General features: G+C 41.1%; 1 protein-coding gene across 2 annotated transcripts; it reads right to left on the bottom strand.

Annotated features, from left to right (window-relative positions):
* Positions 1-17,179: 17,179 nt before the first annotated feature.
* ATP1B4 (ATPase Na+/K+ transporting family member beta 4) lies at positions 17,180-37,948 on the bottom strand. Of its 2 annotated transcripts, none has more exons than XM_004064805.5 (8): positions 37,806-37,948; positions 33,252-33,516; positions 29,178-29,306; positions 28,811-28,915; positions 24,845-25,041; positions 23,976-24,032; positions 21,636-21,731; positions 17,180-20,937 (listed from the first exon to the last, which is right to left on the bottom strand). In XM_004064805.5, the coding sequence occupies exons 1-8, from the start codon at positions 37,866-37,868 to the stop codon at positions 20,776-20,778; spliced, it is 1,074 nt and encodes a 357-aa protein (XP_004064853.1). In that variant the 5' UTR covers positions 37,869-37,948; the 3' UTR covers positions 17,180-20,775. The 2 variants fall into 2 exon arrangements, with proteins under 2 accessions (XP_004064853.1, XP_018874635.1); XM_019019090.4 differs by having other exon boundaries at positions 33,264-33,516.
* Between the last annotated feature and the right edge of the window lie 34,141 nt (positions 37,949-72,089).

The raw sequence follows: 72,089 nt of genomic DNA, 5'->3' as shown, positions 1-72,089 counted from the left end.
CTGTCTCAAAAATAAATAAATAAATAAATAAAATAGAAATTTATTTCTCACAGTTCTGGAGGCTGAGAAATTCAAGATCAAGGCATTGGCATTTGGTCTGATGAGGATTTTCTTGCTGTGTCCTTACATGGCAGAAGGCATGAGAACAAGCTAACCAAATGCTGTGAAGCATCTTTTATGAAGGCCTTAACCCCATTAACAAGGGTCCAGCCCTCATGGCGTAATCACCTTTTAAAGCCCATCTCCATATATATGTATAGTCATCCCCGTTAGCAGTCTCTAATTTGGCCTTTTGTGTCTGGTTCTTTTCACTTACCATAATGTTTTGAGGTTCATCTATACTATAGTATGAATCAGTATTATATTCCTTTTATGGCTGAATAATACACCATAATTTATCTATCTGTCAGTCGGTGGACATTTCAGTTGTTTCTACTTTTGGTTATTATGAATATTGCTGCTATGAACATTTGTGTACATGCTTTTGTGTGGACATATATTATCAATTACCTTCAATGTATATCTAGGAGTGAAATGGCTGGGTCCTATGGTAACTCTATATTTAACCTTTTGAGGAACTGTCAAACAATTATTTCAAAATGGCTTCACCATTTAAAATTTCCTCCAGTAGTACGTTAGGGTTCTAATAACCCATGTTATTGTTCACTTTTAAAAATTACAGCCATCATAGAGGGTGTGAAATGTATCTTTTTTCCAGCTTTACTGAAACATTACTGACAAAAATTGTATATATTTAGGGTGTACAATTTGATGTTTTGATATACACATATACATTGTGAAATGATTAACGCAATTAAGGTAATTAACATATCTATCACCTCACATATTACCTTTGTGTGTGCGTGGTGAGAACACTTGAGATCTACTCTCAGCAAATTTCAAGTATACAATGTATTATTACTAACTATAGTCACCATGCTTTACATTTGGTCTCCAGTGTTCACTCATGTTACAACTGAAGGTTTGTACCCTTTGACCAATATCTCTCCTTTCCCCTCATGCCCTAACGCCTGATAACCACCCTTCTATTCTCTGTAACTATGAGTTCAGCTTTTGTTTTCAGATTCTGCATATAACTGAGGTCATGCAATATTTGACTTTTTGTGTCTGGTTTAGTTTGCTTAGCATAATGTCCTGAAGGTTCATCTGCATTGTTGCCAATGGCAGGATTTCCTTCTTTTTAAAGGGTGAATAACATTCTATTTTATATATATATATAGGTATATATATGTGTATTTATATATGTGTGTATATATATGTGTACATATATGTGTGTGTGTGTATCTATCTATCTATCTATCTATCTACATACTGTGTATTCATTCATTTGCCAATGAACACTTAGATTGTTTTTCTGTCTTGGCTCCTTTGAATAATGCTGCAATGAATATGAAAGTGTAGACATGTCTCTGAGATAGTGATTTTATTTCTTTTGGATATATACCCAGAAGTGGGTTGCTAGACCCTGTGGTAGTTCTATTTTTAATTTTTTGAGGAATCTCTGTACTGTTTTTCATAACGTTTGTACCAATTTACATTCCCTCCCAACAGTGTACAGCAGTGAAAGGGTTTCCTTTTCTCCACATCTTTACCAACATTTGTTATTTTTTGACTTTTTTAATAGAAAAAAAATCTAAAATGCTTATAAAACCACAACAGAATCCACATAACTAAAACAATTTTGAGCAGTAAGAACAAAGCTGCAGGAATCATATATCCTGATTTCAAACTATAGTACCAAACTATAGTAATCAAAATATGGTACTGGCATAAAAGCAGACACATAGACCAATGGAACAGAAGAGAGAGCCCAGAAATAAACCCACACATGTATGATCATCTAATCAACAAGGTGCCAAAAATATATAATGGAGAAACAATAGTCTCTTTAATAAGTGGTGTTGGGAAAACTGGATATGCATATTCAAAAAAATAAAATTGGACTCTTATTTTACACCATTCACAAAAATCAGTTCAAAATGGATCAAAGACATAAACATAAGACCTTATTGTGGTTTTGATTGGCATTTCTCTAAAAAGTAATGATGTTGAGCATCTTTTCATGTGTTTATTGACCATTTGCATATCTTCTCTGAAGAAATATCTATTTGGATTCTTTATACATCTTTAGTTGAGTTATTTGCCTTTTTATTGTTTAAGTGTAAGAGTTCTTTACATATTCTGGATACTAGACCCTTAACAGATATATAATTTGCAAATATTTTCTCTTATTCTGTGGGTTGTATTTTCACTTTCTTGATAGTGTCTTTTAAAGCACAAAGACTTTAATTTTAATAAAGTCCAATTTATCTATTTTTTGTCACTTGTGCTCTTGGTGTTATATTTAAGAAACAATTGTTTAATCGAAGGGCATGAGGGTTTATGTTTTCTTCTAAGAGTTTTATCATTTTTAAATTTTATTTTTATTTTTATAGGGACAAGGTCTCACTCTGTTTCCCAGGCTGGAGTGCAGTCATACAATCTTAGCTCACTGTAACTTTGAACTCCTGGGCTCAAATGATCCTCCTACCTTGGCCTCCCAAAGCACTGGGATTACAGGCATGAGCCAGTACACCCGCTGTCTGTAGTAAAATTTTAAATTGTAAGTCTTTCAGCTTTGTTCTTCCTTTAAAATACTATTTTGACTATTCTGTGTCCCTTCTATTTCCATAAGAATTTTTGGATCACCTTGTCAATTTCTGGGAAAAAAAAAGTTAGTTGGAATTTTGAAAGAATTGTATTGAATTTGTAGATCAATTTGGTGAGCATTGTCATTTTAACAATATTAACCTTCTAATCCATGAGCACAATGTCTTTCCCTTTATTTAGTTCTTTAATTTATTTCAATAACAGTAGATTTCAGAGTATAAGTCTTAGACTTCTTTTGTTAATATTTTCCTATTTTATTCTTTTTATACTATTTTATTTATTTGTTTACTTCATAGAGACAGGATCCCACTGTTTTCCTATTTCTTTTTATGTTATTCTTTTATGCTATAGAGATGGGTCTTGCTATGTTGCCCAGGCTGGCCTCGACCTCCTGGCCTCAAGCAGTTCTCCTGTCTTGGCCTCCCAAAGTGTTAGGATTACAGGCATGAGCCACTGTGCCTAGCCACAAGCTCGATTTCTAATGCAGAATTTAATTATAGAATTTTCTTTGGCAAAGGCAAAGCACAGTAAGTCAAGGAGGCTTCTTTCTCTTTCTCTCTCTCTTCCTACTCCTTCTTTCTTTTGAGCAAATGTGAAAAAATGCTAGGGTGGGATAAAAAACTGTTTTTTGGAGATCTTCATGTTAAAATTTTGAAAATATTTTAATCGAAATGTTCAGGTATAATCATAAGTAGTTGTAGAATTTGATAGGACACTGTTTGACAAAATGTAGTGAACACCTATTCTATCTGCCACTTCATATTCATTCACTCCTCTTTGGTCACATCACCTCAATTTTCCTCAGGGGATTACCTTTCCCTGACAGTCATTCCAGGCAGTTTCAGTCGTGTTGATATCACTCTAAGCTCCAGGGGTGGGCATGTGACCGAAGCCTGGCCAATCACAGATGTTTCTTCCAGTGGCCACAGAGATTGGTTCAGGGATTGGCACAGGATCAAATTCAAGCCAGTGAGAGACTCATTTTTATTTTTTTATAAAGTATTATTCTATTGATACTATTTTACATATTTATGGGGTAAATGTAAGTGTTAAATGTGTAGAGTGTATTATTATCAACTTGGAGTATCCATCCTCTTGAGTATTTACATTTCCATGTGTTGGGAACATTTCATATCCTCTCTTCTAGCTACTTTGAAATATGCAATACATTATTGCTAACTATAGTCACCCTACTCTGCCATCAAATATTAGAACATTTCTTCTATTTAACTGTACACTCGTTAACCAACCTCTCTTCTTTCCCCCTCTCCCACCCACACACCCTTCCCAGCTGCTGGTATCTATCATTCTAATCTCTATCTCCATGAGATCAAGTTTTTTAGCTCCCACGTGAGGGAGAAAATCCAATACTTGCCTTTTTGTGCCTGGCTTATTTCACTTAACATAATGGCCTCCAGTTCCATCCATGTTGCTGCAAATGACATGATTTCATATTTTATGGCTGAATAGTATTCCATTGTGTGTGTGTGTGTGTGTGTGTGTGTGTGTGTGTGTGTGTGTGACATTTTCTTGATCCATTCATTCTTTGATAAACATTTAGGTTGATTCCATATCTTTGCTATTATGAATAGTGCTAGGATATACATGGGAGTGCAGGTATCCCTTTGATATAACAATTTCTTTTCCTTCAGATGAATACCAAGTAATGGCATTGTTGGATCATATTGTAGGATTATTTTTAGTTTTTTATTTTTTTAAAGAAATCCCTATACTGTTTCTACAGTAGTTGTATTAATTTACATCCCACCAACTGTGTATAAGAGTTCCCTTTTTGAAGATGGCCAAATAGGAACAGCTCCAGTCTACAGCTCCTAGCATGAGCAAGGCAGAAGATGGGTGATTTCTGCATTTCCAACTGAGGTACTGGGTTCATCTCACTGGGGCTTGTCGAACTGTGGGTGCAGGACAGTGGGTGCAATGCACTGAGCATGAGCCAAAGCAGGGAGAGGCATTGCCTCACCCAGGAAGCACAAAGGGTCAGGGAATTCCCTTTCCTAGCCAAGCAAAGCTGTGACAGATGGCACCTGGACAATCGGGTCACTCCCACCCTAATACTGTGCTTTTCCAATGGCCTTAGCAAATGGAACACCAGGAGATTATATCCCGCATATGGCTCAGAGGGTCCCACACCCACGGAGCCTCGCTCATTGCTAGCACAGCAGTCTGAGATCAAACTGCAAGGCGGCAGCGAGGCTGGGGGAGGGGTGCCCACCATTGCCAAGGCTCGAGTAGGTAAACAAAGCGGCCAGGAAGCTCAAACTGGGTGGAGCCCACCGCAGCTCAAGGAGGCCTGCCTGCCTCTGTAGACTCCACCTCTGGGGTCAGGGCATAGCCAAACAAAAGGCAGCAGAAACCTCTGCAGACTTAAATGACCCTGTCTGACAGCTTTGAAGAGAGTAGTGGTTCTCCCAGCACGCAGCTGGAGATCTGAGAACAGACAGACTGCCTCCTCAAGTGGGTTCCTGACCCCCAAGTAGCCTAATTGGGAGGCACTCCCCAGTAGGGGCACACTGACACCTCACACGGCTGGGTACCCCTCTGAGATGAAACTTCAGGAGGAATGATCAGGCAGCAACATTTGATGTTCAGCAATATTCACTGTTCTGCAACCTCCGCTGCTGATACCAAGGCAAACAGGGTCTGGAGTGGTCCTCCAGCAAACTCCAACAGACCTGCAGCTGAGGGTCCTGACTGTTAGAAGGAAAACCAACAAACAGAAAGGACATCCACACCAAAACCCCATCTGTACGTCACCATCATCAAAGACCAAAGGTAGATAAAACCACAAAGATGGGGAAAAAACAGAGCAGAAAAACTGAAAATTCTAAAAATCAGAGTGCCTCTCCTCCTCCACAGGAATGCAGCTCCTCACCAGCAATGGAACAAAGCTGGACGGAGAATGACTTTGATGAGATGAGAGAAGAAGGCGTCAGAAGATCAAACTTCTCCAAGCTAAAGGAGGAAGTTCGAACCCATCGCAAAGAAGTTAAAAACCTTGAAAAAAGATTAGACAAATGGCTAACTAGAATAACCAATGCAAAGAAGTCCTTAAAGGACCTGATGGAGCTGAAAACCATGGCACAAGAACTACGTGACAAATGCACAAGCTTCAGTAGCTGATTCGATCAACTGAAAGAAAGGGTATCAGTGATTAAAGATCAAATGAATGAAATGAAGTGAGAAGAGAAATTTAGAGAAAAAAGAATAAAAAGAAATGAACAAAGCCTCCAAGAAATATGGGACTATGTGAAAAGACCAAATCTATGTCTGATTGGGGTACCTGAAAGTGACGGGGAGAATGGAACCAAGTTGGAAAACACTCTGCAGGATATTATCCAGGAGAACTTCCCCAATCTAGCAAGGCAGGCCAACATTCACATTCAGTAAATACAGAGAACACCACAAAGATACTCCTCAAGAAGAGCAACTCCAAGCCACATAATTGTCAGATTCACCAAAGTTGAAATGAAGAAAAAAATGTTAAGGGCAGCCAGAGAGAAAGGTCGGGTTACCCACAAAGGGAAGCCCATCAGACTAACAGCTGATCTCTCGGCAGAAACTCTACAAGCCAGAAGAGAGTGGGGGCCAATATTCAACATTCTTAAAGAAAAGAATTTTCAACCCAGAATTTCATATCCAGCCAAACTAAGCTTCATAAGTGAAGCAGAAATAAAATCCTTTACAGACAAGCAAATGCTGAGAGATTTTGTCACCACCAGGCCTGCCCTAAAAGAGCTCCTGAAGGAAGCACTAAACATGGAAAGGAACAACCGGTACCAGCCACTGCAAAAACATGCCAAATTGTAAAGACCATGGATGCTAGGAAGAAACTGCATCAACTAACGAGCAAAATAACCAGCTAACATCATAATGACAGGATCAAATTCACACATAACAATATTAACCTTAAATGTAAATGGGCTAAATGCTCCAATTAAAAGACACAGACTGGCAAATTGGATAAAGAGTCAAGTAACCCATCAGTGTGCTGTATTCAGGAAACCCATCTCACGTGCAGAGACACACATAGGCTCAAAATAAAGGGATGGAGGAAGATCTACCAAGCAAATGGAAAACAAAAAAAGAAAAGCAGGGGTTGCAATCCTAGTCTCTGATAAAACAGACTTTAAACCAACAAAGATCAAAAGAGACAAAGAAGGCCATTACATAATGGTAAAGGGATCAATTTAACAAGAAGAGCTAACTATCCTAAATATATATGCACCCAATACAGGAGCACCCAGATTCATAAAGCAAGTCCTCAGAGACCTGCAAAGAGACTTAGACTCCCACACAATAATAATGGGAGACTTTAACACCCCACTGTCAACATTAGACAGATCAACGAGACAGAAAGTTAACAGGGATATCCAAGAATTGAACTCAGCTCTGCACCAAGTGGACCTAATAGACATCTACAGAACTCTCCACCCCAAATCAACAGAGTATACATTCTTCTCAGCACCACACCACACTTATTCCAAAATTGACCACATAGTTGGAAGTAAAGCTGTCCTCAGCAAATGTAAAAGAACAGAAATTATAACAAACTGTCTCCCAGACCACATTGCAATCAAACTAGAACTCAGGATTAAGAAACTCACTCAAAACTACACAACTACATGGAAACTGAACAACCTGCTCCTGAATGACTACTGGGTACATAACGAAATGAAGGCAGAAATAAAGATGTTCTTTGAAACCAATGAGAACAAAGACACAACATACCAGAATCTCTGGGACACATTCAAAGCAGTGTGTAGAGGGAAATTTATAGCACTAAATGCCCACAAGAGAAAGCAGGAAAGATTTAAAATCGACACCCTAACATCACAATTAAAAGAACTAGAGAAGCAAGAGCAAACACATTCAAAAGCTAGCAGAAGGCAAGAAATAACTAAGATCAGAGCATAACTGAAGGAGCTAGAGACACAAAAAACCCTTCAAAAAATCAATGAATCCAGGAGCTGGTTTTTTGATAAGATCAACACAATTGATAGACCATTAGCAAGACTAATAAAGAAGAAAAAAGAGAAGAATCAAATAGACACAATAAAAAATGATAAAGGGGATATCATCGCCGATCCCACAGAAATACAAACCACCATCAGAGAATACTATAAACACCTCTATGCAAATGAACTAGAAAATCTAAAAGAAATGGATAAATTCCTGGACACCTACACCCTCCCAAGACTAAACCAGGAAGAAGTTGAATCTCTGAATAGACCAATAACAGGCTCTGAAATTGAGGCAATAATTAATAGCTTACCAACCAAAAAAAGTCCAGGGCCAGATGGATTCACGGCCGAAATCTACCAGAGGTACAAGGAGGAGCTGGTGCCATTCCTTCTGAAACTATTTCAATCCATAGAAAAAGAGGGAATCCTCCCTAACTCATTTGATGAGGCCAGCATCATCCTGATACCAAAGCCTGGCAGAGACACAACAAAAATAGAGAATTTTACACCAATATCTCTGATGAGCATCGATGCAAAAATCCTCGATAAAATACTGGCAAACCGAATCCAGCAGCACATCAAAAATCTTATCCACCATGATCAAGTGGGCTTCATCCCTGGGATGCAAGGCTGGTTCAACATATGCAAATCAATAAATGTAATCCACCATATAAACAGAACCAAAGACAAAAACCATATGATTATCTCAATAGACGCAGAAAAGGCCTTTGACAAAATTCAACAGCCCTTCATGCTAAAAACTCTCAATAAATTAGGTATTGTTGGGAAGTATCTCAAAATAATAAGAGCTATTTATGACAAACCCACAGCCAATATCATACTGAATGGGCAAAAACTGGAAGCATTCCCTTTGAAAACTGGCACAAGACAGGGATGCCCTCTCTCACCACTCCTATTCAACATAGTGTTGGAAGTTCTGGCCAGGGCAATCAGGCAGGAGAGAGAAATAAAATAAAGGGTATTCAATTAGGAAATGAGGAAGTCAAATTGTCCCTGTTTGCAGATGACATGATTGCATATCTATAAAACCCCATCGTCTCAGCCCAAAATCTCCCTAAGCTGATAAGCAACTTCAGCAAAGTCTCAGGATACAAAATCAATGTGCAAAAATCACAGTCATTCTTATACACCAATAACAGACAAACAGAGAGCCAAATCATGAGTGAACTCCCATTCACAATTGCTTCAAACAGAATAAAATACCTAGTAATCCAACTTACAAGGGATGTGAAGGACCTCTTCAAGGAGAACTGCAAACCACTGCTCAAGGAAATAAAAGAGCATACAAACAAATGGAAGAACATTCCATGCTCATGGATAGGAAGAATCAATATCGTGAAAATGGCCATACTGCCCAAGGTAATTTATAGATTCAATGCCATCCCCATCAAGCTTCCAATGAGTTTCTTCACAGAATTGGAAAAAAATACTTTAAAGTTCATATGGAGCCAAAAAAGAGCCCGCATTGCCAAGTCAATCCTAAGCCCAAAGAACAAAGCTGGAGGCATCACGCTACCTGACTTCAAACTATACTACAAGGCTACAGTAACCAAAACAGCATGGTACTGGTACCAAAACAGACATATAGACCAATGGAACACAACAGAGCCCTCAGAAATAATACCACACGTCTACAACTATCTGATCTTTGACAAACCTGACAAAAACAAGAAATGGGGAAACAATTCCCTATTTAACAAATGGTGCTGGGAAAACTGGCTTGCCATATGTAGAAAGCTGAAACTGGATCCCTTCCTTACACCTTATACAGAAATTAATTCAAGATGGATTAAAGACTTAAATGTTAGACCTAAACCCATAAAAACCCTAGAAGAAAACCTAGGCAATACCATTTAGGACATAGGCATGGGCAAGGACTTCATGTCTAAAACACCAGAAGCAATGGCAACAAAGGCCAAAATTGACAAATGGATCTAATTCAACTAAAGAGCTTCTGCACAGCAAAAGAAACTACCATCAGAGTGAACAGGCAACCTACAGAATGGGAGAAAATTTTTGCAATCTACTCATCTGAGAAAGGGCTAATATCCAGAATCTACAAAGAACTCAAACAAATTTACAAAAAAAAAACAAACAACCCCATCAACAAGTGGGCGAAGGATATGAACAAATCCTTCTCAAAAGAAGACATTTATGCACTGAACAGACACATGAAAAAATGCTCATCATCACTGGCCATCAGAGAAATGCAAATCAAAACCACAATGAGATACCATCTCACACCAGTTAGAATGGTGATCATTAAAAAGTCAGGAAACAACAGGTGCTGGAGAGGATGTGGAGAAATAGGAACAGTTTTACACTGTTGGTGAGACGTAAACTAGTTCAACCATTGTGGAAGATAGTGTGGCAATTCCTCAGGGATCTAGAACTAGAAATACCATTTGACCCAGCCATCCCATTACTGGGTATATACCCAAAGGATTATAAAGCATGCTGCTGTAAAGACACATGCACACGTATGTTTATTGTGGCACTATTCACAATAGCAAAGACTTGGAACCAACCCAAATGTCCATCAATGATAGACTGGATTAAGAAAATGTGGCACATATACACCATGGAATACTATGCAGCCATAAAAAAGGATGAGTTCATGTCTTTTGCAGGGACATGGATGAAGCTGGAAACCATCATTCTCAGCAAACTATCACAAGGAGAAAAAACCAAACACTGCATGTTCTCACTCATAGGTGGGAATTGAACAATGAGAACACTTGGACCCAGGAAGGGGAACATCACACACCGGGGCCTGTTGTGGGGTGGGGGGAGTGGGGAGGGATAGCATTAGGAGATATGCCTAATGTAAATGATGAGTTAATGGGTGCAGCACACCAACATGGCACATGTATACATATGTAACAAACCTGCACATTGTGCACAAGTACCCTAGAACTTAAAGTATAATAATAAAAAAAAGTAAAACAATTTCGTTAAGGTGAAAAGGTAATTAAATAAGTATATAGGTTTAGCTACTTGGTTCAGTATGACAGATTTATGTACAATTTGCTTTTTAAAATGGAAGACAGTATATTGTCATACAAACCAGGTTTGATATCACTTAACTGTGTCAGTTTAGGAGACTTGATTTTCTTCATCAGTAAAGTGTTGATTATAATATCTACCTCACAGAACTATTGTGAGAATTCAATTGAATTGGATAACTTATGTAAAGTACAAGGCTCATTACAAACAAACTGTAAAATGTTCTTTCGTTGTTCCTTTCTCTAGTTTCTTCACAAATATTCTCCAAGCAAAACATCTCCAAATAAACAGTTTCTTTGAGACACTAAAAAAAAAAAGAGAGAGAGAGTTTCCTTTTCTCTACATCCTCACCAGCATCTGCTATTTTTTGTCTTTTTAATAATAGCCATCCTAACTGGGATAAGATGATATCTCATTGGGGTTTTGATTTGCATTTCCCTGTTGATTAGTGATGTTGAGCATTTTATCATATACATGTTGTCCGTTTGTATGTCTTCTTTTGAGAGATGTCTATTTATGTCCTGCACCCACTTTTTAATGGGATTTTTTTTTCATTGTTTAGTTGTTTGAATTCCTTGTATATTCTTAATATTAGTCCCCTGTCAGATGAATTGGTTGCAAATATATTTTCTCATTCAACAGGTAGTCTCTTCATTCTATTGATTGTTTCTTTTACTGTGCAGAAACTTTTTATTTTATTTTATTTTTTCTTTTTCAGAGATCCCTGTTATGATTTTTAAGTTTACTATAGTCCTATTTGTTTATTTTTGTTTTTGTTGTCTGTGCTTTTGAGGTCTTAGCCATAAAATCTTTTCCTAGACCAATGTCCTGAAGTGTTTTCCATATGTTTTCTTCTAGTAGTTTTATATTTTGGGATCTTATGTTTAAGTCTTTAATCCATCTTGAGTTGATTTTTGTATATGGTGAGAGATAGGGGTCCAGTTTCATTCATCTGCATATGTATATTCAATTTTTCCAGCACCATTTATTGAACAGATTCCCTTTTCCCCAGTGTGTGGTCTTGGCATCTTTGTCAATAATCAGTTGGCTGTAAATACGTGGATTAATTTTTGGACTCTCTGTTCTGTTCTATTGGTCTATGTATCTGTTTTTATATGAATGCCATGCTATTCTGGTTTACTATATCCTTGTAATATATTTTGAAGTCAGGTAATGTGATGCCTCCAGGTTTCTTCTTTTTGCTCAGGATTGCTTTGGCTATTCAGGTTCTTTTTTGGTTCTATACAAATATTAGGATTTTTTTAAGTCTGTGAAAAAATGACATTGGTATTTGATAGGAACTACATTGAATCTATAGGTTACTTTGGGCATATGGCCATTTTAATTATATTAATTATTCCAATCCATGAACATATGAACATGGAATGTCTTTCCATTTGTTTGTGTCCTCTTTAATTTCTTTCATTAGCATTTAGTAGTTTTCGTTGTAGAGGTCTTTCATCTCCTTGATTAAGATTATTCCTTGGTATTTTGTTCTTTTTTGTAGCTATTATAAATGAGATTACCTTCTTGATCTTTCTCAGCTAATTCATTAGGTGTATAGAAACACTACTGATCTTTGTATGTTGATTTTGTATCCTGCAATTTTACTGAATTTATTTACCAGATCTAAGAGTTTTTTGGTAAACTTTCTAGGTTTTCCCAGATATAAAAATTTCAATATCATTAGGAAAGAGAGAAAATTTGACTTCCTCTTTTCCAGTTTGGATGCTCGCTTTCTTTTTAAACCAGTTTGATTTGATTTTCATATATGGTGAGAGACAGGGGTCCAGTTTCATTCTTCTGCTTTTGGCTATTCAACTTTCCCAGCATCGTTTCTTAAATAGAGTGCCCTTTCCCCAGTGTATGTTCTCATTAATTTTGTCAAAGATCAGTTGGCTATAAATATGTGGATTCATTTATGGGTTCTCTATTCTGTTCCATTGATCTATGCATCTATTTTTATACCAGTACCATGCTGTTTTGGTTACTATAGCCTTGTAGTATAATTTGAAGTCAGGTAATATGATGCCTCCAGCTTTGCTCTTTTTGCTTACAATTGCTTTGGCTATTTGGAATCACTGAGCTTCTCTAAAATCAATATTTTTAATTCCTTTTCTGGAATTTAATAAATTTCTTTTCGATTGGGATCTGTTCTGAAGAATTATTGTGTTCCTTTGGAGGTGTCATATTTCCTTGCTTTTTCATGTTTCCTGTGTCCCGATGTTAATATTTGTGCATCTGGTGTAGCAGTTTCTTCCTCCAATTTTTTGAATTTGCTTTTGTAGAGGAGGACTTTTTCATGACGTGTCTATGGTGTTGGTTGGACAGGGCACTTTGGCTCTGATTCTGAGTGCATGCAGTAGCATAGTCTCTGTATGATTTCTTTTTTTACTATTATTATTATTATTATCATTATTGGCGGAGACAGGGTCTCAACATGTTGCCCAGGCTGGTCTTCAACCACTGGCCTCAAGCAATCCTCCCACCTTGCTCTCCCAAAGTGTTGGGATTACAGATGTGAGCCACCACACCGGGCCTCTGTGTGATTTCTTTGGCTGTAAGTAACGTCTGGTATCTGTAATTTCCTGGATGGCTTAAGGTATGTTTATTAATGAAATTTTGCTGGGTACTGAGATACCACGTGGGCCAGTCTTTGGGCCCCAGTGACAGCAGCTATGGGCTGTGTCTGTCCTTGGGCCCCAGGGCAGTGTATACTGGCACTAACGTCAATGGGTCCAGGGGGACTGATCCTTGGGCCTCCAGGTGGCTTGCTCAGATGCTGGTAGTGGCAGTGGTGGGCTGGGCAAGTGGGCAGGGCCCTTGGGCAGCTGATGTGGTGTGGGCAATGGCAGTAGCAGTGGCAAGAGAACCCTCTGCGTCCTGAGTGATGCACGCTGGCATTGGTGGTGGCTGCGATGGTCTGGGTGGGCCAGCCTCCAGGTCTGCAGGTGGCATGTTCAGGTAGGTGCCAGCTGGGTGGTAGCAGCAAGGTGGGTAGGCCCAATCTCAGCCACCAGGAGGAGTACTCAGATGTTAAAGGTGGAACTGGGTTGGGTAGTTCCCAGACCCCTTGACTGTGTGCTCTGGCATGGAGTGGGGGGCAATGCCGGGGTGGGCAGTTCCCTCGACAGTGCATGCAGGCACTTGCCGTACTAGGCAAAGGTGAGGCAATTCCTAGGGCCCAGCGGAATGCTCAAGTGGGATGTGGCAGCAGCCATGCTGCAGCCCTGCCACTGGGGACCGCAAGTTGCCTTCAGTGGCAGCAGCCTATTCTAGCAGGTGGGGAATGCGTGCTCTTCTTGTATCCCAAGTTTGGTTGTGCCAGTCTGCATCTTGTTTGTGCCTCAGCCCTGTGGCAAACTGCAATTGGGTGGCACCTCAGCCAGGGTGCTGCTGGGCCCCAGGACAATGTGCAGTCTATTGTGGGCTGGGATCTCAAAATGGCACTTTGCTGTATGTAGCTGCTTAGGAATGGGAGGGAGTGTGGGGCCCAGCACAGACTCTCCCTGGAGCAGTGTCATCGTGCAGTTTCCAGGTAGCTCTCCAGGTTAGTTTCAGGGCCTGCAAGAATCTAGGGGCTCTCCCCTGGCTAGAATGTCAGGGATTCACGGTGGGAATGGGGATCTCGTGGGGGCCTCTTATTTACTCTTTCTCAGCACTGGGGAGCCTCTCCAGGCTTCCAGTTGATTCCAGCTGATTAGGCTGCTTTGCTTCCCTCTCCTTCTTTGCTTTAGGTGTTTCCTATCACATTTCTGTTGAATTCCAGTGTTCTTTCTTGGATAGTCTATTCTAAGCATGATTATCTACTTGTTATTTTAGTTCTTATTAGTAGAGGAGGCAAATATGAGATGCCACTAGTCAGCCACTTGAAGCCTCGCTTAAGAATCTTTTTTTTTCATTTATTACTTTCACTTTTTTATTATTATACTTTAAGTTCTAGGGTACATGTGCACAACGTGCAGGTTTGTCACATATGTATACATGTTCCATGTTGTCGTGCTGCACCCATTAACTCGTCATTTACATTAGGTATATCTCCTAATGCTATCCCTCCCCTCTCCCCCGACCCCACGACAGGCCCCAGTGTGTGATTGTGTGGCAATTCCTCAAGGATCTAGAACTAGAAATACCGTTTGACCCAGTGATCCCATTACTGGGTATATACCCAAAGGATTATAAATCATGCTGCTATAAAGGCACTTGCACATGTATGTTTATTGTGGCACTATTCACAATAGCAAAGACTTGGAACCAACCCAAATGTCCAACAATGATAGACTGGATTAAGAAAATGTGGCTCATATACACCATGGAAAACTATGCAGCCATAAAAAAGGATGAGTTCATGTCCTTTGTAGGGACATGGATGAAGCTGGAAACCATCATTCTCAGCAAACTATCGCAAGGACAAAAAAACCAAACACCGCATGTTCTCACTCATAGGTGGGAATTGAACAATGAGAACACTTGGACACAGGAAGAATCTTTTGTTTTTTATTTGAATATTCGGGGAAGAGAAGCTTTCTTTTCAACTGGACATTAGCCTTTGAGGATGTAGGCCTGGCAAGGCAGGCAGCCACCTTGCCAATCTTGATTTGTGGTAGAAAGCAGAATACAGAGGTGGAGAGAGACTGGTTCCTAATCGCATCTTTGAGTTCCTGGACCTGGCTATGCCTGAATGCAAACTACAACTGGACTTTTCAGTTTTTTGATTTGGTAAATTCCCCTTTATCCTTAAGTCAATTTGAATTTTTTTGTTCATTTGTTTGTCACATGCAAGCAAAAGAGTTCTAAATGATATCCCAAAGGGCACCAGATTAGGAAAGTATGAATGAGAAAATTTGAAAAGGGAATGAATACTAAAGAATAGAGAAAAAAATTCTATAATGGAAAAGCCTAATGCCTTTGACCCCACAGCCACAAAGCAAAGTGTGTATGAAAATAAAATTGCCGCAGTCCCTAGGGTTGGTTCAGTAGATGATTCCAACACTATGCCAGGCTCCAAGGAGTCTGCTCACAGAACCTCCACTCAGTAACTGTGCTAGATATCGCCAGTTTGCCCCTCCAGATGCACTCTCCACCTTTCTCCACCCTGCTTTCTTTTTTTAGGAGTCTGACCTGTATGGGCTGCATCAATCTTTTTTTTTGTTTGTTTTTGTTTTTTTTGTTGTTGTTCCCCCACCCCCGCCGCCAGCTTTTGGTTGGGTTTGGCCAATGAGAAAAATTAAGTTGCAATATTTATTCTCCCTAAAAGATCACCTTGGGCTAGCTTAGTCCTTCAACAAAGTCACCACTCCTCTCAAGGCAGCCAGTTGTACACAACTCATTCCTTCTGAGTTCTAGTAACCATTTCCTGCTCCTATACCTTATGGTCAAGAGATGGTAAGAGTTCAGCTCTTACTAGGCTGGGTTACTGTGTTATTGGTGGTTCCCTATATCTATGCTTCTGTAAGTAATCCTTTTGTAAATAAATCTTCTTCCAATTATCCTTTTTTTGTCAAGTGTGCTATCTATTTCTTGTTGAGTCATGGTCATATAGGGGTCTGCAAGGAAGTACATTCTGCAGAGTGAGTTGTCAGACTGAAAGCTTACTATATTCTGCTTAAAACTTTTGAATCCCCCTGTCAACCCTTCTTCCCTTCTAGATTGCAACTGAAGAACTTTGTGAAGTAGTGTTTCCATTTATTTTTCCTTGCCCTTTGCCTCCATACATTGTATCCGCTCTCCTTCCTCCCAACATATGCATATAAATACCCAAACCTCCATTTTCTGCCTGGATAAAAGCACAGTGTAAATCATACTTCTGTATGGTTTGGTTAAATTACTTTATTATGTATGAATATTTTAAGAGGGAGGCAGTAAAGAAAATGACTCTAATGAAGAATTTAGACAGGGAGAAATATGTTGGGATCAGGGATCTGTTGCCTAGCAGACTTTAGGCTGAGGCAGCTTCCAAGGAAAGAAGAAAAGATTCCGAGGAAAGATTCCTGCTACAGCCTAGCCTCTGAGTTGAATAAAGGATTGGAAATATTTATGTCTTTAATTGCAATTGCCATTACATATTTGCTCTGGGAAACAGTTTGTGGCTAGATGTCCTTAAAGCCATTTAGCCAGACTTTCATCAAACATTTTCAAAGTTTCTCTTCTAATTTTGGTTCTGTCCCTCAGCCTGAAAGTTTCTCTTAGTGTTCCTCTCCTACACAAACAAACATAACAGTTTATACCAGGACTCAACCTTGATAAAGAAAGGCTGCTCTCACAAAGCAGTCTAATAAGAAACCAGAGCACAGAGACTACAAAGGAAAAAATGCCCAGAAATGAAACAACTTTTAGTTTTATCCTCCTGTGACTAAACCCTAAGAGTCAAAAAGAGGGGAGAGAGAAGAAAAACAATATTTAACTAACAGGTTGTCAATTGTCAAGTTTTCCACCCACATGGCTGCCCAATATTCCAGTGGGAAAATCAGTAATATGGCCTAGAAAGAGAAAATCATACATTTCTTTTTTATTTCAATTTATTGTTGTTGACAACTCCTCAAGACAATATAAATGTTTTTTTACATGTTGATCCCCAGAAAATAGGTGCCTAAAAAAAGTTACTTTAGGATAATGATTTCAGGGGAGTAGAAGGTGAAAAATCATAACCAAAGTCCAGTATGGACAAAACCATGAAGACATTTGGAAGTAGTATTTCTCATTGACAGGCAAGTAAAACCAAGTGCATTGCAACAGATGGCATACAAATCAAATCCTGATGCAGCACGGTATGGGGAACTATTTAAATTAATCTACTAGAAGTCTATTGAACAGTTAGAACATAACTTTAATGAATATATTATCATATCCAGTTCTGTATAGTAAACCTACATTTTTCATGTCCTAGCTGACAACCCAAACTATCTTAGTACCCTTCAATATTGCTTTGCAATTGTGGACACAATGGATTCCATTGAAAGATAAATATTATTTGACAAATGATTCATAATTCCTTGTCTAATAGTCAATGCATTTAACAGGATAATGTATTATGTATAAAATATAGCACCAGTAGTTGAATTCCTGTGAAATGTTAACTATTTTAACTCAAAATTTACATACGTTTCAAAATGTTTGGGATATCATTCATTGATTTTTAAGAAGATGGTACTTTCTGGTAAGCAGCAGCTCAGAGTAGAAAGAGCACTGGACCTGGAGTCAGATGCAATGCAAGTTGTTTTTTCTAAACACTCTCTAATATCCTTTCCAGATCTAACATTCTATTATCTTTTACTACTGAATCTTGAGAGTTTGATTGTTTGAGGTAATTTTCAAGTGGTTTAAAAGTTATTGTCTTTTTCATTTTGTTCCTTTTCTTTTTAAAGGTTTTGAAAATTGAATTTGTTAAGAAAATGGGTTGAGAGGAGGCAGTTTCATTGTATGTTTGTTTGTTTTTGTATTTTCCATTAACCTACTATAGAAGATCCTATATCTTCTAGAACTTGTTAGTAGTGGTTGGCCTCCCTTTACTGTGTCAATAAGACTCTGAAGGTGTCTGGGAAGGAGATTCCAAAGAGGAACAGCAATTCTTTCTGCCACAAGAGACACGGTTAGGGACTAGATTGGTGTAGTATGTTTACATGACTGGCTTCAGTTCCCAAGATTAAATAGCTTAAAATTTCTTAAGCGAGTTCCCTTAACCCAATGTTGCTTTTGTTCTCATCTTTCCTTCTCACCAACCCTACATGTGTTTACATCTCCACATCAATGTCTGACCAATAGAAAATCATGTCTAAAGTGTTCAAAATTGATCTCTCCAAACCTGCTTCTCTCTTGTATTCCCAGTCTTGATCAACAATGTCACCATCTTACCGGTTCTAGCCAAGCTCAAACCTTTGGAGTCATTCTCCAAACTCCTCCTTCCTTATTCCCCATTCCACAGTCTTGTCCTTCTCCAATCACCCTTCACATAGTGGTTGCCAAGTGCCCTTTCTAAATTGCAAGCCGGGTGCGGTGGCTCACGCCTGTAATCCCAGCACTGTGGGAGGCTGAGGCAGGCGGATCACTTGAGGTCAGGAGTTCGAGACCAGCCTGGCCAACATGGTGAAACCCTGTCTCCGCCAAAAATACAAAAGTTAGCTGGGCATGGTGGTGTGTGCCTGTAATCCCAGCTACTCAGGAGGCTGAGGCTGGAGAATCACTTGAACCCGGGAGGTGGAGGTTGCAGTGAGCCGAGATCACACCACTGCACTCCAGCCTGGGCGACAACAGCGAAACTCCATCTCAAAAATAAACAAATAAATAATAAAGTAAAATAAAATAAAACACAAATGTGATCACAGAGCCTCCCTGATTAAAATGCTTTAATTACTCATTTTCACCTATTGGATAAAACTCAAAGTCCTCTTTCCGTCCCTGAATACCTCTCTAGCTGGATCTCTTGCCATCCCTGCCATTCCTCTGAGCCCTTTTCATTCCAGTTACATAAACTGCTCACAGTTACCCAGACACACCATGGTCTCTTCATGACTGTGGCTTTGCATGTGAAATTTCCTCTGCTACTTTCTCAGCTCAAGATATTTTTCCTCATGTTCCCATAGCTTTCCACATACTAGTTTTTTAATTCTCATTAAACTATATCGTATAACTTCTCCACTTGCTTGTCTTCACTACCAGACAGTCAGTTCCCTGTTTTGGGAGAAAGGAAACATTGTAGAGGAGATTCAGACTTTGGATCCTCCTAGGTGGCATTTAAACTTGCTTCGGACCCTGAGACACTATACTATTCGCTGATGCTTGCTTTTTTTTTCTCCTTGTGCCAGCCCTCCCCCTGGTGGAGGTGTTAAGAAGCAGTTGAGTGATCAGGTGACCAAAGATAAGACAAAGTGACCTGGCTGATCCACATCCTGGATAAGCATCTGCCTCATGTCATTTTTAAAGTAAATGCTAAACTGGCTAATGGGCCTTGGCTTTTGCCTGGCCTGGCAGGAACGTTCTGTCTTGTCATGTATTCATTGACAGATTCTGATTTCAATTTCCAGAGCTGTAGCTGCTGGTCTATGTAACCGCCCCTGATGGTCTCAAAAAACATCATGCTACTGTCAAACAAATAGCCCAAGAAGAATTAGCTGGTGGGAATCTTCTTCCATGTTGTCTCCTCTGCCTGAAGCTGAGAAAAACCTGTTTGCAGGAATGTTTGCCTTTAGGCGATTACACCAGAGAGCAAGGAATCAAACACCAATCATATCCATATGCTAAGTGTTCTCCCCAGTTGCGGTGAGCCCCACCTCTTTAAAAAGTCACAAGGACGGTCTTCATCTCTATCCCAGAACAATATCCTGTTAGCACTGCTTTTTTCCCAGTTGAAAATAACCTAGTCTTTGAATAAGCACTTAGTTGTCTGTGGGAGGCAGAAGTTTCTTAGGCACCTGGATATAGAGGTCTTTAGGTATAGTGGTCTTGGTTGTCTAGGTTGGTCCGAGTGGTGATTCCCAGGGAAGGACCTTGCCAGGCAGGTTTTTTTTTTCTTCAGAGACAGGATCTCACTCTGTCACCCAGGCTGGAGTGCAGTGCAGCTCACTGCAGCCTTGACCTCCTGGGCTCAAGTGATCCTCCTGCCTTAATCTCCTGAATAGGTGGGACTACAGATGCATGCCACCACACCCGGCTTAGGCAGATTTTTTTTAAACATGTGTTAGGTTATTAGCCTGGTTGGGAGGAATCTGACCTCTAAAACCAACAGAATTTTAGAAAACATGATGAATTTATAATCATAATAGAAATTCTCCTTGATGGCTATTGCATGGCTATTGTAAATTTTATCAGATACTATGTTTACGCTACAGGGAGACTACCAGCAGCAAGAACAAGCTTTAGTTTTAAGTGGAGGGAAAGGAAATTAATATACTCTGTTTGTCATCAGGAGACACTACCTTTAAAAAATCGAACAGCTCCCACAATGTCATTTTATACACATGTCATAGGCAAGGAAAGATGATCTGCTGTCTTAGATGTCCATCTGGCTGTGTCCTAATTGAAGAAAAAGAATTCAGGTGCTACCAGAGACACCATGAGATAAAACAGAAACAGAACTGGTAAGAATGGCCCCCTGAAGTTCTTAGGTTTCTATGTTCAGGGTAAAGATTACCCTGCCCACAAAACGATCATTGATGACATCATTTATGACGCCTTTGCCCTTCAGTTGGCACTGCACAGGCACTGCTTGGTTCTTCACCACGTCTGTAAAGTGCATTGCCACCAAGGGGGATGTGTAGTTAACCTGCAGGTAGAAGAAAAATGAATTCTAAGTGTGGGGAGGTGGTAGGAGGGAAGTGATCAGATAATCACTGCAGGAAGACAACCCTCACAAAGAGAACTGAGTAAATCCCATGATGCCAATTTGCAAATGGCCAAAGCAACAGACATACTCTCCTTGCACTGGGAAAGTGTGGGAAAATCATACATTTCTCTAACAAGTCACTGTCAGATATCTGATTGTCCTCTGGGAAAAACCAATTCTGATTCAGCATGATATGATTTTTCTGGAAATCAGACCATGAATTAAACCAAAACTAGTGTCTATCGAGTCCCTATGTTGGGGACTCACCCCAGCGCTTCAAATGGGAGAAACAGAAGCGCGATTATTAGGGCATGTTTAAGCACATTGGTAGTAATTTATCTGCTCCTGACCTTGCCACTAACTAGCTGTATGGTCTTGGGCAAGTCACCTTCTGTCTCTGAATCCCAATTTTCCCATTTGTAAATTTAAAAGGTTAAATTAGGCCATATATGAGATTCTTTCAGATATGGAAAGGAGTGTGGTTGTGATAAGAATTGGTAAAGGGAGCTCCTGGTTATGGCCAGCAGCTATTTACCCCTCTACTATCTCCTGCTCCCTAATTCTCATAGATCCCAGCCAGCTCTTCTTTTGTCGCTGAGCCCTTTCTGACAGCAATGACTAAAGGGAATATAGCTTACGTGAGTCAGTTTGCCATAGTAAGGGTAGTAGCGGAGGTCAAAAGAAGCCGACTCTGGGTAGTAACTGATGGATCGGATGTCATTTTCATCACCTCTCTGTAAGCAAAAGCAGGTATATGTGGGGTGCTGGGTCACAGAGTGGGCTAGAGTCTGAGCTAAAGGGAGTTGTACCTCAGGTGAAATCACTGTGTGAACCATAACCAACTGTTCCAGGAAGACCATGAAAGCAGAATGGAGCAGAGCTCAGCCATGACCTGTCCCTAGATGAGCATTTTTAGGGAGTGACTGTGCCTTGTCTTTTCAGTTCAAAGAATATTGAATAGAAGGCCTGAACTGAGGAGGACAAAGGTGCTCAGTATGGCTCTCTGTTGGCTTCTGGGGTACCCAGACAGAAGCAATCCGAAGGGCTTGCAGTACCTGATGCTGCTCTGGAAAGAGGACCTACAACTCCAGCCTTTCTCCAAAGAATCACACTGGGCCTGGCACCCAGTCTTGGACTTTGGAGCTGAGGAAGATATACGTTAGAACATATTTAGTAAATCCCACTCCACGATTTGCACACTGCAGGCTCGGTTCTATTGGAAGTCAGATCAAGTGCATAGGTACCTGATACACAGGCACACAGCCTACAGTTGGCTCACCTAGACTCATGTCTCTGACCATATTCTCTGTAGTGCTTAATTACAGTAGGTGGGGTCAGAGGGGTAAGGAACAAGAGCCTGGGTATGGAAATGATTAAAGTAAACAGATCTACACTCATCACATTATGTCAGGTAGGGGGCTGCCCATTCTGCGATACATTCGGCTTGCCCTAAATAGCAGAGGTCTGGGGGCTAGTAAGGACAAATAGTGCATCACTACTAGCAAATTACTCACTAAGGTCATGTGATTACTTCTGTCAATATACTATAATTGTTCTTGGTACAAACTGAGCTCTCCTTAATTTATTCTAGTCATTACCTCATCCTGCTTGATTTTCACAAATGGGTGTGGATTTGACCAGTATTGTTTATTATAGAATGTATAGAGATTCTTAATATATTTTTTAAAAAGGACATAAAATATGTAAGGAGGTAGCTAAAAATAATAATTAAAACATTAAAACAATTTTAGAAAGGACAGTTCTTAGCAAGGTTTGATGTAAGCTGAAAAACAAACAGCTTCCATTAGGGAACAATAAGTAGAACTCTGTCCAGTTAATATGCTAACTTAAGACTAAGTTGGTCTTTATGATTTACTTTTAATACATTCTTCTAAAAAGCAATGAAATTTATTTTTCATGAAGGCCTGAGGAATCAGTTCGGATAGTTTGTAGTCTCACCTCATGTTGTGAATATTTACACATATACATGAGAACAGAATGTGCTTCCTACCTTGTTCATTTGGCAAGTACTGCCTGACCTTTCAGAGCTCATCTTCACTTTTCACAGCACATGTAATACTTGATTGTCTTGATTTCAGAGACGGAGTCATACTCTTACCTCGACACTTCTAACACCTAGCAGAGGATCTGATACATAATAAGTGATCAATAAATGCTTGCTAAATGTGGGATATTGGCTGAATAAATGCTGCCTTTTGCTGTTTTCTGATCTGTCACCATGAAGACTGAAGTTTTCAACTGTATTTCTCCTACTGAGAATGGGATTACCAGGCCTCACGCATTTGCAAGACAACTATCCAGGTCTGGGGGTACAGTTGATGTCATAGAACAGGAGAAAGCTACTGCCTGTTTAAGAAGCAAACCCAAGATCTAAGGGCTTTTTCCTACAAGGGAGCTAATTGGTGCAGATGAGATAGAAGTTAATGGTCCCTCGAAGGACAGTTAATTAGCATATTAATCGAGTTCTGTTTATACTTCCCATGTAGTCATTTGTTATTGCAACACCCAGTACCACTGGTCATTGCTGCAAAATGTGAAATTCAGTTTTAAAATCTGGGAACTAATGACTCTAATGAAAGCTGTTTGTTTAGTTCAAAGAAACAAGTAATTAGAGCTAAAAGCAAAAGTGTAAACAGAATCTCAATTAATGACTTGGCACATTGTTGTTCCCTGCTGTGGCCCTTAGCTGAAGTTCAGTCTTTGGTTTTCACAAGTATTAATCATGACAGACTGACTGACACACACACATACACACACATACACTATACACACAAACACGCATGAATTGAATGCTTTCTGGAAAGAGGAAAACCTGAAGGAACTAAAGAGAGGTGTAGTTATGAAAAGATTAACCTTTTCCTTAGCCTACCATCCATGTGTAAGTCCTTGAAAGTGATGGACTACCTTTTTGCATGAAACAGATGTGCTAACAATGCTTACTCAAAAGGACTCTTTACCTGAACTTTGCAGGAAACCTTCACAGGATCTCCAAGCTCAGGACGAAAGCCTACAATCTATCAAAAGAAAACCAGTGTTTTATTTTTTTTTTAACAAAACATATTTGACAGTAAAAAATTGGGCTTTTCTAACCCTCCTCCCAGTCATCCTTCCTCAGGCATATGCTTCATCTATTTCGCCTTCTCAGAAATGTTACAAAAAGCAAAAAATGAAAAACATCTTCAGAGCTAAGCAGCTCAGCTTACTCCGTGTTGTATTTATGCCTGATATTTACACACAAGGGGAAACGTCAGCAAGTCAATGCTAAAGATGTAAAGAACTTTCTAATTTCAAGACAGGTGTGACTGATAAGGCTCTGCCACACCTAAGTCATGACAGGATGGAAGAAAAATGCATTTTTATGGCATAAGAACTGTCCCCCATGCCACCCTCATTTCAGTCCCCTGTTCCAAACAGCTCAGTATTCCATTCTTTATTTAAAATACTTTTTTAAAAAATTAAAGATGAAGTTTCACTATGTTGCCCAAGTTAAACTTGAACTCCTAAGCTCAAGCAACCCTCCTTCCTCAGCCTCCCGAGTAGCTTGGATTATAAGCTCGAGCCACTGCACTTGACTAGGACCCCGTTCTTGACAAAGGCCATCAAGTGACAGGTTTGGGGGTGAGGGAGAAGAATGGCCATAGGAAGTGCTCGGTGGGTGGGGGGGAAGAAATTGATAGGTTTATCTGGTTATTTGTATTTCTGATACTGTCAGAAAAATGGCCAAACCTGTGGTGTGTGAAGACAGAGACCAAGACAAATGGAGTGGCCAGAGCCCTCCTATCTAGTTCATTCACTTATCACCACCAGATATGAAAAGCCAATATACCCGGTTCATCTTTAGAAGGATGCAGGGCTGTCCAGTAGAGTATCCAAAAGTTGGGTCCTCCAGACCAGAGCAGTTCTTTAGGAAGGAGCGCTTAAATTGGCAGGCCTTCTTGTCCTCATCCTCATTGCCATCTTGGATGAAGTACTGCCCCGGGGGACAATCTACATTCATTTCCTCTTGAAGACTGTCATTATAACCTAAAGCATGTGTGAGTGGCAACGGGTTATGTTAGACAGGTGCTACAGGGGAAGGCCGTGCGTTCAGTAGTCCTCCCTCCCAAGTTTCCATTCTCCAGCTTGTTTGTACTCCTCTGAAAGCCCACTCAGTCTACCTGTGACCTGGCATCAGGTGCCCAACAGCCTTCATCGGCAGCCATCCCTCTAGGAAGTCTTCCTGACTAGTCACTTCAGCCCAGTTTGATTGCCTGTTCCTTTGCTTTTCATTCCCATGGAACTTCTGGATATCCATCTCTGGGTCCTATGTCAGTCACTTTATAAATTTTCTCTATTTTCCACCATTTCTTTTCAGACATGATAAACCGTAAACTTGGAAGGCTGTCCCTTCTACTTCTGAGAGAGAAATAGGCACATAGTTGATAGATTTTGGAAGAGGGACTGAAACATTCAAGGTATGGTATATATAAGGGTATATATAAGGGTATATATAAGGGTATATCCTTATATATCCTGGTATATATAAGGGCATATCCTAGTATATATAAGAGTATATATATGGTATATCCTGGGTTAAATCTCCTTAACTTCACTTAGGAAACAAGGTGAACCCATTGGGTGGTTACAAATTTGGGGGCTCTTTTGGGATTGCCCTTATGGCTACCTGCTCGTGGTTCAGTAGCACCCCACCTCCCGACCTGGCAATGGATCCAGAGGCCAGCCCAAGCAGCCACCTAGTTCTCTTGGGCTGGGGGCCGACTCTGGTACTGTCTCTACTGGCGGGGCACTGCCGACCCAATGTACATGGATTTGATTGCAACAGAGAAATAGTCCTGGGGAGATTGATTTGAGTAATAATAAAAATCCAGTCTCCCGCACAGCCGGCTGGGTATGGATTACTCTTTCTCTATTGCAATACCCCTGTCTTGATAAATCAGCTCTGTCTAGGTGGTGGGCAAGGTGAACCCGCTGGGCAGTTACGTCTCCCTTTGAAGTCAGTGAGAGGCACCTGATTGTAAGAGTGAGAAGTATGAGTTGTGAGACAGAAGGAAAGTGGAAGAAGAGGAAGAGGAGGAGAAGGAGGTGGAGCAGGAGGAGGAGGCGGGGGAGGGAATAAGCCAGCTCTTCATCCTTTACAGAGGGAAGTTAGCACTGCAAAACAGAAGCATAAGTTAAAAGATAGAAACCAATGACAACCACAGCGTCTCTACGGGGATGGTGAGGGCATGAGATCTTGTCAACTGAGGCCTGAGACATTCAGGATAAATGTCCTTTTACATTGGATGGAATGTAACATGTGTCCAAGGATACATATATCAGGGAGAAAGCTTAAAAGGGCTATCTGTGAGGTAACCCTTTGGCCTACCAAATTTCTTACATAAAACTGGGCTTTAGAAATTACTGCATTATTTCCAATTTGATTCTAAATGATGGAGCCCAGTTAGTCCTGTTAGACTCAGTCCCTATGTATTAATGTTCAAAGTAGCTCAGTATTTCAGAGGAGATTTTGCACCTATGATCTACCGGAGGTAAAACTCAAAATGTGCTGCTGAATCCTCATCTAATAATATCAAACCCACAGGTTGTGACTTGGGTTTGATATTATTAATCGGCAACTGGGAATTTTAAATCTATTCCAATTATGGCTATGCCTTTATTTTTTCTTTGACAAAGCTACATTTAATTCAAGGCTTTGTTTTAATTTTTTTAGAACAAGAACTATGCTCAAATAACTTTCTAAATAGAGGCTGCGATCATGTGCTCATTGTTTCTCTTGAGGTAGTTCCATTAAAAATAATGTGACATGGACATGACCCTTATTGCAAAATCCCAGTCCTCATGGGAGTGAAAGTGATACTCTGTGATGTCTATTTCAGAGATGTGCTTCTTTTTAGCAGGACACATTATCTACTCTTAGGAACTAAAAACTAGTGCTTTTCCTAACATTTCCTGCTTCCATCATCATCAGGTCAGAATTGGTATTTCTCTGTCTACTAGCTTCTTGGAGGGATTTTCTTAGCAGGGAATCCGGCAATATATTTGCAATCGCTTGCAAGCATTCTGAAACAAAAGAAGATACTGTGCTGGCCATGATGCCCAAAACATTTCTGTAGCTAAAAATAGAACTACATGGACTCAGAAAAAACCCAGTCCCGTCTCCCCTCGTTTCACTGGTAAGGAATCTGAAGCTCAGACTTACCCAAAATAACACTGAGCCTTACTGATATAAAGCTGAGTTTCTAACTCTTGGTCATGTGACAGCAGTGTAGACTTATGAAAAGCAGCATGTCCCAAACTTTAAATTTCCTACAAATCACCTGTGGATTTTTTTAAAATGCAGATTTTGATTCAGCAGGTCTAGAATGTGGTCTGAGATTTTGCCTTTCTAACAAACTCCCAGGAGATGCCCATGTTGTTGGTCCCTTTATAACACTTATAGCAGCAAGAGTGTAAAGAACAAGAAATGTGGATTCAAACACTGGTTCTGCTGCCAGAGTCTTTGATCAAGCTACTCCCCCTTTCTGAGTCTCAGTTTTCTCATTTATAAAATGAGGGTGATCAACTTTATTATGCAGAGTTAAAGTTAAATAACCAAATTTATGTATTTAAATAACACCTCCTAGCACTTGATAAGAGATTGTTCTCCTCCTAATTCAGTGCACATGTTATAATAGCAGCCGCCTCTAGAATGGATCAACCCCACTTCAACCAGGCCAGGACAACCAAGCCAGAATGACTGGCATTTTTTTCCCCACAAAGATTAGGTGCAGAAATGCAAACCCCACTGGAGCTCCTCTTTGATAGCTGCATAAAGAACCTGTGTGCTCTGTTAACCTTAACCAAGCTGCTACCTCAGATTTTACCTTGTGGAAGCGTCTCCCACAAAGCCATTCATTTGCCCCTGAAAACTTATCTGATGACACTATAGAGATAGGCACCTCGAAAACACTTGGGATCAGAATGTTGGAGCGACTGCCACCCAGAGATTCTTCCTTTAACTCCTTTCTGGAATGCTGTTAAATAATGACACTTGGCTGGGCACGGTGGCTCATGCCTGTCATCCCAGCACTTTGGGAGGCCAAGGCACGTGGATCACAAGGTCAGGAGATCAAGACCATCCTGGCTAACACGGTGAAACCCCGTCTTTACTAAGAATACAAAAAATTAGCAGGGCTTGGTGGCACGCACATGTAGTCCCAGCTACTCAGGAGGCTGAGGCAGGATAATCGCTTGAACTTGGGAGGCAGAGGTTGCAGTGAGCAGAGATCACACCACTGCACTCCAGCCTGGGCGACAGAGTGAGACTCCATCTCAAATAAAATAAAGACGCTTGCCCTCTCCCTTCAAGTTAACCCATCTCCAAGAAATGACTTCTTTTACCTGGAGAAAGTTTAAAAGACAGGAATCTTTCAGCTCTGGAGAACATTCTTCTTTTCCCACCACTATCTCCCCCCAGAATTATCTTCTATAAATGATCATTATTGAGCCATCTGGATATGTTCAGGACTTAAATGGGTGCTGTAACGTGTTCAAGAAAAGAAAAAATTTCTCTGCCACAAAGAGCTTATCTTGCTGGAAAATTGGCTTGTATGTTTTCAAGACAACATACAATCACACACTAGAGCAATTCTGATTGTAGCTACAGGTGCTAAGGGGGATGCAAAGTAAGGACAGACCATGATGAGTTGGGGTTAGTAAGACTGGGATTCCTGGGCCAGGTGAATTTTGAATTTTGGATTCCCACCCATCACCTTTCAAAAGAGCTTTCCACTATTCAGACGAACTTACTTACCCTGGAGAAAGCCATTTAGGCTAATCACATAATGCTGCCAAGTGTCGGGTTCAGAAACGTTGAAGTTGAAGTTAAGGCTATGGGCGAAGGGTCTGATCATAACTCCTGGCAATGAAAACAGGTCTTGGATATATTAACCCATTCTTGGGATAATTTTTTTGTATTGATTCCCATGAAACCATTTCCCCCCAGGCAATCAAAATGAAAAGAACCATAATTTGCCAAGTACCATTTTACTTTTCCTCCTAATAATTGAATCTCTAAGTCATTACCAGGAAGAGCCAAAGTTAATTGAGGCTGAATATGCTGTGCAAGCATATTTCTGTCCAGCAAGTTCTGACAACACAGGGCATCTGGGCACACTCACCAGGAGGCTTTACCCGCTCCGTGAAGGTTGGTATATAGGGACTGATGGTCAGAAATAGTGTGTACATGCAGAGGGTGATCACAGCAGCCAAGGAGGCATAGAAGAAGAAGTAAATGAGTAAGATCAGGCCTGCAGAGCAATCACAGATGAGAGTGGTCAGTGCTTGCCAACAAGCCCTTCCTCCCTGCTTGGACTCATGAACCAGAACAAACCCAACCACGAAATAGCTCTTTAAAAAATTCCTCAGATTCAGTATGTCCTTGCTTATTCAGATTTCACCAATTTGGAGTCAGTGAGAATTGTGTCAGGGGTCTAATTGCAGTTTACCTTTACAGCATCTCCGATGGAAGGGCTTGCTGAGCAAATGATGGCCATGAACAAGAATACAGGGGAGTGGAGTTAAAAGTATTGCAGAGGGAAAATTGCTTGAGAGTCCTCTGGGCAACAGTTGATGTCCTAAGTACAAATCATTCTTTGCTATTCATTAAAGTGGGTGCCCTGAAGAGTCCTAGCAGCTTGGTTCCAATAATTATAGGTATTTGAAGTGATGAAAACAGCATTTCTTTCCACATAGTCTATAATTCAAACTTTTGATGAATTTCCACTGGACTTGCCTCCAATCAAGGCAAAGTGAGGTTTTGGCCTGCTTATTTCAAATTGTATTCATCTTTAGCAAAGATGAATAAAATGGCTCTGCTTTTCAAAAAGAACACTAACACAGGGTGAGGAAGGGAAAAGGAGGAAACAGTACCTAATCACTGACACTTGCCCGTGAACTTTGGCAAGTTACAGAACTTCGGCAAGTTACAGAACTTCCTTGCACCTCCAATTCCTCACAGGTAAGATGAGGATAAAAATAGCACTTACCTCGGATTCTTATCTATATCCCTAACAATATCTGAAATTCAGTCTTTCCTTAACATCCTATCCTGACTACACCACTTCCAAGCTGATTAATCTTGGACATGCTGTTCACCTCTCTGGGCCTCAATTTCCTCGTTGTACCTGTACAATAATGGTACTTACTTCTTAGCATTGACTAATGCATATAAGCAGCATAGCACAGAGCCTGGCAAATACAAATTGCACCATAAATGGCAGTCATCATCAGCTATTATTAACATTATTATTAGTGCTGTAGGACCATTGTGTGAATTTTCCCTCTTTGGGCTGTATTAGGACTAGGTTTGTCCCAGGATTAGGCAACACTGAGTGAAGTGAATGAGTATGAGATTGCTGATGAGAAACTCTTTTCAAGCCCTCCTTGGGGCTCTCTCAGGCAACAATGTTTGGCTCTGCTCACAGAAATGACATGATGTTGGACCTACAGATTTGAACTGAATTATGAACCAGAAACTGGAACAAACCACTTAACTTTGCTGTACCCCAAACTGAATCCAAATATTAATTTTTAAATTGAACCATGAACCAAATAAAATTAACCAAAAAAGGTGCTGTGGAAGGGAGAAAAAAACCCATAGTAATCCGACTGGAAATGGAACTGACCCTTTTTATTTTATTAGATGAACTAAAGCAGAACTGGAACATGAACACATTGATTCAGTTGGAGTCCCTGGAGAATAAACGACAGCACCTGTGTGCCTGTGATACTTGGCTGTTGCCCACTGGCTATCTAATGGCATTTGCCCTGTGTTTCTGCCTCCATTCCTTTACCCCATCCCCGTCCTGGGAATGGATCAACAGCTAGAGCCATCCATGGAGATCAAAAGACTCAGTTTCATGGATGAAGGGAAAGCAATGGAACATAGGTACATTCCTTTGGAGATATCTTCCTTTTTTCCCAGGATGTGTGACCAGGAAGCTGTAGATGGGAGAATGACACTAGCAGTAAGTCCCCTTAGCCTCACCCAGGAGTGGGCACCCTAGAGTTTATGATAGGTGATCACAGACTGAGATAGCTAGCTCAGCCACCCCCAGGCAAAACCAAGCACAGTCCCCATTTGAACCCATTGATCCCTCTGACACTTTCTGCCCTGGATGTCCAAGTATTACTTGGGTCTTTCCTCTAGGTACTCTAGAGTTCTTTCCTCAATGCCCCACCCGGGCTTGAATAGACCACTAAATAACCGTGCTCCCAACTCTTCATTTCTCCCACTAAAACACCGTGTCAGGTCCTGAGGCCCTACACATCAGGGCCTTGTTCATTGTTAGAGTTCATGAAATGGGGCAGCGTTCTGGCAAAAGAATGAACTTTGGTGTTCATCCAACCAGGATTTGTAATCCCAGCACTGCCACTTAGTAACTATATGACTATAGGCAAGTTACTTACCCTCTCTAAGCCTCAGTTTCTGCATCTGTAAAATGGGGATAATAATATTACTACCTCATATGATTCTTGTTGGTATCCAATAAAATAACATAGAGTTTCCAAGAATAGGGGTTGCATAGATACCAAAGGAAAGGCCCAGATTATATTTATAGGCCTGGTAAATATATTGGGCAGGTTGATGTCCAAGTTGGGACAGCATTAGTAAGTGCACAAGCGGGCACCTTGTTCTCAGGAAAGAAGACAGCAAGGCATGTGCTTTATGGCTGAAGTATTAACATTACCATTCACCCTTTGCCCAGGGTAGCCCAATGGAAGAATTCCTGGGCTCTTCTTAGATCTGCTACTCAGAGGTCTGGCTACGGCCTATCATGCAGTGTCCCTATTGCCATATCTTCTCTGGGCACTTGAACCTTCCTCCCTCATCCCCACTTATTGGCCTATGGATTGCCTTCCACAGAAGCAATTTGGATCAGCTCATCTGGTGAAGTTCTAATGGCTGGCTGTTTAGGCTCCCCCTCCCAGATTCACACTTGCATTTCACAAGGCTTGTTTTTCCAGTCCTCTTTAGGCAAGGGAGAAACAGCTGTGCACCCTTGGAGCCCCAGTGAGTGTCCAGTATTTGTCTGCAGCTTCCAGAATGTCGGAATGTTCCTTAAATGGTACATTTGTTCCAGTTGAGAGTTTGTGGGATGGTCAGGGGTGGGGCTGGGAATTGGGGAGGGTGAAGGGAGATCCCACGTGCTATTCCTAATTCCAGGAAACAGAGCTTAGTGTTTCACCTTGACTGAGCTGAATTAGCAACATTAACTTTGAGGGAGAGAATTCTTAGCCAACGGGGCCTTTAGAAGACATGGCCATCAACTTCAGCAACCTAGACCCTTGGCACTAGGGGACTGTTATTTCATCCTTGGCATCCTCTATTTTTTTCTTCTGTGGATTGACTGATTTCCAAACCAGCAGCTGCTCTTTTTCTGGGCTGTGCAGAGACTGTGGCAAGTGTGAATTTTACCACTGGCTAAATCTCCTGAGGAGAAGGCTCAGCATTAATAGTTTAAGAGGTGGGTAAGACTGTAGGAGGTGAGTGCTGGGGAAGTTGTGGAGTGAAAATAATGGCAGCATGTGATGCAAAGAGGAAATGCTAAGGAATATAATTCTGCCACTGATCAAACATCTCTATCATAGCAGAAGAAGACACCCACAAGCTGGGGCCAGGGACACGCCTCCTGGCTCTCCTTCTCTGACATTACCAGGTGATGGGGCCTCATAAAAACACTTGGTCATGTTAGCAGGGATTTGAGTCTCATTTCTTACAAGAAGTCTTCTGCATAGTTCTTTAAACTTTACGGTTTTAACATCTAATTGGGGCCTCACTCTGATCCTGTAAGAGAAGCAAGTCAGGGATTGTTTTCCTCATTTGGCATGTGAGGAAACTGAGGCTCAGAGAGGGGAAATGATGAGTCCACGGTCACGTGGATAGAAAGTGACAGGACTGGGACTTAAAAAAATCATGTGCTTTTTCAACTCATTCTCACTGTCTCTCTGCATTGCAACTGATGTTAAGCCCAGTGGGTTTCAGTTACACAATCAAGTTTGTTCATCCATTTGGAGTTTGTTCTGATGGAATCTGTCCACAGTCTAGGCATTTCCCTAGGCATTGATGCCTTTACATGAAGTGCAAAGAGAAGTTTGCAGACAAGCCCATCCAGCGTATGGTAAAGGAGCCCTGAACACCACACCAAAAGCAACGGACACCAGACTTTGGCATTGGGACTATTGGGACTTACTCCAACTCTGACCTGTTCGGGCCAGAAACATCCTTCTCTCTGGATCCCACAGGTATTCACTCATGATCTGCAATTTCTGCCACCAGGCATTGCCTGTTGGCTGACCTTGACCCTCTTCCTCCTCCTTTTCCTCCTCTTCCTCCTCTCCTTTCTCCTCCTCTTCTTCCTCCTCCTCCGATTTGGGCACCACCGTCACCCGAGCCTCTTCTTCTGCTTCCTCCTCTTCATCTGCTAAGTAGTTCTGGTTCGCTTCATCCGGATCATCCTGGAACAGTGACAAAACACAATACCCTTTTTGAAAAAAATGTACAATGGTGCATCCCACGAGCCAAAAATAAATCGAAATGACTCAATATTTGGAGATGCTTCAAATTTCCACTTTCCCATAAACATACATGTTGTTACAAGAGGTGGATTTTCTTTCTCCCTAGTTCTTTTGGAGGAAATATCCTTTCTATGACCCATTTTGACTCAGTATTCTTTCCATAGAGGTGCAAGTTTTATTCTCAGCTTCAGGCATTTGGGCTCTTCTCCAAGGACTGCTCATATCACTACTCTGTTCTGGGGCCTTGACCTCCCACTTAACCTTGTCCTATCAGAGTAGAGGTGAGCTCACACAGGAAGAGGATGGAATAGTCTTAGACATTGTGTCTGTGATAGCAAACTTTCAGTCCAAGCCAGTTTTATCCTAACACCCTGTACACATTCAGCTGCTCAACTTCACCATTTCAAGTTGTGTCTAAAAATAGCCTGGGACGGACATCAGGAGGAGAGGCCAACTGCTGCACCCCTCCTCAAAACTTAGCCTTCCTTCCCAACAGAAACCATAGATGGGCAGTTATTAGTTGCTTCTCTGATTATTGCCCTAGTTTGAATCTCTTCCTACCTTAAATTTGTTGGAAAGACCATCTGAGAGCTGGAACCCCGGGCTTCCTTAGTCTCCCCCTATGCTTAGGCAAAAAGCTGGGCATGTAATACATACTCAGCACATATTTGTTGATTGACTGATTGCAGCCATTACTTGAGATTTGAAACTGTAATCTTCTCTGAGTGGTTCTAAGAAAATTAAACTGAAAAAGAGAGAGGGAGAGAGAAACCTAGACTTCACCAAGTGGTGTTTCAAATGCCTCCCAGCCATAGGCGAGAGAGTTGTATCTTTGCTCTTTGGGGGTTTGCCAAGGCTTATTGCAGCAGCAGAAAATGAGGCTGCCCTCCCTTCTCTGCTGTCCGAGTCTGAAGAGTTGCGGGGCTGTGCACCTGTTGGGTTGGATGTGTCAAACACTAGAGACCAGGGGCTCTGTGCTGCCCCCTCCCTGCCTGATTCCTCAAAGGCCATTTAGAGGGCACCCTGCTAAAAATGCTGCCTTTGTTGCGGGGAGGAGGGCTCAGCAAATTGGATTGTTCAGAATCAGTACAAGTGATACAGAATGACAAGGCTCAGCTCTCAGCATTCAGTCTGCACAGCACTATGTAGCTCTTGATTATAAGCCCTCTTGAATTGCTCTCTAATTTGTTCCAATGTACAGCTCTATATAAAATATCACATCAGAACCGACAGGGACCTTCAAGATTTACTTATCCATCTGAGGCCCAGAGATGGGACAGGATCTAGCCAAAACCATGCGGTAAATTCATGATAGAGTTGACGGTCTCGGAACCTATGTCTCTTGATACCCTGGACAATGATGTTTCTCCTCTATCACATTGAGCACAAGTGCCTAGAGGTAGCTTAGTAGATTAATGAAGCACAATGCCTTAGGTTCTGTGTTCCTAAACGATTTTAGGGTTCACGCCTGTAATCCCGACACTTTGGGAGGCCAAGAAAGGAGGATCACTTGAACCCAGGAGTTTGATGACAGCCTGGGCAACATAGTGAGACCCTGTCTCTACAAAATTAAAAAAAAATTAACCAGGCATGGTGGCATGCACCTGTAGTCCTAGCTACTCAGGAGGCTGAGGCAAGAGGATCACTTGAGGCTGGGAGGTCAAGGCTGCAGTGAGCTGTGATCATGCCACTGTACTCCAGCCTGGGTGACAGAGTGAGACATTGTCTCAAAAAAACACAAAAAAAGATTTTAGGTGCTTATTATAATCAAGGATGGCTGACTGACATAGGCTCACAGTGTAAGGCTCAGGAAAATAAACTTCATCACTCGATGAATGGATTAATACCTGTTCTTAAATATCTTTCACTTGTGTGTGAACCTATGCACACATTTAAACTCCCAAAGTACATTTTGAGCACCCAGAGGGAGATTCCATATTTTCTAGCCTCTCGATGGCCCTCCACAGTGTAAAGCTGACAGTTAAGTACCCAGTGGGTCCTAACCAAATATCAGTGATACCTGCCTGACTTAAAATTCCTGATGCAGGACTCTGCGGGAATGCTCTCACAGAGCTTGTCACCCTGACTGAGCTGTCATGTATATCACAGTGGGTAGCAATCATGGCCCCCAGAGAATCAACTGCACCTGAGAATCTCAGTGAATTTGAAGTATAACATTTCATTGAGGAGAAATATATATTCCCTTTATATTTCCTGAACAATTTTCTTTTCTCTCCATGTTACCTATGCCTGCCTTTAACCTTCCACAGAGGAGGCAGCTGGCCTAGGCCTCAGACTGATCTTATTTGTAGATATTGGCTCTCATGATAATCCCATTACAGATGGCTTGTCATTAAAGCTTTACCCTCCTGAGAAGAATTAATCTTCTCACGGCTAATTTGCCCCTACAGCTCTCACACCCGAGAGGCTGTGAGAGGTTCCTGAGCTTTACTTTAGGAACCTCGAATCTTTTCTCCTCTCCTCTGCTTCCAGGTAAAGGAAATGGTCACACTGTGCAAGAGAGGCCTTCCCCAAAAGATCCTCATTAATTAAATCCTGTGTAAAATGTATCTTTGTGAAACTATTTAACAAAATCAAATAGAAAATCCTTTGGTAATGAGAATGCTTATCCCTAAGATTCTGTTTTGTCACTTTCCTAAAGTGGCACTACCCTCATGTGATAGTGTGTGTGAGTGTGCTGGGATATGGTAGTGGGTGTGTGATGGGGTCATCAGGTTTCCCTAAAAGGGAAGAGTCTGAAGAACAGAGGGTAGCTCCATTTTGAGTAATCTAAATATATAAACATATAAACAAATATATAAACAAACAGTATGACCCAAAGGATAAATTTTAAATTTGTGCTCTGCAAAGAAGACAGCAAGGCATGTGTTTATACACCATAAACATTTGAATGGCTGGTTAATTTTAAAAGAGAAATTAGCACAGGATTGCATTAATTTATTTTTAAATTTGATCAAGTATTATAAAGAGCAAGATCCCCTGATGCATTTAAAATCCAAGGCACTTAACAAATAACTGAAATTATACACAACATTTTAACAAGATTACATAGAAAAGAAGGCAAGTAAGAAATAGTTTTATACCCCTGCAGATTGTAACTGTTTTGAGAGCTGGAAGAAACTTTGGGGGAAGTTAAACGATTCTTCAAATTGTGGCTAAAAAGCTAAGAGAAGCCCTCTGTAGATTGATAGGAGGTTAGAATAATGTTTGTTTTCTTCTGCGGGCTGTTGACAGTCTTCACTTAACTCCCTGGTTACATAAGTGGCCATACCCAAAGAAAAATGGCTTAGGCTTTGTTTCCTCCTGGGGCTGAGATCACAATCCTCTCTGGGGAACATTTCAAAATCATCTCCCCAAAAAGTACTGCGTGTGGCATACATTAATGACTTATAGCAAAATAAATGCAAATAAACTTTTGGATCAAATAATTTGTAATACACCCTGGAAATAAATGATGAGACAAAAGAATGTATGTGTGTCTACATGTTGGGCAGTGTGGGGTGGCAGTCAGGATGGCAATGGGTAGTGGCAGATCGGGGGTTTGGAAGATGCATTCTGCAAATACAATGGAAAGAGTACAAGATTAGCAGTGAGGATATTGCATTTTCACTTTGGCTCCTCCACTAACTTGCAAGTCACTCCTGTGCTCTGAGCCACAGCAGCCTCCTTTAGGTAATGAGGGGTTCTGGAGAGATAATGTCTAGGATTCCTCCCTGCTCCTATTGGGGATTCTATGATTTTAGCTATAGTTTGGAATTTCTACTTTAGAAAGAGAGCAGCTGGACTCTAAGAAGCTACCACCCAAGAGACAGCTGGGTAGGCAGTGCCTTTCATTTCCTCTTCCTCCTTCCTTCCCTCTTGGCTAAATTTCTTGCTATTAGAATTAAACTTTTATACTCCAAAAGGTCTGTGAAAATTCTATACTCCCAGGAAAAGATTTTAGAAGCCACTTATTCTCTGTTATCTTCTCCTTCCCTTATCTTTGTTTCACAGGAAGAGGGGCTTCCTCCTTTTATCCAGCAATTTAGGGTGCCCGGGGGTGCTGAGGGTCACTGCTCCTTTTTGAAACCCTGGGCTCCCCTAAACTTCGCTGTTTCTGCCCGTCTCAAAGAGAGGCAGCCGTAAACCAAGGTCTACACAGCCCCCAACCCACCCCATTAAAATAAAAGGGGAGGGGGCAGCAAAATATTCTGCTCTCTGGCACTCACGAGTCTGTAGCGATAACTGTAAGGAAAGGATGGAGCCCTTCTGGACCGGAGTTGCCTTCTCATGGCTGTTCAGTGGGCAAAGATGCAGCAGAGGCAGGCAATCGGGTGAGAGTTCTGGAGCTTCTGCTGGTACAGGAGACACTGGTTGCTGGGGACACTTGGCGCCTGGTAAAAGTGAACCCTCCTGGCATGAGCCCTTCCCCAGAATAATCTAACATGTCCCTCTCTCATTGGTTGGCCCCTTCCCTGAATCAAGGGAAAGCCCTTATGGAAAAGCAAGCTCATCATTACAAGGAGGGGGAGATATTCTGGGTCACGAGGATGAGCAACTCACCCTCCCGCCCCCTTTATATGTCTTTCCACCCCTTGTCTTTCTCCAGCGCTTGAGATATGATGGGCCCAATGGAAATCTTAAGTCATGTTCTTCTCAATTGAGAGTTGGATATCAGTGCATGCAGGGGGTGGGTGTGGGTGGGAGTTGGGGGTGAGGGGAGATGGCCAAGAATAACTTGCTTTTTTCATAAGGCTGATCTCATGCAAAAGGATCTAGGATGTCAGGAAAGATTCCCTTTGCTCTCTCCCCCCACCCCCACACACACTGTAAGCCACCTACAATATTTCTTATTTGTGTCAATCCATGAGCTTCTTAAAATGTGGATTATTCTTTCTGATTTTAGAAGCCAGGCTCCTACTTCATTCCTCCCTGCCCCTAAGAGGGTCTTGGACATAAGGAAGCCTTTTTCTAGCCCACATGTCAGAGTGGCCCCATCAGTCACTGCCCCTCATACACACACCCCTCCAAATCCTGGCCAAATTTCTGTAGTGGTTGAGATCTATATTTATCCCTTAGCATCAGGGCAGGGAACAAGCCAGAACTTTGCAGTGTCAGTTTCCCAGACATATGTAACTCCTGAAACCAACATGGGATCCAATGAAAGGAAAAATTAGAAGAAACAGTTAAGAATATTGTATAGCATTTTTGGTCTGTTTAGGGTCCACCCTACTGGAGCCTGGGTGGCTAAAAGGCCTGGATGGAGTTTGTGATCCTTCCTTCACAAATCAAACCCCATTATACTCAAATGGCTGAGAATGTTGCAGATACTGACATTCTGGGCACATTCATTACTGAGAAAAACAGCACAATAGCTTAGAAAGATTTAGTCATAACTCCAATTCAAGGCTATTCTGATGAAAATGGCTTCAATTGCAGTTAATTTTAAATAAGAATTCCTTTCACTGTAATGTTACTAATCAGACCTCTTCTTTAACAGTGTCTCTTCCCATATGCTTCTTTGAAGAGAAAAAGGCCACTTACAAAAAAGAGAAACTTATTCTTCTCTTTGAATTTTATTAAAAGCAAAATATATTCTAGGGGATAATCTGGTCTCTGGTCTCAGTAGATGTTGATCTCTATCTTCTACACCTTCTCCAAGCCAGTCTTTTGTGTGATTCCTTATATTAAGTATGAGAATCCCCAGGCCCTTCGAAGCCTTAAAACCAAACAATGGCTAGGCTAACTGGTCTAAGGCTGAAAAGAGAGTACACTCACTTTAAAACATTTCAAAAACTGAGAGTAGGGGGACAAAAGGGAGTTAGGAGTGACATGACCTTAGGTAACAAAATACTCCATTCTCTAGAATCTTCCATTCCTAAGCATTCTGGGTAATTGGAGGTTTGATGTATACTTAAGACATTTGCCATGTATTTCAGCTATAGCCCAGGCTGTGTTCTGGAATGCCAGCTGTTGGGTGGGGTAAAATAACCAAATCCCATAGGATGTTGAAGACAGAAATCTGTATGAATTTACACTCAAAACACTAGTTAGAAGGGAAATGATTCCTGCCAAATTTGAAAAAAAAAAAAAAGCAATATGCTTAACAGTGCAGCAGAATGGAGCCACAAGTGGCTAATGCGGATGCAAATGAAGCAGTGGCTACAAAGGGACAAGGGGAGGGAGAAAGGAGAGACTTTGAATATAACAGCAGATTCGGGGGCATATTATTAAAGTCTAGAAAACTACATGCTCATTTCTTGGGCACAGGTATTAGCAAATGCTTCTATAAGCCCCTTGTCCTGAGTGCCTGCTGTGGTGAAACCACAGAGTTGGCTGACAATGGCAACTAACTGGGAACAGAAACAATCTTATGGGCTGGGTCCCCCTGTTCCCAAAGGAAGGAAGATATGGTAGCACCCTTCAGATAATCTTTGCCTTTACCATGAGATGGGCTAGTTTATGGCATCTGTTCTTGTGGGCCATTTCCACAATTGTATAAGTTGTGGGGTGGCCACAATGTGTCCCAGAGCCGTCAAAGAGCAGTTGTGTACTTTCCATACCAAGGGACTGGTTAGGTCTTCAGGGACTCTGGGAGGTAATGTGCAGTGGAGCTTAAGAGTTGTTTGCCATTGGAGTCACCCAAGTAATGTTGAATACTCTCTAGAACCCCAGTCCCTTCCAAGATTAGTGACCTGTGGACTCTGAGGTCACTGGGTAAGGAAGCTCCAGGCCAAGCTAGGGCCTGAGGTTGCCCATGTATGCTGCTCAGCACAGAATGTCATTTTTGAAGTGCATGGAGGAGGGAGAATTCACTTAGGGCTACAATAATCAGGGAAGGCTTCCCGGAAAAGGTGGGGTTTGGGCTGGATCTTGAAGGGCAGGACTTCAAGTCGGAACAGTTACTGCCTGACTTTGATGGTGCCAGTCTGGTCCCCAGTGCCCAAAATTCCCCCTCCCGAACAGCTAGCCTCTGAGTAGTGGCCAGCAGGCATAGCCAGTAGGCTCACTGGCTAAGGCCAGAGGGTTTCCTTGACCTGAAAGGTCCAGATAATGGCCCCAGATCCCTACTTCACTAGGTTCCAGGAAGAACCCTTAGCGCATCACATTCCTGAGCAGAGTTTCCATCTGTCAAGTACAGTTGTACAGTGACAGACGCTTTCATTTCAAAGGACTGAGGGCCATGGGTTTGTGACTGTATAAGCCTAGACCCCTAGGGGAAAAATGAAAGCTTGGGAAATTGTGAGGTCATTGTGGAGATTCAAGCCTATTTCTAGTGGCTAAAAGGCAGTAATGAGTATAATGCAGACAAGAGACATTGGTTCAAACAAACAACTAATTGGAATTAAGAGAAGTGTGCAGAGGCCCCTAATGAATGGATATGCTAATTGGTCTTCTTTGCTAGCCCCTTGGGCTTTGGCTGTGACATAGACTAGCCTATTAGATGCCTGCTCTGTAATAGCTGCTGAAGGCTGGGGCCCTTTATTGCCATGGTAACATTGATGTCTAGAGTCTAGCTGAGCCCTGGATCTCTTAATTTACTACTCAGGCGGCTACAATTCTTTGGGTTTTATTATTCTTCGTGCCCCGGGTGCCAGAGTGGCAGTGAATCATGCTTATTCATCCTCTGCACCGCCCACAGTGTCTTTGAATAAGTCAGGGTGTCTCTTACTGTGTGTGATGAGCAGATTATTAAGTTAGAGCCTACTTCTGCCTTAGCTAGACTGGTGCCTCTCAGAAACCCAATGTACCTCTCCAACCGCTTACTTACCTGCTGCCTAAAATGGTTTTGGCAAGCAGAGTGATGGCACTGCAGTGGGCCGGCAGAGCCCCAGCCTCCCAGAAACCTTTGCTTGCTTGGTGGTCAGGGAGGAGCAGCACAGTATAGGTGGGGCAGCACCAATTGGGAGAAAGAAGCTTGGAAACACATGCCATCAAAATGGAGCAGTTGGAGGGAGAGAAGAGTCATTGCAGAGGGTCCTGGCTGAGAACTGTGTTGCTAGAAGTTTTAGTCCCTGCAGGGGAAGGGGGTCGGGCCTGTGTGGAAAAAGACATCCTGTGTTCTGAGTGACTCCAAAAAAGGAAGTAGCCCCCAAGGTTAGAAGGTACAGGGGAGATGAATTTCGCTTTATTTTATAAGACCTTTGTTACAAAAGCTGGTCACTGAGACTGGTTGCCTCTGAAAGTTAGTAAACAACTTACCACTGGAGCTGCCCACACTTTGGCATCTCATTATAGAGATGCTCTAAGCATCCACTGCCAGGGTGTGAGAAGTAGAACCCTGCTAGATGACCTCTTAGGACTCTTTCAACCTTGCAGTCTTGTGTGTCTATATATGATGTTGTTTAATTTATCAGGACATATGCTAAACTTGAATGATGCTTTATAAGTATATGTGCTTGATTCAACAGCACATATGCTAAAATTGGAATGATACTCTATTAGAGTGTGTCTGTGTCTGTCTCCAGCCATAAATGAAATTTTGCAACAGGTGCAGAGATGTTTTCCCAACACCTCTGTCCCTAACAAATGGATAACCTGAAACTAAAGATAAATTGTACAATAAATCCCAAAGTTACAAATGGCTCACCTGAAACTAAAGATAAATTGTACAATAAATCCCAAAGTTACAAATGGCTCCTAAAAGTAGGAGTCTTAGGGTTGTTGGATTTTGTGGTTTGTTTTGATTTTTTTTCAGTTCACTGCAGCATTTGCAGCATTTCACTGGGCATTCTCAGGGGAGAATTGGCAGACTACAGAGAAAACTGAGCTACACAAATTTGAAACACATTTACAAGGCTTTTTTTTCTGTTTTTTGGGAGTGGAGGGTGTAGGGTTGGGGTCACAGGTCTTCTTGAACTAACTAGATTCAAAGAAGTAGAGATTTTTTGCTGGGACAAGCTAGACAGAGAGCTGTAAACCTAAGGACAATCAATCAAGTGTGCTAAGCACAGAAGGAGCTGTTAGGCAACATTGGTTTTTCCACCAAACTCTGCGAACCTGCTTATTATGAAGCAGCAGCATTTCCCCACACAGAAGACAGTGATATTAATCCAATCCGAACCCACTCTGGATTCAGGAAGCACCAGTCAGAAATCACAGTGGCTCTCAGCTGCCTCTTAAATCAAAGTCAGATTCACAAGCAAGAGCTTAAGGTCTCTCCATCAACAGCCTTGTTCTGTTACTCACTTGCTGTAAGACTACAGGAATGACAATTGATTTCTCTGTTGCACCATGTTCCCTCCTCAAAAGAAAATAAAATTCCATGTCCCTGCTTCCTCACTCTCAGGAATGCCATGGGCTTGGAACTCTTCATAAGAAAATGGTGAGAGGCTCTGAAGTTAGGTAGAATTATTGCTTATTAGAGAGTATAGCATAGTGTCTAAAAGCATGGGCTTTTAATTGGAACTGGGTTTAAATCCAGTTCCCACTCTTTTTTTTTTTTTTTTTTTTTGAGATGTAGTCTCGCTCTGTCGCCCAGTATGGAGTGCAGTGGCGCGATCTTGGCTCACTGCAAGCTCCACCTCCTGGGTTCACGCCATTCTCCTGCCTCAGCCTCCCGAGTAGCTGGGACTACAGGCGCCCGCCACTACGCCCAGCTAATTTTTTGTGTTTTTAGTAGAGACGGGGTTTCACCGTGTTAGCCAGTATGGTCTCCATCTCCTGACCTCGTGATGCGCCCGCCTCAGGCCTCCCAAAGTACTGGGATTACAGGCGTGAGCCACTGCGCCCAGCCCCAGTTCCCACTCTTCATAGCTGTGTGACCTTGGGGAAGTTATTTCAACTCTCTGACCCTCAATTTTCCCATCCATAAAATCACTAGATTGGTGTAAGAATCAAATGATTTAATTTATATAAAGTACTTGGCCTAGTTCACTCAATAAAGGTAATTGTTATTATTGTCAGTATTATTATCATGTGTCTTACGTGGATGCTGTTAGTAAAGTGTCTCCCAGAACACATGACTTCTCAGGGTTCTTCTTTGTCAAGACAGCAATTAAATCGATGGATTCTAAAACCATTGGTGAAAATTTCTGGGGGAGCAAGATATTCATGCAGTGTCAAAGTATTACTCCACAGATTATTTATTAATTTCAAAGAAAAAGCGCACCTTTACAATGAAGAATTCTAGCAGACATCACTTTAGCTTAGTGATCAAATTTAGCATCACTAATAGCAGGGCAATAGGCAATGACATATAGCCCTGCTGATATGATGCAATGGGATGTCAACAACGTTGCTTCGATAGTATTCTTGCCAAAAATGTTTAATCTGAATGTAACCATGAGGAAACAATCAGACAAAGCCAGGTTGTATACAAGACAACTGACCTGGACTCTTCAAAAATAACAGTATCATTGAGAAGAAAAGCCAAAGGTACTGTTCCAGAATCTAGATTAAAGGAAACTAAAAAGAAAAAAAAACAATCAATCAAATGAAATGCATTATTTTTAATTGAATCCTGTCAACACAAACTGCTAGGATGCTTTGGAAGCAATTAAAGCTTGAGAAATTTTAATACGTGCTTGATATTGGATACTATTATTAAAATGTTAAATTTCTTGCATGTGATAATGGCATTATGATTATGCAAGACAATGAAAGAATGCTCTTATTCTTAAGGTATACATGCTGAAGTATTTAGTTGTGAAGTAGCCTAGTAGCAATTTAATTTCAAATGCTGTAGCTGGATACATACATATGTGTATTATATATATGTTTGTGAGAGAGAGCATTGCGCAAATGTAAAATATTAACAATTTCTAGGTGAAGGGTATGCTGGCTTTCATCACATTTTACTTTCAATTTTTAACATTTTTCCAAATAAAAATTTGAGAGCAAAATGTAAATCCTTCCCTCCAGCCCCATTCCAGATGTGCCGTTTCATATCCCCAACAGGTCTCTGCACCTTAGTTCTTATACCTCCAATGTCCCCCATCCTGTAGCAACAGAAGCCATTTGGAGTTAAGGACACAAGAAATAATGGAAAGCTTCAGGAAGGCACTCACATTTGAGTTTGGCCTCCAGGGATGGGGCAGGATTTCACCAAGCAGAGGTGGGAGAGAAAGAACTTTCCAGAAAGAAGCAATAACTTAAGTGAAGCTTGAAGAATATAGAGCAGAGGGGCCGGGCGCAGTGGCTCACTCCTGTAATCCCAGCACTTTGGGAGGCCAAGGCGGGCAGATCATGAGGTCAGGAAATCGAGACCACCCTGGCTAGCACGGTGAAACCCTGTCTCTACTAAAAATACAAAAAATTAGCCAGGCATGGTCACGGGCGCCTGTAGTCCCAGCTACTCGGGAGGCTGAGGCAGGAGAATGGCATGAACCTGGGAGGCAGAGCTTGCAGTGAACCGAGATCGCACCACTGCACTTGAGCATGGGCGACAGAGCGAGACTCCGTCAAAAAAAATATATATATACATACATACATACATATATATATATATATATATATATATATATATAGAGAGAGAGAGAGAGAGAGAGAGAGAGAGAGAGAGAGTAGAGGTTCTCAACCTTATTGTGCATAGAGTTATGTGAGGAGCTTGGTAACTGTGCAGGTTTCCTGAGCCCAGCTCCAAAATCCTCATTCTCCAGGTCTAAAATAGGGCCCAGAAATTTGAAGGTTTAACAAGCACCAAGATGGATCTGATGCAGAGGTTCAAGGATTTTGATTTGGGAAACACCGGCATGAACAGTTGCCTACTGCACAAACACAGTAAACTGGCCCTATGTCTCTCTCTCCCTTTTTCAGCAGATTATCTCAAAGGTGAGTTGTTACAAGGCTCACCTAAACCTTCAGAGGGAAGTCCTCTGTACTAGACCCGTCAGTCATGATGTCTGCCATGTTCAACACTTTACTCATTGCCCCATGTTCAGGAAGGCAAACCCAGCTAGTTGTGGCATGAGAGTGATGTTGACTATACCAGGGATGAACTCCACAATGTGATAGGTAAAGTAGCCTGGCACAAAGAGCTCTTTGCCCAATAGGATTGATAGTAACATGCTAAGAGAATCAGACTAACACCCTGTGAACCTGTTCCTATGGACTATGGAGAGAATTTTCCAGTCAGTGGCAAGAGGAGACTAGAAAAAACTTATACAGGCAACAAGGACACTATACAAGAAGAAGGGAGCAAGATGCTGTTGATTAGAACTGCTTGGAATCTAGTGATTTTCTAGGCCATATGTATCTTTGTAATCTTTCTTTTCTTGAGGTATACTAATGGACCTCTGTTATCTATGATAAAAGAATTAAATTTATGCACCCTTTCTGAGGTTCCCAGTTCTTAGAAAACTCCTAATGCTAATGCCCACACTACAAAAAACTATCTCTAGGGTATGTTGTTGTCCACCTGAGGAGCTGGCAGTCCAGAAATAGGCCAATTGTTTCATTGTCTCTCCAAGCAGACACACAAATCAAGAAAAGAAACCCTGAGCCCACTTTCTCAAGACCCTTCCTACTTTATAGATGCCTGCATCCCAAATGCCTCCCTTTCCTATCTCTAGTCTTCCTTGCTTGGTTCAGGCTGGTGGACAATTCAAGTTGTGTAGTCCTTTTCTGAACCATTTTCTTTCCACCACCTCTGGCTCCAGCCCATGAAGAGCCCAGGTTAGTATATCTATGCCCAGAAGTGAAGAAGTTAAACAATCATCTTCTGTTTAGATAAGAGCAACAGCTGCTGGAAGGGTTCAAGGAGGGGATAGTAGAAGGCTGTGAGGAGGTCCCCAATCCCCATCTTTTTGCAGTGCACCAGCCCCTAAGACACCCAAACAACTATCCTGCCTTTGTGGAAGGAAGAATGGCGTGGCATGGCGTGGCATTAACTTTGCCCTGCTCTCTGTCCCCTGATATCCTGTCTTCTGGGCAGCATGACCAGAATATGTAAAAACAAAGGAATCCTTATCCTGATGTTCCTACTCCTCTACCTCCTTGAAACCAGGGCACTATCCTCTGAACTCATTAAGTATCCAGAATAGGGAAACAAATTCTAGCCCGAGAGCTGCTATAAATACACAGTGTGATGTTGGACTACTTAGTCACTTAATTTCTTGATACTTCAGTTTTCTCATAGGACTGTAGTAAGGAAGATCCCTGGTGAAAGTGCTGGACAAATCATCAGGACTTCTGGTAGAGCAGTCCTCTGGGGACATGATAAATGGGAATGGCCTTACTCCTCTATGGCCTCCTGTTTCTCCTCTCCCCAACTCCATGCTGACAGCTGTTTCTCTAGCTTTAGTGAAAAGAGCGACTGATTGTCTAATATCACAACATTGTTGAAGAGAAAAATAATTTGTAGACAATGAGAACAAAAGATCTATATGAGGAAAAGGGATACTTAGGACTCCCAAGATTAGAAATCTCTACTGAAACTCCTTATACAATTAATTTTCAGGTTAGAAATATTTGGAAAAAGCGATCTTGGGATCCCACCATTCTACACTGCATGAACTACCACCCAGATGACCCAGCAAGGATATAGGAGGACTAGTGTTAACTTTTGATGAAGAGTTTGGCAAGTATCCCCCAAAGAGCTAAAACTAGCTGGCTATTTATGAAGTGTATAAGGTGTTCCAGTTGTGTCCTCTGGGAATTCCTGTCCATCAATATAAATCTGTCTCACAAGGTCCTGACCATTGCAAGAACCATAGCCCTGGGAAAATAGAATGACTAAAAAAGTGGGATGATAAATTAAGGACTTCTATTAATTTATGTAACAGAAGAAAGTAAATCAGATATTTTAAACCTCTTCTCTTTTCTGCTTAATGGGATACCTAAATCATCCAACTTGAAAAGTAAGAGCAGCTCCAGTGACACATAGGTATGGGGGAAGCACAGGAAGGAATGATATCATGTAACGTAGCAACTACCCCTGAGCACAGTGCAGGAAGCAACACCATTCTGAGAAAAGAGTGTAGGTTCTGGAGTCAAATAGAGATGGGTGCAATTTCCAGTTCTGATACATTTCACCTGTGTTAACTGTCAAGACTTGTGAAGGTTCTGAGATTTTTATCTTGCAAGCTAACCTACCACATTTCCATGGATGCTGACAGAAGACATGAGACTCCTGGGTCAGAGATAAGGGACTTTGTTTCTTACAGCAATAGTATTAGCCAGAGTACAAGTATTTTCTTGTGTCACTATCTCTTTCTCCTTCATCTCATAAGAGCTACTTGAAGAGGGCCAGGTGACACCTGCACATGCTGTAGATTGCATTACTGAAAAGCAATACTGAACTTAATAAATCTGAATCTTTTATGATGGGCAGTAAGTGTTCCTGTCTTTTGCTCCAGAAGGAGATACGCTATCTTCCAAAGCTGTTCACTATACACATATCCTTGAAAAGGTAGTCTGGAACAATGTCAGTCACTGTCTGTACTCACAAGAAGTACAGAAACATGAGACCCATGGGAAATTGTCTCACAATAATGATTATGAGAAAGTTACCTAACCTCTTTGAGTCTCTATTTTTTCATCTGAAAAATATGTATCATAATAGTACCTACCTCTGGAGTCATAAAGATTAAATGAGTTCATACCTGTCAAAGCACTAGACACTTAGAAGATGCTCAACATTAAATGTTTAGTTTCATTTCTCCCACTCCCACTTTCTCACCACTATGACTAGAAGGGCCTACTATTCTATCTTTCCTTTTCTGTTCTTGTAGTCATCCCCTGGTTCCCAATGAAGACCTCAGTTTATTTCCCATCACCTTTACTCATACATTTACTAGTTTCCATCTGCATCCTGTCAGGATTGTAGTCCCACTTAATTAATTAATTAAGCAAATAGTTATTGAACACTTATGATTTGTCAGCTACTATGCAAGGTTCTAGGAATACAGTAGAGAATTTATTAAAAAATAAATCACATAGAATTATTGGTCACCAGGAAAGCATAACATATCCCGCATTTTACTCATTTGATCTCTGCTGCCCCACTGAGAATTAGACACTGTCCACATAGGGTTACATCTCTTACCGCTTTTCCTTAATGGAGCCAAACTTCACTCCTGGGCCCTAGCTAGGTGAAAGGTCAACGAAAACTTGTGGACCAGCAAGGATGTCAAACACTGTCCAAGGAGTGGAGTCCTATTACTTTCCAAGACAGGCACCAACACTAGTGATAGAAAGGAGGGTCGGGGAAATAAGGTTTCTGGAATCCGCTGAAGACTGGAAAGAACAGATCTCAGTTAACATTAGCAGAGTCATTCTTTAGGAGAAAACACAGTTGCCAAAGTGGTGTTTGAAAGCAAATCTGTTGACCTTCACTCCTAAGGAACCTATACAGTGTCTTCATTTTTTCATAATTAATTAGTTACACAAGCCTTTTTTCTCTTCTTCAAAGGTTAGTCTCCCCTCTAGCATATAAAGGATTATTATGCACTCCAAACTAGTCAGATATTTCACTGGATTGCTACCACTCTTCCTCCTACATGAATATTTTTTCTCTCCAAAAGGATTATAAGAACCTTGAAGACAAGGCCTGTACTTTACACTTCTCTTATAACTGACTTCCACTCCTTCCATTACTAGCATAGCCTGCATCTGTTCAGTGACACAAACAATCTGTTCTTAAAAAATAACTAGCTAAAAAAAGGAATGATACTGTGGAATGGCATGGTGTTTACAAGCAGATTCATGGTGATTTTATTTATAAAAATTCCCAGACTTCTTTGGTCAGTCACCCTCATAGTATCAACAGAAACATTTTTTCCCAAGTAATTTGTAAGCCCAAACATATTGGTTTCCTTAGTTTCACAGATAGAAGGTCAGGTGTTAATTTGAACCAATCACATGCTAGTACAGTACTGCTAGGAATAGAAGCAACGAAACATTATCCCTATCTCTCACTTTAATCATTAGCTTGTCCTCTTTCTTAGTCTAATCCCTTTGATCATGAGTCAGGAAACTTTCCAAGCATGCCAAAGCTTCTGCCACTGTTCCTCTATGAGGCAAGGGATAGAGGGTGATTAACTTCTGGGGAGGGCGTAGGGGGGAAGGTTGTTACCGCTCAGTTGTTCTAGCTGGGGATCAAGAGGAGAAATAAACATTTTGGTGAGAGTGGGATTGGAAAGAACTTTCTTTTTTTTTAAATTATACTTTAAGTTTTAGGGTACATGTGCACAACGTGCAGGTTTGTTACATATGTATACATGTGCCATGTTGGTGTGCTGCACCCATTAACTCGTCATTTAACATTCGGTATATCTCCTAATGCTATCCCTTCCCCTTCCCCACACCCCACAACAGGCCCCAGTGTGTGATGTTCCCCTTCCTGGGTCCATGTGTTCTCATTGTTCAATTCCCACCTATGAGTGAGAACATGCAGTGTTTGGTTTTTTCTCCTTGTGATAGTTTGCTGAGAATGATGGTTTCCAGCTTCATCCATGTCCCTACAAAGGACATGAACTCATCCTTTTTTATGGCTGCATAGTATTCCATGGTGTATATGTGCCAGATTTTCTTAATCCAGTCTATCATTGTTGGACATTTGGGTTGGTTCCAAGTCTTTGCTATTGTGAATAGTGCCACAATAAACATATGTGTGCATGTGTCTTTATAGCAGCATGATTTATAGTCCTTTGGGTATATACCCAGTAATGGGATGGCTGGGTCAAATGGTATTTCTAGTTCTACATCCCTGAGGAATCACCACACTGACTTCCACAATGGTTGAACCAGTTTACAGTCCCACCAACAGTGTAAAAGTGTTCCTATTTCTCCACATCCTCTCCAGCACCTGTTGTTTCCTGACTTTTTAATGATTGCTATTCTAACTGGTGTGAGATGGTATCTCATTATGGTTTTGATTTGCATTTCTCTGATGGCCAGTGATGATGAGCATTTTTTCATGTGTCTGTTCAGTGCATAAATGTCTTCTTTTGAGAAGTGTCCATTCATATCCTTTGCCCACTTTTTGATGGGGTTGTTTGTTTTTTTCTTGTAAACTTGTTTGAGTTCATTGTAGATTCTGGGTATTAGCCCTTTGTCAGATGAGAAGATTGCAAAAATTTTCTCCCATTCTGTAGGTTGCCTGTTCACTCTGATGGTAGTTTCTTTTGCTGTGCAGAAGCTCTTGAGTTTAATTAGATCCCATTTGTCAATTTTGGCTTTGGTTGCCATTGCTTTTGGTGTTTTAGACATGAAGTCCTTGACCATCCCTATGTCCTGAGTGGTATTGCCTAGGTTATCTTCTAGGGTTTTTAAGGTGTTAGGTCTAACATTTAAGTCTTTAATCCATCTTGAATTAATTTTTGTATAAGGCATAAGGAAGGGATCCAGTTTCAGCTTTCTACATATGGCTAGCCAGTTTTCCCAGCACCATTTATTAAATAGTGAATTGTTTCCCCATTTCTTGTTTTTGTCAGGTTTGTCAAAGATCCGATGGTTGTAGATATACGGCATTATTTCTGAGGACTCTGTTCTGTTCCATTGGTCTATATGTCTGTTTTGGTACCAGTACCATGCTGTTTTGTTTACTGTAGGCTTGTAGCATAGTTTGAAGTCAGGTAGCCTGATGCCTCCAGCTTTGTTCTTTGGGCTTAGGATTGACTTGGTGATGCAGGCTCTTTTTTGGCTCCATATGAACTTTAAAGTAGTTTTTTCCAATTCTGTGAAGAGAGTCATTGGTAGCTTGATGGGGATGGCATTGAATCTATAAATTACCTTGGGCAGTATGGCCATTTTCATGATATTGATTCTTCCTATCCATGAGCATGGAATGTTCTTCCATTTGTTTGTATCCTCTTTTATTTCGTTGAGCAGTGATTTGTAGTTCTCCTTGAAGAGGTCCTTCACATCCCTTGTAAGTTGGATTCCTAGGTATTTTATTCTGTTTGAAGCAATTGTGAATGGGAGTTCACTCATGATTTGGCTCTCTGTTTGTCTGTTATTGGTGTATAAGAATGACTGTGACTTTTGCACATTGATTTTGTATCCTGAGACTTTGCTGAAGTTGCTTATCAGTTTAAGGAGATTTTGGGCTGAGAAGATGGGGTTTTCTAGATATATAATCATGTCATCTGCAAACAGGGACAATTTGACTTCCTCTTTTCCTAATTGAATACCCTTTATTTCCTTCTCCTGCCTGATTGCCCTGGCCAGAACTTCCAACACTATGTTGAATAGGAGTGGTGAGAGAGGGCATCCCTGTCTTGTGCCAGTTTTCAAAGGGAATGCTTCCAGTTTTTGCCCATTCAGTGTGATATTGGCTGTGGGTTTGTCATAGACAGCTCTTATTATTTTGAGATACTTCCCATCAATACCTAATTTATTGAGAGTTTTTAGCATGAAGGGCTGTTGAATTTTGTCAAAGGCCTTTTCTGCATCTATTGAGATGATCATAGGGTTTTTGTCTTTGGTTCTGTTTATATGCGGGATTACATTTATTGATTTGTGCATGTTGAACCAGCCTTGCATCCCAGGGATGAAGCCCACTTGATCATGGTGGGTAAGCTTTTTGATGTGCTGCTGGATTTGGTTTGCCAGTATTTTACTGAGGATTTTTGCATAGATGTTCATCAGGGATATTGGTGTAAAATTCTCTATTTTTGTTGTGTCTCTGCCCGGCTTCGGTATCAGGATGATGCTGGCCTCATCAACTGAGTTAGGGAGGATTCCCTCTTTTTCTGTTGATAGGAATAGTTTCAGAAGGAATGGTACCAGCTCCTCCTTGTACCTCTGGTAGATTTCGGCCATGAATCCATCTGGCCCTGGACTTTTTTTGGTTGGTAAGCTATTAATTATTGCCTCAATTTCAGAGTCTGTTGTTGGTCTACGCAGAGAGTTAACTTATTCCTGGTTTAGTCTTGGGAGGGTGTATGTGTCAAGGAATTTATCCATTTCTTCTAGATTTTCTAGTTCATTTGCATAGAGGTGTTTATAGTATTCTCTGATGGTAGTTTGTATTTCTGAGGGATCGGTGGTGATATCCCCTTTATCATTTTTTATTGCGTCTATTTGATTCTTCTCTTTTTTCTTCTTTATTAGTCTTGCTAGCAGTCTATCAATTTTGTTGATCTTTTCGAAAAACCAGCTCCTGGATTCATTGATTTTTTGAAGGGTTTTTTGTGTCTCTAGCTCCTTCAGTTATGCTCTGATCTTAGTTATTTCTTGCCTTCTGCTAGCTTTTGAATGTGTTTGCTCTTGCTTCTCTAGTTCTTTTAATTGTGATGTTAGGGTGTCGATTTTAGATCTTTCCTGCTTTCTCTTGTGGGCATTTAGTGCTATAAATTTCCCTCTACACACTGCTTTGAATGTGTCCCAGAGATTCTGGTATGTTGTGTCTTTGTTCTCATTGGTTTCAAAGAACATCTTTATTTCTGCCTTCATTTCATTATGTACCCAGTAGTCATTCAGGAGCAGGTTGTTCAGTTTCCACGTAGTTGTGTGGTTTTGAGTGAGTTTCTTAATCCTGAGTTCTAGTTTGATTGCAATGTGGTCTGAGAGACAGTTTGTTATAATTTCTGTTCTTTTACATTTGCTGAGGACAGCTTTACTTCCAACTATGTGGTCAATTTTGGAATAAGTGTGGTGTGGTGCTGAGAAGAATGTATATTCTGTTGATTTGGGGTGGAGAGTTCTGTAGATGTCTATTAGGTCCACTTGGTGCAGAGCTGAGTTCAATTCCTGGATATCCCTGTTAACTTTCTGTCTCGTTGATCTGTCTAATGTTGACAGTGGGGTGTTAAAGTCTCCCATTATTATTGTGTGGGAGTCTAAGTCTCTTTGCAGGTCTCTGAGGACTTGCTTTATGAATCTGGGTGCTCCTGTATTGGGTGCATATATATTTAGGATAGTTAGCTCTTCTTGTTAAATTGATCCCTTTACCATTATGTAATGGCCTTCTTTGTCTCTTTTGATCTTTGTTGGTTTAAAGTCTGTTTTATCAGAGACTAGGATTGCAACCCCTGCTTTTCTTTTTTTGTTTTCCATTTGCTTGGTAGATCTTCCTCCATCCCTTTATTTTGAGCCTATGTGTGTCTCTGCACGTGAGATGGGTTTCCTGAATACAGCACACTGATGGGTTACTTGACTCTTTATCCAATTTGCCAGTCTGTGTCTTTTAATTGGAGCATTTAGCCCATTTACATTTAAGGTTAATATTGTTATGTGTGAATTTGATCCTGTCATTATGATGTTAGCTGGTTATTTTGCTCGTTAGTTGATGCAGTTTCTTCCTAGCATCCATGGTCTTTACAATTTGGCATGTTTTTGCAGTGGCTGGTACCGGTTGTTCCTTTCCATGTTTAGTGCTTCCTTCAGGAGCTCTTTTAGGGCAGGCCTGGTGGTGACAAAATCTCTCAGCATTTGCTTGTCTGTAAAGGATTTTATTTCTGCTTCACTTATGAAGCTTAGTTTGGCTGGATATGAAATTCTGGGTTGAAAATTCTTTTCTTTAAGAATGTTGAATATTGGCCCCCACTCTCTTCTGGCTTGTAGAGTTTCTGCCGAGAGATCAGCTGTTAGTCTGATGGGCTTCCCTTTGTGGGTAACCCGACCTTTCTCTCTGGCTGCCCTTAACATTTTTTCCTTCATTTCAACTTTGGTGAATCTGACAATTATGTTTCTTGGAGTTGTTCTTCTCAAGGAGTATCTTTGTGGAGTTCTCTGTATTTCCTGAATTTGAATGTTGGCCTGCTTTGCTAGGTTGGGGAAGTTCTCCTGGATAATATCCTGCAGAGTGTTTTCCAACTTGGTTCCATTCTCCCCGTCACTTTCAGGTACACCAATCAGACGTAGATTTGGTCTTTTCACATAGTCCCATATTTCTTGGAGGCTTTGTTCATTTCTTTTTATTCTTTTTTCTCTAAACTTCTCTTCTCGCTTCATTTCACTCATTTGATCTTCCGTCACTGATACCCTTTCTTCCAGGTGATCGAATCGGCTACTGAGGCTTGTTCATTCGTCACATAGTTCTCATGCCTTGGTTTTCACCTCCATCAGGTCGTTGAAGGACTTCTTTGCATTGGTTATTCTAGCTAGCCTTTCATCTAATTTTTTTTTCAAGGTTTTTAACTTCTTTGCCATGGGTTCGAACTTCCTCCTTTAGCTTGGAGTAGTTTGATCGTCTGAAGCCTTCTTCTCTCAACTCGTCAAAGTCATTCTCCATCCAGCTTTGTTCTGTTGCTGGTGAGGAGCTGTGTTCCTTTGGAGGAGGAGAGGTGCTCTGATTTTTAGAATTTCCAGTTTTTCTGCTCTGTTTTTTCCCCATCTTCATGGTTTTATCTACCTTTGGTCTTTGATGATGGTGACGTACAGATGGGGTTTTGGTGTGGATGTCCTTTCTGTTTGTTGGTTTTCCTTCTAACAGTCAGGACCCTCAGCTGTAGGTCTGTTGGAGTTTGCTGGATATCCACTCCAGACCCTGTTTGCCTGGGTATCAGCAGCAGAGGCTGCAGAACAGGGGATATTGGTGAGCAGCAAATGTTGCTGCCTAATCGTTTCTCTGGAAGTTGTATCTCAGAGGAGTACCTGACCTTGTGAGGTGTCAGTCTGCCCCTAATGGGGGGTGCCTCCCAATTAGGCTACTCGGGGGTCAGGAACCCACTTGAGGAGGCAGTCTGTTCTCAGATCTCCAGCTGCATGCTGGGAGAACCACTACTCTCTTCAAAGCTGTCAGACAGGGACTTAAGTCAGACTGCAGACTTAAGTCTGCAGAGGATTCTGCTGCCTTTTTTTGGCTATGCCCTGCCCCCAGAGGTGGAATCTACAGAGGCAGGCAGGCCTCCTTGAGCTGCGGTGGGCTGCACCCAGTTCGAGCTTCCCGGCCACTTTGTTTACCTACTCAAGCCTTGGCAATGGTGGGCGCCCCTCCCCCAGCCTTGCAGCCACCTTGCAGTTTGATCTCAGACTGCTGTGCTAGCAATGAGTGAGGCTCCGTGGGAGTAGGACCCTCTGAGCCATGCGCGGGATATAATCTCCTGATGTGCCGTTTGCTAAGACCATTGGAAAAGCACAGTATTAGGGTGGGAGTGACCCGATTTTCCAGGTGCCATCTGTCACCCCTTTCTTTGACTAGGAAAGGGAATTCCCTGACCCATTGTGCTTCCCGGGTGAGGGGATGCCTCGTCCTGCTTTGGCTGATGCTCGGTGCGCTGCACCCACTGTCCTGCACCCACTTTCCGACACTCCCCAGTGAGATGAATGCAGTACCTCAGTTGGAAATGGAGAAATCACCCATCTTCTGTGTCGCTCATGCTGGGAGCTGTAGACTGGAGCTGTTCCTATTCGGCCATCTTCGCTCCACTCCCAGAAGGAACTTTCAATGTGGCAGCAAGGAGACCCTCACAAGTAGGGAAGAAGAAAAGGGTATAACAATTGCAAAAATTAACCCAGGCATTGAATTTGGCTGTTCACTTACCAGGACTCAGTTTAGGGTACCTTGGGAAGTCAATAATTCTTAACTTGTTTCTAGAGAAGAAGAGTGGTGTAATGGGAAAAGCATAGAATTTGGACTTTGAAGTGCTCAATATACTTAAGTCTAAAGTTAACATATTGATGCACCCACTAAAAAATGAGCACTATAACAATAATTACTTCCAGACATTTTTCCCTTTTTAAAATTATGAAATATACATACAACAATTTTAATAGAGTTTTTAGAGCAGGTTTGACTCACAGCAAAAGTGAGAGAAAGATGCACCGATACACCATATAATCCCTACCCCCATGTATGCATTGCTTTCTTATTATCAATATTCCCAACCAGAGTGGTACATTTGTTACAACTGATGAACCTAAATTGAGGCCAACAAGCATATGAAAAAAAGCTCAATATCACTGATCATTAGAGAAATGCAAATCAGTACCACAGTGAGATACCATCTCACACCAATCAGAATAGCTACTATTAAAAAGTCAAAAAATCACATGCTGGCAAGGTTGTGGAGAAAAGGGAACACTTACACACTATTGGTGGGAGTGTAAATTAGTTCAACCATTGTGGAAAGCAGTGTTGAGTTCCTCAAAGAGCTAAAAACAGAACTACCATTCAACCCAGTAATCCAATTACTGGGTATATACCCAGAGGAATATAAATCAGTCTACCATAAAGACACATGCATATGAATGTTCACTGCAGCACTATTCACAATAGCAGAGACACTGAACCAACCTAAATGCCCATCAATGTCAAACTACATAAAGGAAACGTGGTACATATACACCGTGGAATACTGTGCAGCCAAAAAAAAGAACAAGATCATGTGTTTTGCAGGAACATGGATGGTGCCAGAGGCCATTATCCTTAGCAAACTAATGCAGTCACAGAAAACCAAATACCGCATGTTCTCATTGTAAGAGAGAACTAATTGATGAGAACACATGGACACATAGAAGGGAACAATAGACAATGGGGCCTGTCAGAGGGTGGAGAGTGGGAGGAGGGAGAGGAGCAGAAAAAGTAACTATTGAGTATTAGTTTTAGTACCTGGGTGACTAAATAATCTGTACAACAAAGCCCCATGACACAAGTTTACCTATATAACAAACCTGCACATGTACCCCTGCACCTAAAATAAAAGTTAAAAAGAAAGCAACATTATCACCCAAATATCACCCATAGTTTACATTAGGGTTTACTCCTGGTGTTGCACATTCTAAGGGCTTTGACGAATGCATAAAGACATTAATGATGTGCATTGACTATTGTAGTAGCATACAGAATAGTTTCACTGCCTTAAAAGTCTTCTGCACTTTATTGATTACTTCCTCCCTCCTAACCCCTAGCAACCACTGGCCTTTTTATGATCTCTATAGTTTTACTTTTTCCAGAATGTTATATAGCTGAAATCATACAGTACATAGCCATCCAAATTGGCTTCTCTCACTTAGTAATACACATTTAAAATTCCTCCATGTCTTTTCATGGTTTGATAGTTCATTTATTTTTAGTACTGATTATATACAGATTTGATGCATAAAATATTACCATACAGCCTAATGAAAACTTATAAAGATAACGTCACAGGATAACCACTGCCTAAGTCAAGAAATAAAAGACTGACAGCATTCAAGAAGCAACATATCCCATGTAGACTTCTAAAAGAAAACTAGTCGGGACTCTAAAATTTCAATAACATGAAAAGAAAAGTTAGGAGGTCTGTTTTAAGTTAAAAAAATATAAAAGGACAAGCAACAAAATGCAGTGTGTGAATCTTGTTTGGTTGCTGGCTTCCCACCCTACCCACATAAAAAATTATAAAAGATTCTTGGAGAAACTTGAACATGGACTGTTCATTAAATAATACTATAGAACAGTGTTAATTTACTCAAGAATGATAATGTATTGTGGTTACATAAGAAGATGTCCTTAATTTGGGAGACGCATGCAGAAGTTCATAGGGATGAAGTTTCCTAATGTCTGCAACATGTTTTGATATGGTTCAGGAAAAATATATGTATGGGAGTTCCATTTCTGGCATAAGAATGTGAGATCTGTGGACTGGTTCTCCCATGAAATGAAAAATTATGAAAAAAATCCCCAAACCATTAAAAGTCTCTGGAAATGAGCATGAAGACATACAGTGAATGAAGGAACATCTAATCAAGAAAGTCTACTAAAACTCGGTGAGAACATTGAGAGTTTGGTACTTGAATCAAGACTCATCCTCTCCCTTCTTTCCCAGCTCTGTGAGAAGAAATTCCACCCCAGATTGGTACAGCCAATGCTCCACCTTCCCCCAGCTCCCAGCTGGAAGATTATCTTCTCTGGAGGGGCAGGATGTGAGTGTTTTTCATCCTTCCCTCAACTACCTGTTGCTGAGGCTAAGATCCAGTGAATGTAGTCAAGAGGTGTGGGTTTCCTTCTTCCAACCATCCTCCACTTGGTGGGATGGAGGCTTTACCTTGGGCATGGCACTGCTAAGAATACTGGGGCCCTGATCATCCTTGTCCTGGCTTGTAAGATAGTGGTTTCATACTGGTAGAGGCAAGCCTAGGAGACATAACGCTACTGCCCCCCACCCACCCACTTCACGGAGCATTAAGTTCCTAGAGTGGGAGTGTCACTCAGAAAAAAGTGTGCTGTTTTACCCACCCCCAGCTCCAGGGCCATGGCTCAGAAATTTTGTCTTGTGGGAGAAGCAGGCCATAAACAGAAAGCTCTGAATGTCTTCCCAAATGAACTGACTTCATTTGCAACAGAGTGCAGAGAAGTTCCAGTTGAAAGGTGTTCTCAGAAACAGTGGAGAGTGTGGTGAAAGGCAGGAGAATGGGAGATTCATTCATTACAAGCTAAACTGTAAGCTGGCTAGTTTGCTGGAGAGAACCTGGGAAAGAGACAGCTAGAAGAAGACTTTCAAGGGTCAGAACAAATCTCAAATACTTGCCTCAGGAAATGTCCTTTCAAGGGAGTCTGAATGTTTGTTTGTTTGTTTAATTTTTTATTTCCATAGGTTTTTGGGGAATAGGTGGTATTTGGTTACATGATAGTGGTGATTTGTGAGATTTTGGTGCACCCATCACCCTAGCAGTATACACTGAACCCAATTTGTAGTCTTTTATCCTTCACCCCCTTCCCACCTTTTTCCCCCTGAGTACAAGGGAGACTGAATTTAATTGGATTAGTCTGTTGAGCAATTTATGCTCCCAGAGCATTGTTGAAAACGATAGGGCAATCAGTTGAAAATTCGTGGAGATTAACAGCTAGGTTTGGTTAGGGATAAAGAGACTAAGAGAGCCCTGTGAAAACCATTGTTATCACCGGGTAAGTGTGGGAATACCCAAGGCTGCATCACTAAGAAGCAATATCACAGCCTTCACATTGTGATGGTAAATAGGAAATAGACTTCACTGAAATAATCCAGACAGCCATTAAACAACAAAACAAAACAAAATGAAAACAAGCAAATAAAATAACAAGCCTTTAAGCAGGGATCAGTACCCAGAGTTGCTATAATATATTATCTAAAATATTCCATTTCCAACAAACATTATGAGACATGCAAAGAAACAGGAAAGTATAATTTATACATGAGGGGAGAAAGGCAGGCAACAGAAACTGTTTGTGACAGTGTTATGGACTGAATGTTTGTGTCCATCCAAAATTCATATGTTGAAGCCCTAACCCCACTGTGATGGTATTTGAAAGTGGAGCTGTCTTAGTCCATTTTCTGTTGCTGTAACTGAATACTACAGACTGAGAAATTTATAAAGAATAAAAGTTTATTTAACTTATGGTCCTAGAGGCTGGGAAGTCCAATATTTAGTAGCTGCCATCTGATGAGGACCCTCTTGCTGCACCGTAACACAGTAAAAGATATCACATAGTGAGAGAGCAAGAGCAGCTCAAGTCTCTTCTTATAAAGCCACCAATTCCATCATGGGGGCCCCACCCTTGTGACCTTCTCTAATCCTAATTACCTCCTAAATATCCCACAGCCAAATGACATCAACATATCAATTTGGGGATTAAGTTTCCAACACATAAAATGTGGGGGACTTGCCAGGCATAGTGGCTCATGTCTTTAATCCCAGCAAGTCGGAAGGCCAAGGCAGGAGGATTGCTTTGACCCAGGAGTTTGAGACCAACCTGGGCAACATAGCAAGACCCCATCATTAAAAACATAAAAAATAAAAAGAAAAGAAAACTGGGGGGACACACTCAAAACATAGCAAGGTCTTTGGGAGGTAACCGGGTTTAGATGAGGGCATGAGGTTAGGGCTCCCATGATGGGATTAGTGTTGTTATAAGAAGAAGAGACTGAAGCTTGCACACATGCTCTCTCCCCCCAGTGATGATACAGCAAGAAGGCAGCCATCTGCAAGCCAGAGAGAGGGCTCTGACCAGAACCCAACTATGCTTGCACCTTAATTTTTTAATTCCAGCTTCTATACATGCGAGAAAATACACTTCTGTTGTTTAGGCTACCCAGTCTATGGTATTTGTTATAGCAGCTGAGCCAACTAAGACAGACAGTGACCACATGATAGATTTAACAAATACTTCTAAATAGCCATTATGAACATATTCAAAGAATGAAAGGAAATCATGATTAAAGAAGAAAAGGCATGATGACAGTATCACATCAAATACAAAATATCAATAAAGGGATATAAATTATGAAAAAGAGCCAAATCTAACTTCTGGAGTTGAAAAGCAAAATAACTGAATTAAAAATGTCTCTAGAGAGACTCAGCAGTAGATTTGAACTGGCAAAAGAAAGAATTGGTCAACTTCAAGATAGACCAACAGAGTTTATCCAATCCAAAGAACAAGAAAAAAAGATCAATAAAAAAATGAAATGACCCTCAGGGAAATTTAGGACACCATTAAGGACACTGGTATACATGCAATGGGAGTACCGGAAGAGCATAAGAGAGAGAAAACAGCAGAAAAATTATTTGAAGAAATGATGGCTGAAAATTTCACAAATTTATTGCAAAACACCTACACATCTAGGAAGCTCAATAATTTCTAAGCAGAATAAAAAAAGATATACAAAAACAGATACATCATAGTAAAACTGCTGAAAGTCAAAGACGAGGAGAACATCTGGAAATTGGCAAGTGAAAAATGATTCATCACCTACAAGGGAACCTGAATGAGATAGCTGACTTCTCATTAGACACAATGGAGAACATTTTCATTTGTATATTGGCCATTTGGATTTTTCACTTTTGTAAAGTAACTGTTTATGGTTTTCACCCATTTTTAAATTTTGTTTCATTTTCCAGCAATTCTGTATATGTTCCAGGTCCTAGAACTTTATTTGAGACATATTTATAGCTCTATCTATCTATCTATCTATTGGAAATCATGATTAAAGAAGAAAAGGCATGATGACAATAGACAGATATAGATGCTACCTTATAGCTCACTTTTTAATTCTCTTAATGGTGTCTTTTGATGAACTGGACTATTTAATTTTAATGTGGTCAGTTATGAATTCTTTCCTTTATGGTTAATGGTTTTGTGTACTGCTGAAAAGGTTCTTCACTAGCCCATGGTTGTGAATATAATCACTTATATTTTAAAAGCATAATTTTGCCTTTTGGATTTAGATTTATAACTACTTGTAACTGATTTGAGGGTATTAATTGAAGTAAGGTTCATATATACTCTTACTACCCAATTCTGCTTCCTTCTTGTTTATCTTTTAGAGACGATACTCACACACTCCCAATAAACTTGTATTTCTAACTCCATTTAGCATCTGTTTACTGGAGGTCTTAAAACGACGCACCTTATTCTATTTTTCTGCATTGCTACCTCTGTCATAAAAGAAGTCTCCATATATATTAATCTGCTTCAGGGCTCTCTTTTCTGTACTATTTGTCTGTTTGTTTACCTCTGCCAATATTATATTGTCTCATTTACTATAGCTTTATAATATGTCTGGTATTTGGTAAAGCGAATTCTCTCACTGTTTTGCTTCATCAAAAGTGTCTACAATATCCCTAATCCATTCCAATGTTTTAAACTATTCTGACATCTTCCACATTTTTATCTCTGTACCAGAATGCCCACTCCCAAGCTTTAGATTTTTAAACACAGCTAGTATCTCTACCTAGATATCTTACAGATATCTCAAATGCCAAAAGTTCAAAATTGAATTAGAGTGATGTCAAAAGCAATAGTGTAGTAAGGAAGAAAAATTTTTCCAAAGAAGCTATGAGAACAGTGGCAAAAATGGCCAGAATCAACTTTTATTTTTATTTTTATTTTTAATTTTTTTAGATGGAGTCTCTGTCGCCCAGGCTGGAGTGCAGTGGTACAATCATGGCTCACAGCAAACTCTGCCACCCAGGTTCAAGCCATTCTCCTGCTTCAGCCTCCCGAGTAGCTGGGATTATAGGCACCCACCACCACACCCAGCTAAATTTTGTATTTTTCGTAGAGACGGGGTTTCACCATGTTGGCCAGGCTGATCTCAAACTCCTGACCTCAGGTGATCTGCCCACCTCAGCCTCCCAAAGTGCTGGGATTACAGGTGTGAGCCACTGCACCTGGCCCAGAATCAACTTTTTAGACTCTGGAAATTAACCAAAGTTTTGCAGGAAGCAGGAAGTGTTTGTTGAAGAAAAACAACTAAATTATGCAAAAACAACAAGCTCTACAATGTTTTAACTTGTTCTATGCCCATCCCCTTCTCTCCAGCTCTGCAGTAGCCTTTAAAACATATCATACAATAATGTGGAAAATCAGGAACTTGTAAGTCACTAGAGGAGGAAGAACGGAGTTAGAGCTCCTTCAAAGCTCTATACTCATGTAATTGTCATTACTTGACCCATATGATAGTTCCCTGGAAGACTCTACTCACAAAGTTTGTCTTTATTTTACCTGACTCAGAGCTTGTTCAGTGTGAAAAGCCTTTCATTGAAGATATTTTTGAAAACAATAAGTGGCAATTGTTTAACATCATGGCTGCCTGCTGTTGAAGTGGATAACAGTTAGGGCAAACAATGTAGACTGACCAAAAAGCTTAAAATAAAAAATGGGGAAATTAAAGCTCCACAGGGGCTTTGACAAGCTCTGACAAATTCTCAAGAACCTAGGAGGGAATACATATGCATAGGACTTCCCATTCCCAGGGCTGTGAACATGTTCAGAAAAGACCTGAGAATGTCCAAAGCTGTCATTCCTGACTGACTTTGAGGCCCTACATGAGGAGGAGATGAAAGCCACGACAAAGTTTCAAATCAACTGGCCAAGTGCCAAATGCCTCCAAATAAACACAGAGCCCTTAATAAAGAGTGGAAGCCTTATTGGTTTTAGGCACTTCAGGAGATATCTGTCTTATCATTAGCTGACCACCAAGCTAATCAAGCAGAGACATCAGTGATCACACATGACAAAAATATAAACTTTACAGATCACTTCAGTAAAATTATTAAACAGCAACAGTAATAAAAACAAATGGCAACAAAAACATGCCCTGGAATTAAGAGAGAATCTTATTTCCAGAATTGCCACATTGCATTATTTAAAATATTCAGTTTTCAAAAAAAATTGAGAAATACAAAGAAAAATAAGAAAGTATGGACCATAATGGTGTGGGTGTGTCAGGGGAAGGTGGCAGTAGGAAAAGGCAGTCGATAAGAATTGTCCCTGAGAAAGCCCAGACATCACAATTACTACACAAAAAACTTTATGTGAGATGATTTAAATATGCTCAAATAAAGGAACCCAAATCTACAGAACTAAAGGAAAGTATAATAATGATGTCTCAACAAATAGGGATTATCAATGAAGAAATAGAAATTATAAAAATAATGAAAAGGAAAGTGTGGAGTCAAAAAGTACAAAAACACAAATGAAAAAGTCACTAGAAGAATGTGACAGCAGAATTGAGCCAATCAAAGAAAGAATTAGTGAATTTAAAGATACGTTAATTGAGAGTATTGAATCTGAAGGGCAAAAAGAAAAAATAAAGAAAAATGCATAGAGACTCATAGAGCTGTTGAACATGACCAAGCATACCAACATAGACATGATAGGAGACCCAGAAAGAGAGGAGAGAGAGAATAGCAGAAAAAGTATATTTGAAGAAATAATGACAGAAAGCTTTCTGAATTTCACTAAAAACAAGAATCTACACATTCAAAAAACAAAAAGAACTCCAAGTAGTATAAACTTAAAAAGATCCACATCTAGCCAGGCACGGTGACTCATGCCTGTAATCCCAGCACTTTGGGAGGCCAAGGTGGGTGGATCACGAGATCAGGAGATCAAGATCGTCCTGGCTAACATGGTGAAACACCATCTCTACTAAAAAATACAAAAAATTAGCCGGGTGTGGTGGCAGGCACCTGTAGTCCCAGCTACTCAGGAGGCTGAGGCAGGAGAAGGGTGTGAACCCAGGAGGCAGAGCTTGCAATGAGCTGAGATCACACCTTTGCACTCCAGCCTGGGTGACAGAGCAAGACTCTGTCAAAAAAAAAAAAGTCCACATATAGACATATTATAATCATACTGTCAAATGACAATCTTGAAAGCAGCAAGAGAGAAGTGACTCATTAGATAGAAGGGTTACTCAACAAGATTAACAGCTAATTTCTCATCAGAAACCATGGACACCAGAAGGCAGTAAGATGACATACTAAAAGTGCTGAAATAAAAGTATTGTCAACTAAGAATTCTACAGCCAGCAAAACAACTCTTTAAAAATGAAAAAGAAATTAAGACATTCTCAGATAAACAAAAACTGAGAGTGTTGCTGGCAGACGTGCCTACAAGAAATACTAAAGTGGGGGTTTTCTGGCCACAATGAAAAAGCAGGTGATAGCAACTCGAATCTACATGAAAAAGCAAATAAACCAGTAAATTTAACTACATAGTAAGTATAAAAGACAATATAAGTGTATTTTTTCTTTGTTACTCTTGTTTTGATAATCACTTCTGTACCCCATTGGTGAAGGATGGATCTCCAACCTAGGGTTATGGAGATGGCTGAAGACACCTGACACTCAACAAATGAGATCAACAGCAGTTTTTTAGTCACATATACTCACGACCTAGGGGAGGAAGACACATGCCATGCAAGACCACAAGGCACTTGCATTTGGGACCAGAGTGAACAAGCAGGGTCTGTGGGAGGCAGACTTTGTAATATCAAGAGGATGAGGTGATCCTTGGTTCCCACAGAAGAATGTGATTGGCTCATTTGAATAATGACATGGGCTGGCAGGGACTGAGGCCTGCTACTCAGTGATAAATAACAACTGTGTCTGATCCCTGTGATAAGGAGAGCTTTTTGGCTAGGGGACCTTATCAGTAGGAGCAGAATGGGGAAGGGAACTTGTGGTTAGGCTATTTGAGACCTTCCTGATTTTTCTAGATGTCAAGGCAGCACTTACTATTAATTTTAGGATTTATATCACAACTGACCCCTTGATGTTTTGACAGCAGTTTAAACTTGTTGATCACTGCAACTGGGGGGAATAGAAGCAGAACATTCCTAGGAAGCAAAGTAGGCACTTGACCAGAAGAAAGATGGGTACATGGTGAGGTGGTCATCAAAAATACATTAACATTAGAGGTATCCCCATTTATGGCCAATAAAGGCATTTGAGGGACCTGTGTGACATTGGTACAGGGAAGGCATGTCCCCAGGGGGCATGAATTTAGACTAATCAATGTCTGTGGCAACAGTGACACCCAGTGGGGTGTCCATTTGTCACTTTGCAAATTAAATTAGAGTTCTCTGAAGAACCCATTATGCTTCCAATTAAACCAGCTGCCTGAGACCTATAGGGGTGGTAGAAGTTCCATTGAATGCTTTCTTCAGTAGCTCAGCATTGTGTATTCTGAGAAGTGAAATGAGGGCCTTTGCCAATATCAGAAATATCTGGAACTCCAAAGGGGATAAGAAGTATCCTGGTAAGGCCATGTATTGTGGCCTTAGTATATGTAGAGATGTGTGTGACCTTGATTTACAGATTGGGTATCTATGAGGCAAGAGATTCCCAGAGTTCTTTACCCCAAAGGAGGCAACTTTTAGGCAGTGGACCAAGAGTTTGCAAAAATGTCCAGATGGAACTATTTTTTGGCCAAGGCATTCAATGTTAAGGTGACTGCCTGAAGTGTGGCTAATTGTGCTGACTCTTGGGTCCCATTCTTTTCAGGGACATTCTGGTTAGGGGATGGAAAAGCAGGAACATTCTGCTGAACTCCATCATGTATGATGGCAAGATATCATCCATAAAGTGTATGAATTTCTATTGCTGATCACTCAGTTGATCCTAAGGAGGTTCTTCAGGTAGCCAAGGGCCTGGGAGAGGGTTGAATTCCTCCAGTATTATGGCATCCAACAAGACTGAGAATAAGGGAGGCCAGTCCCTCCTGTAAGATTTACTAGAGTGACCAGGTTTGGCTCTATTCTGTAGCAAAGAGGCCTCAGTAGCTGTGCTGTGCTTGTGAGGTTCTGTTTCCATAACACAAGACATAATGAGCAGCTGGGTATAGAAGATTACAGGTACAGGGGCTGCAAGAGCCTAGATTTTCAGGATAGCCCAGTATGTGGCCAGCAATTGCTGCCCTAATGGTATATAGTGCAGGTCTGAGAAGGGCAGTGCAGTTTCTTGCACCAGAAGCCTATGGACTGCTTATGTTCGTCATAGGTGGTCCAGAGACCCGAGAAGGCATGAGAGGAGGTTGCTAAAGCTTCTGTGGTGAATGAGTCTCTGAGGACACTAACAGGAGTGCCTGTTGATTTGAATTTGGACAGATTCTAGGCTTTTTGTTGGAGAAGGATCCATTCAAGGTGGGCTGATTTGCAAATAACAACATCAGTGAAATTAATTAAATTTGAAACTGAGAAATATGTTGCTTCCAGAACCCCAAAAGTACTAAAAGATGGACATACTAACACTGGGTGCTAAAAGGATGGATAGTTTTTTCTTAACAATGTCAGGGACACAGTAGCTTTCAGTTTACCAAATAATGTTCCGGAATTTAATAGAGGTGGCGGGGCTTTGCACTATGTGTGGAGCAATGCTCTACCCCCTTTTTGCGAGCTCCTTTGTATTTGTAAGTCCTTAATAAATTTGTCAGATGAATCTCCTTGGAGGAGGATGTCATCAGTGTAATGTCATACCTGGTCATACGTGTGCCCCTACAGAAAGGTGAGTGCAGTTGGGATCTTGCCTGCAAAGATTATGTGCCAGGCAAGGCCTGGCAAAAGTGTATTGTGTCCTTTAGGTGGTGGAGACAAATGCGATTGAGAGGCTATGAAACAGACACTGAACAGAACATATCCAAATCTAAAATAGGACAATATTTACCAATTGCTCATTGGATGAGTCAGTAATTCCAATAATATTGAGTATTGGGTATGGGGGCCTCAGTGGATGAGACCATAGCATTGAGGTTGTAGCTACGCAGTGTGAGGCCCCATTCATTCCTTTCAGGTTTAAGAACAGGACAAATTGAGATGTTAAATAGAGGAGCAGTGGGAGTAATCACTCCTTCACTAATTGGGTCTTAAATAATAAGTTTTAACCCTTGAAGCCCTGTTTTAAGTTACATTGGGCCATAGTAATTATTTTAACTGGGGGGGATCCATGGCATCTCATTTAGTTTAGCCAGTTTTTAAGTGTGAAAGACTTAATTTAACTTTATTTTTCGTGGGTCAGAGTAACCTCGCCCACCACAGGATACTTTAGGATAATGGATACTATGACCATATGGAATTTAGACAAAGTATTAATTCTGATGGTTAAGGTGAGGCATATTTATTTGTCCTCTATTTTAATTTGGCAACTCCCTTAAGATTTTAGGGGGTATCTTGTTAAAATATAATGGGTCCCCATGTATAACTGTAATTTGAGCCTCAGTATTGATTAAGTCCATGAAAGCCTGCCAATTGGTGCATTTCAGCAAATGATTTTTTATTGTTCTTTTCTTTTTTCTTTTTGTTCCTTTTTTCTTGTTCTTTCAGCAAATGTTGATGTTAATTCAGAACCTATTTTGTAGAGGCACAAAAGCCAATCAGCGCCTTTTTTCTTTTTGTTGTGAAAATAATTTTGTCAATAATATCTAATTATGTCAAATTGTGGACCTCTGTTTCAATTTAATTTTTTTTCCTGCAAGCTTGAAATTTGAGCTCTTTATTGCAATGGAGGCATAAGCAGGAGAGTGCCGTAGCAGAAGAGCACTGTGTGCACAATTCTGCTACAGACCCGCCCTTTCTCCCACACAGGCTTCCTTTTTGTCCACACTATTTCTGCTGTAAAAATCCCCTCATGCTAGGCCAGGAGCAGTGGCTGATGCCTGTAATCCCAGTGCTTGGGGAGGCTGCAAGGGGAGGATCACTTGAGGCCAGGAGATCGAGACCAGCCTGGATAACACAAAATGACCCCCCATCTCTTAAAAAAAAAAAAAACCAGGTGTGGTGGAGTGTGCCTGTAGTCCTAGCCACTCAGGAGGCTAAGACGGGAGGGTTGCTCGAGCCTGGGAGTATAAGGTTACAGTGAGCTATGACTGCACCACTATACTCCAGCCTGGATGACAGTGGGAGACCTTGTCTCTAAAAGAAACAAACAAACACAAGATTCCTTTGTAATAATTTAGATTTATAGTCACATAAAGTTGTTGCTTTCAGTTTCTGTCTGCACAATCACCATGATGCAGCCCTTCTTGATGGTTATGGGAACAGGTTTGGGTTCCTGGGGCCCGACTCATAGGTGGTGGCCTCCTCTTCAAGAGAATGCCAGTCAGTCTTTCCAGGGTTGAGTTCCACATCCAGTAAGATAATTTTGTCTGTGGCCTGGATGGAATCTATCAAGTCCTGCTGTCACAAGATTAGCCCTTTGGCGTGCTGGTAAGAAACAGTGCTAAACAAATCCCAGGTACATTGGCTAGGGGTTATGCATTGAGAGAGCAATTGAGTACAAAATGCTCCTTCTCATTTTTAAATAATCAGTGTGTGGCCATGGGCCACCATGGATGTGCACCTCAATACCTTTGGAGGTCAGGAGAGCACATACAACAGCAGCAATGGAAGCAGTATCACAGGAGAGAAGCAACTCTTGCCTGAACAACAATGACTATTATGCAACCAAAATGCCATGCTTAATTCTCCGCAGGGTGGTGGTCTTCTTCTTTTCCATATACTCTACAAAGGCCATCTTGGGAGTACACAATCACGAACAGTTTCATGGCTGTCCCAAGCAGCCAGTGATGGTAACTAGGCTATACACAGTGATCAGAGAACTCCAGCTCTGCCTTTGGTAAGGTGGGACTCAGGTGTCAGCTGATTAGGATGCTGTGTTGTCACTTTCACAGACAGAAGCCTCAGAGATTATCTGCCCAACACAGGCCAAACCCAGTGGCACATCATGCCACAGTATAGTCAATAAACAAAAGTTCTTGTCTTGAGGATTATAGCATTTCGAGTGGGAAGAGATGGCGACATCTGGCAAAGAAAACATAGTTCCATGCAAGCCAAAGCACAAGTCCACTAGTAATCAGCAATTCTGTTCCAGGCAGTATTTGCCATATCATGAAACTAGTTAACTAGCCATGAGCAGTTAATTAAAGCTGACCAGGTGTCCTTGGTTATTGTTGGTACATCCCGTTCATGACACCAATTGTTTTGATCACTTCTCCTCCACCCCACTGGTGAGGGAGGGATTCCACCGTAAGGTTATGGGTATAGCTGAAAACACAACACCCAACACTGGACAGATGAGATTGACAGCAATTTATTAGTCACATATACTTATAGCCTGGGGGAGAGGGACACCACATAACACACAGGGCCACAAGAGGTTTGCAATCTGGAACAGTGAACAACCAGGTGCTGTGGGAGGCAGGCTCTATAGTAGCAAGAGGGTGGGTAGCCTTTGCTTCCTGAGGAAGGATGTGATTGGCTTGTTTAAACAATTCTATGGGCTGGCAGGGAACTAAAGCCCACTACTCTTAAAGAAAAAAGTTATTAAATTACACTAGTTGAAGATGGTAAAGAAGATTTTATTCAGGAGCATTGTGATAGGTGTAGGGACCACTGTAATGTGATCTTATGGTGTGAGAGAGAGATTGGGCTTAACTCCCAATACAGCATAAGAAAATGAGAATTTATAGCCGGGGGGAGGGTAGGGGTCAGTGGATGGCAAATTACTAAGAGGAAGCAGCAGGGGTAAACGAGAATTCTTTTTTTTTTTTTTTTAATAGAGGCAAGGTCTTGCTATGTTGCCCAGGCTGTTCTCAAACTCCTGGGCTCAAGCGATCTTCCCACCTCAGCCTCCTAAAGTGCTGAGATTACAGGCGTGAGCCACTGCACCAGGCCAGGGAGAATTCTGATTAAACCAACCTAGCAGGATGCTTCCTGAAGGCAGGCCAGGGTGATGATGGAGGATGAAGATGAAGAGCCTGATTAGATATGGAGGGATCAGATATCAAGGGTGAGAGGTTCTGGTTAAACTGACTTCATGGATTCTTGTTAAAATTGGACAATGCAGAGATACACATGGAAGTCTAAAAGTTAGGCCTGGTTGAAAAAGAGTTCAGAGGAGCGTGAGCCTGAGTAGAGTTCTGTCAATGAGAAAATCTTTGTTAATATTCAGGGATAAGCATGAACTGTGCCTGGTCTGCATGATAAGGAGGATTGCTTGGCTAGAAGACCTTATCTGTGGAAACAGAGTGGGAAGGAGAATTTGCAGTTAGGCCAATTTTACCATGTCAAGGCAGCACATAATATTAATTTTAGGCCTCATAACACATTCCTTTTTATCTTTTTTGATTTAAGAGACAACTGTGGCCAGGCACAGTGGCTCATGCCTGTAATCCCAGCACTTTGGGAGGCCAAGGCGGGCAGATCACCTAAAGTCAGGAGTTCGAGACCAGCCTGGCCAACATGGTGAAACCCTATCTTTACTAAAAATACAGAAATTATCTGGGTGTGGTGGCACATACCTGTAGTCCCAGCTACTAGGGAGGCTGAGGCAGGAGGATCGCTTGAACCTGAGGGGTGGAGGTTGCAGTGAGCCGAGATCATGCCACTGCACTCCAGCCTGGGTGACAGAGCAAGACCGTGTCTCAAAGATAATAATAATAATAAATAGAAATAAAAACAAAGACAACTGCATAAAGGAATCATGACAAATATGTGTTGATACACATACAATGTATAAAGATGGGTTTTGTATGACAATAACAATACATAGGAGTAGGGATGGAATGGAGCTATATTGGAACAACATTCTTGTACAATATTGAAATTAAGTTAGTATTCATTTCAACTAGTTTTTCTAACTTAATATGTTAATTGCAATCCCCAGGGAAGCGATCAAGAAAATGGCAAAAGAAACAACAAAGTAATTAAAATGGTAGGTTAGAAACTGTCCATTTAATACAAAATAAGGCAGTAATGAAGGAACTGGTAAACAAAAAAGACATGCCACATAGAGAACAAATTGAAAAATGCCAGACACAAATCCTACCTTTTGTTAGTTATCTTAAATTTAAATAGATTAAGCACTACAATAAAAAAGCAGAGATTGAAAGAATGAATTAAAAATGATCCAATTATGTGCTATGTATAAGGGACATGACTTAGATTCAAAGACACAATTAATTTGAAAGTAAAAAGATGGAAAAAAGACATATCTTACAAAGAGTAACTGATATGGTTTGACTGTGTCTCCACCCAAATCTCATCTTGAATTGTAGTTCCCATAATCCCCACATGTTGTGGGAGGGAACTAGCAGGAGGTAATTGAATCATGGAGGCAGTTACCCCCATGCTGTTCTTGTGATAGTGAGTGAGTTCTCACGAGATCTGATGGTTTTATAAGGGAATTTTCCCCCTTTGCTCAGCAATTCTCTCTCCTGCCACCCTGTGAAGAGTTGCCTTCCGCCATGATTGAAAGTTTTCTGAGGCCTCCCCAGGCATGTGGAACTGTGAGTAAATTAAACCTCTTTTCCTTATAAATTACCCTGTCTTGGGTATTCTTTCATAGCAGTGTGCAAATGGACTAATGCAGTAACCAAAAGAGAGTTGGAGAAAATATACTAATACCAGACAAAACAGACTTTAAGATAAGAATTGTTACTAGAGACAAAG

The sequence above is a fragment of the Gorilla gorilla genome, chromosome X (genome assembly GCF_029281585.2).
Source record: "Gorilla gorilla gorilla isolate KB3781 chromosome X, NHGRI_mGorGor1-v2.1_pri, whole genome shotgun sequence".
Taxonomy (NCBI): domain Eukaryota; kingdom Metazoa; phylum Chordata; class Mammalia; order Primates; family Hominidae; genus Gorilla; species Gorilla gorilla.
The sequence above is the reverse complement of the archived record's forward strand: the minus strand, read 5'-3'. Positions and strand labels throughout refer to the sequence as shown.

Excerpts from the sequence above, each read along its gene's own strand:
- ATP1B4 (XM_004064805.5), bottom strand. The coding sequence starts at position 37,868 with ATGAGAAGGCAACTCCGGTCCAGAAGGGCTCCATCCTTTCCTTACAGT. Across the intron at positions 29,307-33,251 it reads CCGAACAGGTCAGAGTTGGA|GCCTGATCTTACTCATTTAC; the intron begins GTAAGTCCCAAT and ends ATTGCTCTGCAG. Across the intron at positions 20,938-21,635 it reads ACTATGGCAAACTGACTCAC|GTTAACTACACATCCCCCTT; the intron begins GTAAGCTATATT and ends TTCTACCTGCAG.